Source organism: Arachis hypogaea, chromosome 16 (genome assembly GCF_003086295.3).
Source record: "Arachis hypogaea cultivar Tifrunner chromosome 16, arahy.Tifrunner.gnm2.J5K5, whole genome shotgun sequence".
Lineage (NCBI taxonomy): Eukaryota > Viridiplantae > Streptophyta > Magnoliopsida > Fabales > Fabaceae > Arachis > Arachis hypogaea.
In genome coordinates this window covers 67573642-67645730 of record NC_092051.1, presented here as the reverse complement: position 1 = coordinate 67645730, position 72089 = coordinate 67573642, and the positions used below count along the sequence as shown (strand labels likewise).

Here is a 72089-nt window from a genome sequence, read left to right as displayed (position 1 = left end):
CAATAATCCCTAGCTTCTCCATTACAGGGAGAGGCATGAGGTTTATGCTTGATCCTAGGTCACACAGAGCCTTCTCAAAGGTCATGGTGCCTATGGTACAAGGTATTGAGAACTTTCCAGGATCTTGTCTCTTCAGAGGTAATTTCTGCCTAGTCAAGTCATCCAGTTCTTTAGTGAGCAATGGAGGTTCATTCTCCCAAGTCTCATTACCAAATAACTTGGCGTTTAGCTTCATGATTGCTCCAAGGTACTTAGCAACTTGCTCTTCAGTAACATCTTCATCCTCTTCAGAGGAAGAATTCTCATCAGAGCCCATGAATGACAGGAGTAAATTCAATGGAATCTCTATGGTCTCTGTGTGAGCCTCAGATTCCCATGGTTTCTCATCAGGGAATTCCATGGAGGCCAGTAGACGTCCATTGAGGTCTTCCTCAGTGGAGATCACTGCCTCATCCTCCTTTCCAAGTTTGGCCATGTGAGACGTGTTTATGGCCTTGCACTCTCTCTTTGGATTCTCTTCTGTATTGCTTGGGAGAGTACTAGGAGGGAGTTCAGTAACTTTCTTACTCAGCTGACCCACTTGTGCCTCCAAATTTCTAATGGAGGACCTTGTTTCAGTCATAAAACTTTGAGTGGTTTTAATTAGATCAGAGACTATAGTTGCTAAGTCAGAGTGGCTCTGCTTAGAATCCTCTGTCTGTTGCTGAGAAGATGATGGAAAAGGCTTGCTATTGCTAAACCTGTTTCTTCCACCATTATTGTTGTTGAAACCTTGTTGAGGTCTCTGTTGATCATTCCATGAGAGATTTGGATGATTTCTCCATGAAGGATTATAGGTGTTTCCATAGGGTTCTCCCATGTAATTCACCTCTTCCATTGCTGGGTTCTCAGGATCATAAGCTTCTTCTTCAGGGGAAGCTTCCTTAGTACTGCCTGGTGCAGCTTGTATTCCAGACAGACTTTGAGAAATCATATTGACTTACTGAGTCAATATTTTATTCTGAGCCAGTATGGCATTCAGAGTATCAATCTCAAGAACTCCTTTCTTCTGATTTATCCCATTATTCACATGGTTCCTTTCAGAAGTGTACATGAATTAGTTATTTGTAACCATCTCAATGAGTTCCTGAGCTTCTGTAGGCGTCTTCTTCAGATGAAGAGATCCTCCAATAGAGCTGTCCAATGACATCTTGGACAATTTAGACAGACCATCATAGAAGATACCTATGATGCTCCATTCTGAAAGCATGTCAGAAGGACACCTTCTGATCAATTGCTTGTATCTTTCCCAAGCTTCATAGAGGGATTCTCCTTCCTTCAGTCTGAAGGTTTGGACTTCCACTCTAAGCTTGCTCAATTTTTAAGGTGGAAAGAACTTTGCCAAGAAGACATTGACTAGCTTTTCCGAAGAGTTCAGGCTTTCTTTGGGTTGTGAATCCAACCATGTCCTAGCTCTATCTCTTACAGCAAAAGGGAAGAGCATAAGTCTATGTACTTCAGGGTCAACACCATTGGTCTTGACAGTGTCACAGATTTGCAAGAATTCAGCTAAGAACTGATGAGGATCTTTCAATGGAAGTCCATGAAACTTACAATTCTGTTGCATTAGAAAAACTAATTGAGGCTTAAGCTCAAAGTTGTTTGCTCCAATGGCAGGGATTGAGATGCTTCTCCCATAGAAGTCAGGAGTAGGTGCAGTAAAGTCACCAAGCACCTTCCTTGCATTGTTGACATTGTTGTTTTCGGCTGCCATGGCTTCTTCCTGTTTGAAAAGCTCTGTTAGGTCCTCTATAGAGAGTTGTACTTTAGCTTCTATTAGCTTTCGCTTCAAGGTCCTTTCAGGTTCAGGATCAGCCTCAACAAGAATGCTTTTGTCCTTGCTCCTGCTCATATGAAAGAGAAGAGAACAAGAAAGTATGAAATCCTCTATGTTACAGTATAAAGATTCCTTGAAGTGTCAGAGAAAAAGAAGAATAGAAGGAGAAGGTAGAAAGAGAAGAATTCGAACTTATCAAGAGGGATAGAGTTCGAATTCTTGATAGTGGAGGAGTGTTAGTCCTTAAATAGAAGGATGTGAGAAGAGGGGAAGAATTTTCGAAATTGAAGTAAAATATTTTGAAATAATTAAAAGAAATTTTGAAAATTTGATTGATGATTTTCGAAAACTAAGATTGGGAAAGAAATTAAGTGATTTTTGAAAAGATTTTGAAATTAGAAATCAAAAAGATATGATTGAAAATTAATTTTGAAAAAGATGTGATTGAAAATATATGATTGAGAAGATATGATTGAAAATCAAATTAAAAAGAGAAAGTTTTAAAATTAAAGTTGATTACTTGACTAACAAGAAATTAAAAGATATGATTCTAAAATTTAAAATTTGATCCTTCCTTAATAGGTAAGTAACAACTTGAAAATTTTGAATTAAATTACTAATTGTAGCAAGGATTTTCGAAAATAGTAAAAAAATTAAAAAATGGAAAGAAATTGATTTTGAAGAGATATGATTGAAAAGATATGATTTGAAAAAGATTTGATTTTGAAAAATTATGAAGATTTGAAAAAAAATTTGGATTAAAAACAAAATCTTCCCTCTAGTGTTATCTTGGCGTTAAACGCCCAGAATGGCATCCATTCTAGCGTTAAACACTCAGCCAGGTACCCTGGCTAGTGTTTAAACGCCAGTTTTCCTTCTTCACTGGGCGTTTTAAACGCCCAGCTTTTTCTGTTTAATTCCTCTGCTGAATGTTCTAAATCTTCAATTCTCTGTATTATTGACTTGAAAAGACACAATTTTGAAAATATTTTTGAATTTTTAATGAAGAGAAACAATAAAAATGCAACTAAGATCAAATAAACAATGCATGCAAGACACCATACTTAGAAATTGACACTAAGATACATAAAATATTTTTGACTTTTATGATTTTATAATTTTTTTTTTGTGATTTTTCGAAAATTATATGGAAAAGAGAATAAAGAGATTCAAAACTTTTAATAAGAATTCCAGGAATCATGCAATGTTAGTCTAAAGCTTCAGTCTAAAAAGATTAGACATGGCTGGCTAAGCTTCAGCAGGACATTACATTCAGCAGCTAAATTGATGAGAATCAATCAGCTTTTGTGAGGATAAGAACATCACCTTGAAACTCTAGAATTCATTCTTAAAAATTCTGAAAAATAAAAAGAAAAGTACCTAATCTAAGCAACAAGATGAACCGTCAGTTGTCCAAACTCGAACAATCCCCGGCAACGGCGCCAAAAACTTGGTTCACGAAATTGTGATCATCAACAATGGCGCCAAAGACTTGGAGCTCTCAAACGTGAATCACACTTTGTCACAATTCTGCACAACTAACCAGCAAGTGCACTGGGTCGTCCAAGTAATACCTTACGTGAGTAAGGGTCCATCCCACGGAGACTGTCGGCTTGAAGCAAGCTATGGTCATCTTGTAAATCTCAGTCAGGCATATTCAAATGGTTATGGAGGATTGATAATTAAAGATAAATAAAACATAAAATAAAGATAGAGATAGAGATACTTATGTAATTCATTGGTAGGAATTTCAGATAAGCGTATGAAGATGCTTTGTTCCTCCTGAACCTCTACTTTCTTATTACCTTCTTCCAATCATTCATACTCCTTTCCATGGCAAGCTTTATGTTGAATATCACCGTTGTCAATGGCTACTTCCCGTCCTCTCAGTGAAAATGTTCTACGCACGCTGTCACCGCACGGCTAATCATCTGTCGGTTCTCGATCATGTTGGAATAGGATCCATTGATCCTTTTGCGTCTGTCACACCCCCAACACTCGCGAGTTTGAAGCTCATCACAGTCATCCCTTCCCAAATTCTACTCAGAATACCACAGACAAGGTTTAGACATTCTGGATCTCAGGAATGGCCGCCAATAATTCTAGCCTATACCACCAAGGTTCTAATCTTAGATTAGAAACCCAAGAGATACACATTCAAGTTTGTTTGCATGTAGAACGGAAGTGGTTGTCAGGCACGCGTTCATAGGTGAGAATGGTGATGAGTGTCACATAATCATCACATTCATCATGTTCTTGGGTGCGAATGAATATCTTAGAGAAGAAATAGACTTGAGTTGAATAGAAAAACAACAGTACTTTGCATTAATTCATGAAGAACAGTAGAGCTCCACACCTTAATCTATGGTATGTAGAAACTCCACCGTTGAAAATACATAAGAACAAGATCTAGGCATGGCCGTGAGGCCAGCCTCCAAAAGCGTCTAAGATAGCATAAGACTTATCAAAGATTTTAAAATACAATAGTAAAAGGTCCTATTTATAGAGAACTAGTTGCCTAGGGTTTACAGAAATAAGTAATTAATGCAGAAATCTTCTTCCGGGCCCACTTAGTGTATGCTTGGGCTGAGAATTGAAGCTTCCATGTGTAGAAACTTTTCTTGGAGTTAAATGCCAGCTTTTGTGCTAGTTTGGGCATTTAACTCCAGCTTTTGTGCCAGTTCTGGCGTTTTGACGCCAGGATTCTTATGCTGATTTGGAACGCCGGTTTGGGCCATCAAATCTTGGGCAAAATATGGACTATTATATATTGCTGGAAAGCCAGGATGTCTACTTTCCAACGCAATTGAGAGCGTGCCAATTGGGCTTCTGCAGCTCCAGAAAATCCACTTTGAGTGCAGGGAGGTCAGAATCCAACAGCATCTGCAGTCCTTTTTCAGCCTCTGAATCAGATTTTTGCTCAGGTCCCTCAATTTCAGCTAGAAAATACCTGAAATCACAGAAAAACATACAAACTCATAGTAAAGTCTAGAAATGTGATTTTTATTTAAAAACTAATAAAAACATAATAAAAACTAACTAAAATATACTAAAAACATACTAAAAACAATGCCAAAAAGCGTATAAATTATCCGCTCATCAGCCAGAAACCCTCCAAAATTGCCAGGCACGACTTCTTTTTTAAAAATCATGTGTGACTTTCGGTGCGTACGCGCACAGCGCGCGTACGCGTCCCTGGAGCATTTCGCAATCCGCGCGCGCGCGTCCATGGGCTTTTTCCAAATCTTTGGCTTTTCATGATTTCTCCACTTTGTATGCTTTTCTTTCCATTCCTTTGATCCATTCCTAGCTTTTCAACCTGAAATAACTTAACAAAAAAATCAAGGCATCTAGTGGAATCAAAGGTGAATTAAATTTAGCTAATTAAGGACTTAGAAAGCATGTTTTCACACTTAAGCATAAGTTGGGAGACAATCATGAAACCATGCTATTTCATTGGATAAATGTGGGTAAAAGGTGATAAAATCCCCTAAATCAAGCACAAGATAAACCCTACAAATGGGTTTATCAACCTCCCCACACTTAAACCAAGCATGTCCTCATGCTTAAACCAAGAGAGAACAAAGAGTATCAACATTTATTCAATGAAATCTAACTAAATGCAACCTAAACTATATGCAACTATCTACATGAATGCACTTACTTGGTCAAAATAAATCAATTCCCAAGGAGCATATATGCACAAGGGCTAAGGAGTAGCAAGTCTAATCTACAATTGAATTGAGTTATCAAATATTTTTATAACTAGCAAGAAAAGAGACGATCATGGGTGAAAACATGTAATTGAGCATCAAACCCTCACCGGATGTGTTTGCACTCTATTCGCTCAAGTGTTCAGGGTTGATTCTCTCAATTCTCCTCTATTTCATGCTTTCTAAGATTTGTTTTTCTTCTAACAATCAACATTTATTTCATGCATGCATACAAGTATCATGAGGTCTTTTCATAGGTTCTACTGGGGCTAGGGTCAAGGTAAGGATGCATATTTGGTCAAGTAAGCTTGAAATTTGAATATTTGATAAGCTTAAACTTCCCACCTAACCTATGACATCCTATACAATTCAAAACTAACCTAACTACCCATTTTTCACTTTTTAACATACTCATTCATTTTCCTTTCATTTCACAACTCATATGCATTGATCTTTATTGAACTTTACTTTGCTTTGGGGCTTTTTGTCCCCTTTTATTTCTTTCTTTTCTTCTTTTTTTCCTTTTTTTTCTATATTTTTTTTCTTTTTTTTCTCATTTTCTTCTTTCTATATACAAGAACATCAATGCATAAGATTTTACATTTGATTAATACATGAGCATGTACCCAATTCCCAATATTTACAATAAAAATACAAAATTATCCTTTTATTCCCCCAATGTCCCAAGGTTCCCACACTTGAATGATACACACACACTAGCCTAAGCTAATCAAAGATCTAAATAAAGGACATTTATTGTTTTTCACTTTAAGGCTTGTAAAATGCTAAATTAAAGAACAAAGTGGGTTAAGCGTAGGCTCAAAGTTGGCTAACAATGGATGATAAAAGGTAAGGCTATTTGAGTAAGTGAGCTAAATGAAATGATGGCCTCAATCATATAAATGCATGAATACACAAAATAATGGACATAAAGAATCAAACAAATCAAAGATTACAATTATAGAAAGAGAATAATGCACACAAGAAGGAAAAATAAGTGGTTATAAAATGTAACCACACAATTAGGCTCAAATCTCACTTGCTTGTGTTCTTAGCTCAAAAACATGATTAACAATATATATATAATTCAAACAAGTTCAATGAAAAGTTTTCACTCAAATCAATTGGTGCCCTATAGATAGAAATCTTGAAAAATTTCATTATTTTGACTAAGCTTATTATGTATATATATGCAAAAATAAGAAAATGAAACTAAAACTCCTAAAAACCAAAAAAATGAAATGCAAAAGTGTTGAGATTTGAAACTTGTCATCCAAAATCGCCGATCAGTCAGACGACCCATCTCCCCACACTTAAAAGTTTGCATCAAAGATGAGCAAGGGGGTATGGCGACTTTCCGGATTGCCACCTTCAGCTGGTAGATCAACCGGTTGCTGCGTGTTCTTTCTTCCACGTCCATTTTTGCATGTGGTGCATCATTCATGAGAAATAAAAATACAACACCATAAGATGAGAGAGCACAAAAACAAGGAAGCATACATTGTTGGGAACGATGTACTAATCACTAGAATTGAGTGAGTGAATTAGTGTGACATTAGGAAAATAGGGATGTGAGTTTTAAATTAGGCGACTTTTAGAACACACATTAGCATGAAAAGTTATGTCACAAAAGAAGCATGTACATCACTCATCCTAGTATGCTTGAGATGCTTTAAGTAAACTTGTAAGGTAAAACAAGCATTAAAGAAGCATGAGAGCATTCAAGCTAAAAGCATATGAATGCATATGATCATGAATCACAATGCATTAAGATAAATACTCAACATCCAATGTCAAGAGATTGCCTAACCAAAGAATAGGGTTAAAATCACATGGTGGCCAAATCATGCAATTCAAAAGGATTTAAAAGCTTGAAGGCAATGTCATGTACTTGGTATTCACAAAAGGTAAGCATGAAGAACTTAAAACCAAGTAGCAAAATATAACCTCAATCATATAATCCAACAAAGATTATAAACATAATGATGTTAAGATAACATCCCTTTTTAATACTTAGCAGCAATTAATGGTAAACAAGAATAACAATCCAACACTTACAATGAAAAAAAAGAGAAAATAAAATAAAAACTAACTAATTAACTAACTAATTAACTAACTAACTAACTAATTAACTAGCTAAAATAAATGGTCATCAATGGTGTTTGGGAGTGTTGGATGAAGGGTAGGAGAAGGGAAGAAGAAAGGAGAAGGAAAGAAATGGAAAGAGGAGAAGAAAAGAGATGTGTTGAAGGAAGGACATCCACGCGTACGCGCGCATGGTGCGCACGCTGGTATGCGAAATTGTTACTCAGGTTGTGAATTATTGTTCGAAATTGATTCCCTGGCGATGGCACCAAAAATGGATGCACAGAACCATGGTCTAAACATATCTTCACAACTTCGCATAACTAACCAGCAAGTGCACTGGGTCGTCCAAGTAATAAACCTTACGTGAGTAAGGGTCGATCCCACGGAGATTGTTGGTATGAAGCAAGCTACGGTCACCTTGTAAATCTCAGTCAGGCGGATATAAAATAGTTATGGAGTTTTCGAAATTAATACTAAAATAAGGATAGAAATACTTATGTAAATCATTGGTGAGAATTTCAGATAAGCGTATGGAGATGCATTCATTCCTCTGAACCCCTGCTTTCCTGCTGTCTTCATCCTATGGCTGGCTTTGTGTAAGGATGTCACCGGTGCCAATGGCTACTTTCAATCCTCTCGGGAAAATGGTCCAAATGCTCTGTCACAGCACGGCTAATCGTCTGGAGGCATCACCCTTGTCGTTGGTTGCATCCTATTCCTCTCTGTGAAAATGGTCCGATGCGCTGTCACTGCATGGCTATTCATCTTGGAGGTTCTCGATCATACTGGAATAGAATTTACTATCCTTTTGCATTTGTCACTACGTCCAGCACTCGCGAGTTTGGAGTTCGTCACAGTCATTCAATCCCAGAGTCCTACTCGGAATACCACGGACAAGGTTTAGACTTTCCGGACACTCATGAATACCGCCATCAATCTAGCTTATACCACGAAGATTCTGATTAAGAGATCTAAGAGATACTCATTCAATCTAATGTAGAACGGAAGTGGTTGTCAGGCACGCGTTCATAGGGAATGATGATGATTGTCACGTTCATCACATTCAGGTTGAAGTGCGAATGAATATCTTAGAAACTGAATAAGTTGAATTGAATAGAAAACAGTAGTACTTTGCATTAATCCTTGAGGAACAGCAGAGCTCCACACCTTAATCTATGGAGTGCAGAAACTCTACCATTGAAAATACATAAGTGATAATGGAGTTCATTGGTCTCGGCCCCAGAGGGGAACCGGAGTAACCAAGACTACGAATACAATGATAAAAAGTTCTATTTATAATAAACTAGTCACTAGGGTTTACAGAAGTAAGTAATTGATGCATAAATCCACTTCCGAGGCCCACTTGGTGTGTGCTTGGGCTGAGCTTGAAGTCTACACGTGGAGAGGTCATTCTTGGAGTTGAACGCCAGCTTTTGTGCCAGTTTGGGCGTTGAACTCCACTTTGCAACTTGTTTCTGGCGCTGGACGCCAGAATTGGGCAGAGAGCTGGCCTTGAACGCCAGTTTTTGTCATCTAAACTTGGGCAAAGTATGGACTATTATATATTGCTGAAAAGCCCTGGATGTCTACTTTCCAATGCAATTAGAAGCGCGCCAATTCGAGTTCTGTAGCTCCAGAAAATCCATTTTGAGTGCAGGGAGGTCAGAATCCAACAGCATCAGCAGTCCTTCTTCAACCTCTGAATCTGATTTTTGCTCAAGTCCCTCAATTTCAGCCAGAAAATACCTGAAATCATAGAAAAACTCACAAACTCATAGTAAAGTCCAGAAATGTGAATTTAACATAAAAACTAATGAAAACATCCCTAAAAGTAACTAGATTCTACTAAAAACATACTAAAAACAACCCCAAAAAGCGTATAAATTATCCGCTCATCACAACACCAAACTTAAATTGTTGCTTGTCCCCAAGCAACTGAAAATAAAATAAGATAAAAAGAAGAGAATATACTATAAATTCCAAACTATCAATGAAACATAGCTCCAATCAAATGAGCGGGACTTATAGCTTTTTGCCTCTTGAATAGTTCTGGCATCTCACTTTATTCATTGAGGTTCAGAATGATTGGCATCTATAGGAACTCAGAGTTTAGATAGTGTTATTGATTCTCCTAGTTCAGTATGATGATTCTTGAACACAGCTATTTTATGAGTTTTGGCCGTGGCCCTAAGCACTTTGTTTTCCAGTATTACCACCGGATACATAAATGCCACAGACACATAATTGGGTGAACCTTTTCAGATTGTGACTCAGCTTTGCTAAAGTCCCCAATTAGAGGTGTCCAGGGTTCTTAAGCACACTCTTTTTTTTTTGCTTTGGAACTTGACTTTAACCGCGCAGTCTCAAGTTTTCACTTGACACCTACACGCCACAAGCACATGGTTAGGGACAGCTTGGTTTAGCCGCTTAGACCAGGATTTTATTCCTGTAGGCCCTCCTATCCACTGATGCTCAAAGCCTTGGGATCCTCTTTATTTACCCTTGCCTTTTGGTTTTAAGGGTTATTGGCTTTTTTTCTGCTTGCTTTTTCTTTCTATTTTTTTTCGCCTATTTTTTTTTTCTGCAAGCTTTGTTCTTTGCTGCTTTTTCTTGCTTCAAGAATCATTTTTATGATTTTTCAGATTATCAAATAACATGTTTCCTAGTCATCATTCTTTCAAGAGCCAACATATTTAACATTCTTAAACAACAACTTCAAAAGACATATGCACTGTTCAAGCATACATTCAGAAAATAAGAAGCATTGTCACCACATCAATATAATTAAACTAAGTTCAAGGATAAATTCAAAACTCATGTACTTCTTGTTCTTTTGAATTAAAACATTTTTCATTTAAGAGAGGTGATAGATTCATAGGACATTCATAACTTTAAGATAAAGTTACTAACTACTAATGATCATGTAATGAAGACACAAACATAGATAAGCACTTAACATAGAGAAAACGAAAAACAGAAGAAATAAGAACAAGGAATGAATCCACCTTAGTGTTGGTGGCGTTTCCTTCTTGAGGAACCTATGATGTCCTTGAGCTCTTCTATGTCTCTTCCTTGTCTTTGTTGCTCCTCCCTCATTGCTTTTTGATCTTCTCTAATTTCATGAAGGATGATGGAGTGCTCTTGATGTTCCACCCTTAATTGTCCCATGTTGGAACTTAATTCTTCTAGGGAGGTGTTGATTTGCTCCCAATAGTTTTGTGGAGGAAAATGCATATGAGGCATCTCCAGGATCTCATGGTGATGAGCTTCCTGCGCCTCTTGAGCTCCATGAATGGGCTCTCTTGCTTGCTCCATTTTTTTCTTAGTGATGGGCTTCTCTTCCTCAATGTGAATGTCTCCTTCTATGGAAGTTCCAGCTGAGTAACATAGATGGCAGATAAGATGAAGAAAAGCTAGCCTTGCCCCAGGAGAGGGCTTTTCAGCTATTTTGTAGAGTTCAAGGGAGATGACTTCATGAACCTCTACTTCTTCTCCAATCATGATGCTATGGATCATGATGGCCCGATCCACAGTAACTTCAGATCGGTTGCTAGTGGGGATGATGGAGCGTTGGATGAACTCCAACCATCCTCTAGCCACAGGCTTGAGGTCCAATCTTCTTAGTTGAACCGGCTTGCCTTTGGAGTCAATCTTCCATTGAGCTCCTTCCACACATATGTCCATGAGGACTTGGTCCAACCTTTGATTAAAGTTGACCCTTCTAGTGTAGGGGCGTTCATCTCCTTGCATCATAGGCAAGTTAAACGCCAACCTCACATTTTCCGGACTAAAATCCAAGTATTTCCCCCGAACCATTGTAACATAGTTCTTTGGATCCGGGTTCTTACTTTGATCATGGTTCTTGGTGATCCATGCATTAGCATAGAACTCTTGAACCATTAGGATGCCGACTTGTTGGATGGAATTTGTTAGAACTTCCCAACCTCTTCTTTGAATTTCATGTCGGATCTCCGGATACTCATTTATTTTGAGTTTAAAAGGGACCTCGGGGATCACCTTCTTCTTGGCCACAACATCATAGAAGTGGTCTTGATGAGCTTTGGAGATGAATCTTTCCATCTCCCATGACTCGGAGGTGGAAGTTTTTGTCTTCCCTTTCCCTTTTCTAGAGGATTCTCCGGTCTTAGGTGCCATCAATGGTAATGGAAAAACAAAAGCTTATGCTTTTACCACACCAAACTTAGAATATTGCTCTCCCTCGAGCAAGAAAATAAAGAATTAGATGAAGAAGAAGAAGAAAAGATGGAGAAGAGGGGGAAGGTGTGTTTCGGCCAAGAAGAGAAGAGAGGGTTGTGTTGTGTGAAAATGAGCAAGAATGGAAGGCTTTATATAGGGAAGGGAGGGGGGTTAAGGTTCGGCCATATGGGTAGGTTTTGGTGGGAAATTGATTTGAATTTTGAAGGTAGGTGGAGTTTATTGGGTAGGTTTATGGGGAAGAGTGGGTGGATGTGAGTGGTGAAGGGTTAATAGGGAAGAGAGATGGAGGTGATTGGTGAAGGGTTTTAGGGAAGCATGTTTATTGGGAATAGAGGATGATTGAGAAGAGAGAAGAGAGTGAGTGGAGGTAGGTGGGGATCCTGTGGGGTTCACAGATCCTGAGATGATCCTGTGGGGTCCACAGATCCTGAGGTGTTCAAGGATTTACAACCTTACACCAAATTAGGCATGTAAAATACCCTTGCACACAACTCTGGGCGTTCAGTGCCAGGTTGGTGCCCATTTTGGACGTTCAACACCCATTTGTTGCCCATTTCTAGCATTGAACGCCAGAACCATGCTTGTTCTGGGCATTCAGCGCTAGCTCCTCTCCAGGGTGCAATTCTGGCGTTCAGCGCCCAGATGATGCCCATTTTGGGCGTTCAGCGCCCAGATACTGCCCATTTTGGGCGTTCTGCGCCAGAACCATGCTTTGTTCTGGCGTTGAACGCCAGGCAGGTGCTTCCTCCAAGGTGTGATTTTTCTTTTGCTGTTTTTGATTCTGTTTCTAAATTTTTCATTTATTTTGTGATTCCACATGATCATGAACCTAAGAAAATATGAAAAAAATAAAATTAGATAAATAAACATTGGGTTGCCTCCCAACAAGCGCTTCTTTAATGTCAATAGCTTGACAGTGGGCTCTCATGGAGCCTCACAGATGTGCAGAGCTTTGTTGAGACCTCCCAATACCAAACTTAGAGTTTGGATATGGGGGTTTGACACTAAACTTAGAGTTTGGTTGTGGCCTCCCAACACCAAACTTAGAGTTTGACTGTGGGGGCTTTGGTTGACTCTGCTTTGAGAGAAGCTTTTTCTACTTCCTCTCCATGGATGCAGAGAGAGATCCTTGAGTTGTAAACACAAGGTTGTCCTTATTTAATTGAAGGATCAATTCTCCTCTGTCCACATCAATCACAGCTCTTGCTGTGGCTAGGAAAGGTCTTCCTAGGATGATGGATTCATCATCTTCCTTTCCAATATCCAGGACTATGAAATCAGCAGGGATGTCAAGGCCTTCAACCTTTACTAACATGTCCTCTACTTGTCCATAAGCCTGTTTTCTTGAATTGTCTGTCATCTCTAATGAGATTTTAGCAGCTTGCACCCCATAGATTCCCAGTTTCTCTATTACAGAGAGGGGCATGAGGTTTATTCTTGAACCAAGGTCACACCGAGCCTTAAAGATCATGGTGCCTATGGTACAAGGTATTATGAACTTTCCAGGATCCTGTCTCTTCTGAGGTAATGTCAGTTGATCCAGATCACTTAGTTCATTGGTGAACAAGGGAGGTTCATCTTCCCAAGTTTCAATACCAAATAATTTGGCATTTAGCTTCATGATTGCACCAAGGAACTTGGCAGCTTGCTCTTCAGTAACATCCTCATTCTCTTCAGAAGAGGAATACTCATCAGAGCTCATGAATGGCATAAGGAGGTTCAATGGAATCTCTATGGTCTCTAGATGAGTCTCAGATTCCTTAGGTTCCTCAGAGGGAAGCTCCTTATTGATCACTGGACGTCCCAGGAGGTCTTCCTCCTTGGGATTCACGTCCTTCTCCTCTCTTGTGGGTTCGGCCATGGCAATTAATTCAATGGCCTTGCACTCTCCTTTGGATTCTCTTCTGTATTGCTTGGGAGAGTACTAGGAGGGATTTCAGTGATCCTTTTACTCAGCTGGCCCACTTGTGCTTCCAAATTTCTAATGGAAGACCTTGTTTCATTCATGAAACTCACAGTGGCCTTAGATAGATCAGAGACTAAATTTGCTAAGCTAGATGGATTCTGCTCAGAATTCTCTGTCTGTTGCTGAGTGGATGATGGAAAAGGCTTGCTATTGCTAAACCTGTTTCTTCCACCATTATTAAAGCCTTGTTGAGGCTTTTGATCCTTCCATGAGAGATTTGGGTGATTTTTCCATGATGGATTATAGGTGTTTCCATATGGTTCACCCATGTATTTTAACTCTACTATTGCAGGGTTCTCAGGATCATAAGCTTCTTCCTCAGAAGATGCCTCTTGAGTACTGTTGGATGCAGCTTGCATTCCATTCAGACTCTGAGAAATCATATTGACTTGCTGAGTCAATATTTTATTCTGAGCCAATATGGCATTCAGAGTATCAATTTCAAGAACTCCCTTCTTCATAGGCGTCCCATTACTCACAGGATTCCTCTCAGAAGTGTACATAAACTAGTTATTAGCAACCATGTCAATGAGTTCTTGAGCTTCTGCAGGCGTTTTCTTTAGGTGAATGGATCCACCCGCAGAAGTATCCAATGACATCTTTGATAGCTCAGATAAACCATCATAGAATATATCCAGGATGGTCCATTCTGAAAGCATGTCAGAAGGACACTTTTTGGTCAGCTGCTTGTATCTTTCCCAAGCTTCATAGAGGGATTCACCTTCTTTCTGTCTGAAGGTTTGAACATCAGCTCTAAGCTTGCTCAGCTTTTGAGGAGGAAAGAACTTGACTAAGAAAGCCGTGACCAGCTTATCCCAAGAGTTCAGGCTGTCTTTGGATTGAGAGTCTAACCATATTCTAGCTCTGTCTCTTATAGCAAAAGGGAAAAGCATGATCCTGTAGACTTCAGGATCTACTCCATTAGTCTTAACAGTATCACAGATCTGCAAGAATTCAGTTAAGAACTGAAAAGGGTCTTCAGATGGAAGTCCATGAAATTTGCAGTTCTGCTGCATCAGAGAAACTAGCTGAGGTTTTTGCTCAAAATTGTTTGCTCCAATGGTAGGAATGGAGATGCTTCTTCCATGTAAATTGGAATTAGGTTTAGTAAAGTCACCAAGCATTCTCCTTGCATTATTGTTGTTGGGTTCGGCTGCCATCTCCTTTACTTATTCAAAATTTTTAATAAGGTTGTCTCTGGATTGTTGTAATTTAGCTTCTCTTAGTTTTCTCTTCAGAGTCCTTTCAGGTTCTGGATCAGCTTCAACAAGAATGCCTTTTTCTTTGTCCCTTCTCATAAGAAAGAGAAGAGAAAAAGAAAAGAAGAGGAATCCTCTATGTCACAGTAAAGAGGTTCCTTATTGTTAGTAGAAGAAGAAAAGGAATAAGGGTGAAGAAGAATGAAGAATCCAAACACCAAGGTGATGATAGGAGCAGAGATGTGAGATGAAGAGAAGTGTTAATAGATGAATAAATAAATAGAAGGAGATGAGGGAGAAGGATTTTCGAAAATAATTTTTGAAAAAGAGTTAGTGATTTTCGAAAATAGTTTTTGAAAAAGGTTAGTAGTTTTTGAAAATTCAAATAAAAAATAAAATAATTAGCCTAATTAAAAAGAAATTTTGAAAAAGACGGAAGATTTTTTCGAAAATTAGAGAGAGAGAGTTAGTTAGGTAGTTTTGAAAAAGGTAAGAAACAAACAAAAAGTTAGTTAGTTAGTTGAAACAAATTTTGAAAAGATAAGAAGTTAGGAGGTTAGAAAAGATATTTTGCAATCACTTTTTTGAAAAAGATAAGATAAGAAGATATTTTTGAAAAGATATGATAGAAATTAGTTTTTGAAAAAGATTTGATTTTTAAAGTCTCAATTAATGACTTGATTCACAAGAAATCACAAGATATGATTCTAGAACTTAAAGTTTGAATCTTTCTTAACAAGTAAGTAACAAACTTGAAATTTTTTAATCAAAACATTAATTGATGATGTTATTTTCGAAAATATGATGTAAAATTAAGAAAAAGATTTTTGAAAAATATTTTTGAAATTTTTGAAAATAACTAAAACAAATTGAAAAAAGATTTGATTTTTGAAAAAGATTTTGAAAAAGATAAGATTTTTTTAAATTGAAAATTTGATTTGACTCATAAAAACAACTAGATTTTAAAAATTTTTGAAAAAGTCAAATCTAATTTTCGAAATTTTAAGAGAGAAAAAGGGAAAGATATTTTTTTTTATTTTTGAATTTTTATGATGAGAGAGAAAAACAAGAAAAATGATGCAATGCATGAAAGTTATGGATCAGAACAATGAATGCATACAAGAATGCTATGAATGTTAGGATGAACACCAAGAACACTATGAAGATCATGATGAACATCAAGAACATATTTTTGAAAAATTTTTAATGCAAAGAAAACATGCAAGACACCAAACTTAGAATTCTTTAATGCTTAGACACTAAGAATTCAAGAATGCATATGAAAAACAAGAAAAGACACAAACCATGCAAATGCAAAGATCAAACAAGAAGACTTACCAAGAACAACTTGAAGATCATGAAGAACACTATGAATGCATGAAAATTTTCGAAAAAAATGCAAGATGAGTATGCAATTGACACCAAACTTATAACATGACTCAAGACTCAAACAAGAAACACAAAAATATTTTTGATTTTTATGATTTTATGATTTTTTTGTATTTTCTTTTAATTTTTTTCGAAAATCATTTTGAAAAAGAAGAATAAGGATTCCAAAATTTTTTAATATGAATTCCAGGAATCTTATGCTCTTTAGTCTAAAGCTCCAATCAAAGGGTCAGGCATGGCTTAATAGCCAGCCAAGCTTTAGTATGTAACTCAGACATGACACGCCTAACATGCCCTACAGGCATGGCTTTACAGCCAGCCAGGCTTCAACATGCTTTATGAAATACTAGAATTCATTCTTAAAAATTCTGAAGAAAAAATTTTTTTTGAAAACATTTTTAAAAAAAATTTTTTTTCGAAAACAAAGGAGAAATTTTTGAAAGATTTTTTTGAAAAATTTTTTTGAAAACTTTTTGAAAAGAAAACGAAAAGAAAGTTACCCAATCTGAGCAATAAGATGAACCGTCAATTGTCCAAACTCGAACAATCCCCGGCAACGGCGCCAAAAACTTGGTGTTGTTGCTGGATCAAACTTGGCACTAATGTTACCGGACCAAAAGCTTGCCGAAAACTCGAACAATCCCCGGCAACGGCGCCAAAAACTTGGTGTTGTTGCCGGATCAAACTTGGCACTGATGTTACTGGACCAAAAGCTTGCCGAAAACTCGAACAATCCCCGGCAACGGCGCCAAAAACTTGGTATGCAAAATTGTTACTCAGGTTGTGAATTATTGTTCGAAATTGATTCCCTGGCGGTGGCACCAAAAATGGATGCACAGAACCATGGTCTAAACATATCTTCACAACTTCGCATAACTAACCAGCAAGTGAACTGGGTCGTCCAAGTAATAAACCTTACGTGAGTAAGGGTCGATCACACGGAGATTGTTGGTATGAAGCAAGCTATGGTCACCTTGTAAATCTCAGTCAGGCAGATATAAAATAGTTATGGAGTTTTCGAAATTAATACTAAAATAAGGATAGAAATACTTATGTAAATCATTGGTGAGAATTTCAGATAAGCGTATGGAGATGCATTCATTCCTCTGAACCCCTGCTTTCCTGCTGTCTTCATCCAATCAGTCTTACTCCTTTCTATGGATGACTTTGTGTAAGGATGTCACCGGTGCCAATGGCTACTTTCAATCCTCTCGGGAAAATGGTCCAAATGCTCTGTCACAGCACGGCTAATCGTCTGGAGGCATCACCCTTGTCGTTGGTTGCATCCTATTCCTCTCTGTGAAAATGGTCCGATGCGCTGTCACTGCATGGCTAATCATCTTGGAGGTTCTCGATCATACTGGAATAGAATTTACTATCCTTTTGCGTCTGTCACTATGCCTAGCACTCGCGAGTTTGGAGTTTGTCACAGTCATTCAGTCCCAGAGTCCTACTCGGAATACCACGGACAAGGTTTAGACTTTCCGGACTCTCATGAATACCGCCATCAATCTAGCTTATACCACGAAGATTCTGATTAAGAGATCTAAGAGATACTCATTCAATCTAATGTAGAACGGAAGTGGTTGTCAGGCACGTATTCATAGGGAATGATGATGATTGTCACGTTCATCACATTCAGGTTGAAGTGCGAATGAATATCTTAGAAACTGAATAAGTTTAATTGAATAGAAAATAGTAGTACTTTGCACTAATCCTTGAGGAACAGCAGAGCTCCACACCTTAATCTATGGAGCGCAGAAACTCTACCATTGAAAATACATAAGTGATAATGGAGTTCATTGTTCTCGGCCCCAGAGGGGAGCCAGAGTAACCAAGACTACGAATACAATGATAAAAAGTTCTATTTATAATAAACTAGTCACTAGGGTTTACAGAAGTAAGTAATTGATGCATAAATCCACTTTCGGGGCCAACTTGGTGTGTGCTTGGGCTGAGCTTGAAGTCTACATATGGAGAGGTCATTCTTGGAGTTGAACGCCAGCTTTTGTGCCAGTTTGGGCGTTGAACTCCACTTTGCAACTTGTTTCTGGCGCTGGACGCCAGAATTGGGCAGAGAGCTGGAGTTGAACGCCAGTTTGCGTCGTCTAAACTTGGGCAAAGTATGGACTATTATATATTTCTGGAAAGCCCTAGATGTCTACTTTCCAATGCAATTAAAATCGCGCCATTTTGAGTTCTGTAGCTCCAGAAAATCCATTTTGAGTGCAGGGAGGTCAGAATCCAACAGCATCAGCAGTCCTTCTTCAACCTCTGAATCTGATTTTTGCTCAAGTCCCTCAATTTCAGCCAGAAAATACCTGAAATCACAGAAAAACACACAAACTCATAGTAAAGTCCAAAAATGTGAATTTAACATAAAAACTAATGAAAACATCCCTAAAAGTAACTAGATTCTACTAAAAACATACTAAAAATAACGCCAAAAAGCGTATAAATTATCCGCTCATCACGCGCGCAGATGGTGGTGCAACGGACGCGATGCATACGCGTACATGGCGCGTCCACGTTGATGGCTTATTTCAAGAGTGGCACGTACGCGTCATGTGCGCGTACGCGTGAGTTGGTTTGTGCGAAAGGCACAATGATAGCACAGCATTCGCACAACTCTCGGGTTTTTGGCTTGGGGGTGGAATTTCTCAATCCACGCGTACGCTACATGGCGCGTCCACGTGGGTAGGTGAAAATGCTTAATGCACGCATACGCGCGCAGTGCGCGTACGCGCGGATGGTGCTCTGTTTTTCAAAATTTTTTCTATGTTTTTGCACCAATCCAAGCATTCCAAACCTCCAAACAGCTACCAAAACACCATAAAATCTTATTTAACATACTAAACTACCAATTATACTCAACAAATCAACCAAAAACATGAGATTAAACTTTTTTAACCAATATATGCAAAAGAGGAAAAAAAAAGAAAGATTTTACCATGGTGGGGTGTCTCCCACCTAGCACTTTTATTTATTATCCTTAAGTTGGACTTATGGGGAGCTCCTCATCAAGGTGGCTTGTGCTTGAAGCTATCTTTGAACATCCACCAATGCTTGAGTCTCTAATAAGCTCCATTCTTTAATTTTAATATCTTCAAGCTTTGATGGAGTTCTTCACAAACCACGGGCTCCCAAATTTGATTCTCCTTGTGCGATCCGGGATCCCACACTTTGTTTTGGCACCCATCTTCTAATTGATCCTCATGAGTTCAATTGGGTGGCATGACCTTAGAATTCTCAATAAAGTGACCAAACATTCTCCTAGACCCAAACAATCTAGCTCTAGACCAAACCTTGCAATTAAACTTTGAACATGCAACTATAATGAGCCTAGAATAATGTTTCCAACCACTGGTCATATCCCTTTTACTCTTAAAGCCATAAATATGTCTAAGTTGATCATCCATCTCAAGAAAACCATATTCAAGGGGAATAATAAAGCTTGAGTACAAGGAATTTACCCACTTGAATGAAATAATGGATGGTGGTGGCTTGGGGAGAGGTATCTCCAATGTCCTTACAAGCTCTACTCCCTTATGTTCTTCCTTGACCACTTCCACCTCTTCATAAGCTTCTTCACTTCCAATCCTTTGTTCATCAATTTCATCTAACTCTTCCCCATCACTCAAATCATAAATGGGAGGTTGAGAGAAATCTACCTCCACATCGCTTTCTATCTCATTGGGAGAAGGTTCTTCGAATTCAAAGGATTCACCACCAAGAAGATTGGATGCATGGTCTTCATCTCCAAGGGAACTCAATTTTTGCTCCATTTCTTCCAAGTCTTCATATGGAATATGCCTCGGAGGTTGTGCACATTCCTCCTCAACATCAAATTCACTCTTCTTGGAGAGGTTCTTTTCAACTCTAGGTTTCCATGGAGGTTCCGCATCTCCTAAGTCTTCAACCACTTCTTCCTCTTCTTCAATGATCATAGGCTCCTCCAATTGCTCTAATACAAAATAACATCCCTCAATTTCCACCGGAGTTTCCAATCTCTCCTTATGCTTTTCAATTGATTCTCCACATGTGACCGTGGGAGTGCTTTGAGTGCTCAAGTATTGGGAGGCTAAGGTACTTACCACCTTGGTCAAAGTAGCCACAAATTCTAGTGTCTCCCTTTGCATTTCTCCTTGCCCTTGAAGTATAAGACTAAGGATTTCATCCATTGAGGATTGGGGTGGATAGGAGGGTTCATTGTCTTGGAAAAAGGGTTCATAATAGGAAGGTGGTTCTTCTTGGTAAGATAATGGTGGTGTATATTGAGGTGGCTCTTGGGAGTATTGATATTGGAATGGTGGTTCCATGTATGGCTCATATGGTTCAAAAGGTGGTTGGTAGGGTGGAAATGAGTCAAGGTCATATGGAGGTGTTTGGTGAAAAGAGGCTTGTGAGTATGGTTGAGGTTCATGTTGAGGATATGACTCATAGGTATATGGTGGTGGTTCTTGAAAGTCACAAGGAGATTCACCATAGCCATTAGGTTGGTATGCATCATAGAATGGCTCTTCTTCATAGTGCATTGGTGGAGGTTGTTGCCATGAAGATTGATCATATGCATATGGCTCCTCCCACCTTTGGTCATCCCATCCTTGATACACATTCTCCTTATAGTCCTCATTTCCTACAACATAGTGAGAACCAAACTCATAGCCAAAGTGAGAATTCATGATAGCAAGAGAAAATGAAAATAAAATCAAATAAGAAACAAAGGAAAACAAATCCTAAAACTAGCAAGGACTAACAAAGAAGAAAAAGATAAACATATTCACAATATTCACATATATACAATAACCAATAACACAACACCATTGCAATTCCTCGGCAACGGCGCCATTTTGATGAGAAGGACTTTTGTGTGGTTTAGAATTCACAAATGAATTCTCGTTGCAAGTATAGTTTCTAAACCAACAATAATCCTTTCATACAAAAATTTGTTTGTCACAAGTACAAACCCCTAAAATCTATAAACCGAAGTATTTAAACCTCGGGTCGTTCTCCCTAGGAATTGCAATAAAGTGTCTTGTTATTGGTTATGAGGTATGTTTTGGGGTTTTTTGGGATAAGAGACATGAATTGTAAATGGCAATGAAAATAAACTAATAACTAAAAAAGTATTGGCAAAGGTTGGTGGTCAAGGATCTCTATCCTAATCACTAACCACAACATGAGAATTGGCAAGGACCAACCCCACTAAGTTAACCCCTAACTAATAGTAGAGGAAAGTCAAGTGAGATATGTCAATCCAAGTCCATAAGTCCTAGTTCTCCACTAAATCAATTAGTGAGATCTAGAGTTAATGGCTCCCAATCATCAATCACATGGACATTAGCAACTCAAGAGTTCCTAAGTTACCTTCCCAATCTAAGAGCACTAAAATCTACTCTAAAATCCAACCAAGCATTTTATCAAACACTTGGAAGGCATAAAAGGAAAGCATAGTAAAATTGCAAGGAATGTAAATCTACACTACTCAATTGCAAGAAATTAAACAACAACAAATCAAATGAACAATAAAGGAACATGAAAACATAAATTGCATTAAAGAGAAATAAAAGAACAAAAGTGCATCAACATAAAAGTAAAGGATTACAAGAATTAAATGCAAAACTAGAGAGAGGAAAGGTAGAAGAAGAAGAATTGCAAAAGGAAAAGTAAATCAAAGCATGAAATTAACCTAGATCTAAGAATTCCTAATCTAGATCTAACCTACTCCTAATCCTAGAGAGAAGTGAGAGCTTCTCTCTCTAGAAACTACTCTAAACTAATCCTAATGTATGTAAAATGATGCTAAGTGTGAATGATCAATTCCCCTTCAATCCTTGGTCTTTTAAAGCTTTTCCCGCCAAAAACTCAGCTCCAAGTGGGGCCAGAAACCCTCCAAAATTGCCAGGCACGAGTTCTTCTTTAAAAATCATGTGCGACTTTCGGCGCGTACGCGCACAGTGTGCGTACGCGTCCCTGGAGCATTTCGCAATCCACGAGTAGGTGAAACAATCATGAAACCATGCTATTTCATTGAATAAATGTGGGTAAAAGGTGATAAAATCCCCTAAATCAAGCACAAGATAAACCCTACAAATGGGTTTATCACTGAGCCCTTGTAACTGGTTCAAACAAGCTCTCCCGGCAACTTCACCAATATCCAGCTTAAGATCAACAAACTTATCTAATAGCTCCTCCTCCTTGATCCTCATCTGAGCTATTGTCAAGGACTTCCGACTCAAAGCGTCTGGTACCACATTCGCCTTTCTAGGATGATAACTCAGCTCAAAATTATAATCCTTCAGTAACTCCATCCACCTCTTCTGACGCATATTTAGCTCTTTCTGATCAAAGATGTAGTTGAGACTCTTATAATCAGAAAAGAGGCTAAACCTCACTCTATACAAGTGGTGTCTCCAAATCTTCAATGCAAACACAATCGTTGCTAATTCCAAGTCATGAGTGGGGTAATTCACCTCATTCGATCCTAGCTGACGCGATGCATAAGCCACCACATTCTGATGTTGCATCAACACGCAACCCAAACCTTTCAGTGATGCATCACAATATACTTCAAATGGTTCGTGCGGTTCCAGCAAAATCAAAACTGGCGGTGAAGTTAACTTCCGCTTCAACGTTTGAAAACTCTCTTCACACTTCGACGTCCACATGAATAGCACTTCTTTCCTTGTTAACTTCGTGATCGGTAATGCAATCGGGGAAAATCCTTCAATGAATCTTCGGTAATATCCTGCTAAGCCTAAGAAGCTTCTTACTTCTGTCACCGTCGTCGGTCTTTCCCACTCCATCACCGCTTCTACCTTAGAAGGATCTACAGTTATTCCTCCTTTGCTCACCACGTGGCCTAAGAACTTCACTTCCTCCTTCCAAAACTCACACTTCGACAACTTAGCGTACAACTTCCGCTCCTTTAGGATTTGTAGCACAATCCTCAAGTGCTCTTCATGCTCTTTCACTATCTTATAATAAACTAAGACATCATCTATGAAAATCACTACGAATTTGTCCAAAAAGAAACGAAACACTCTGTTCATGTAATCCATGAAGACAGCAGTTGCATTCGTTAACCCGAAGGACATTACCGTAAACTTGTAATGTCCATAGCGTGTCCTTGATGCCAGGGCATCTTGGCTAGTTTTACTAGCCATTTTTTGTATGCTTTAGGTTGCTTTCATGCATTTTTTTAGACAATAAGCAAGTATTTGGATGAGAATTGTATGCATGCCTTGATACAATCAAACATTGTTAATAATGTGCATTTTCATGAGATTTATGCAAGAATTGTTTGATGTTATGAATGATGCAAAATCTTGTGATTTAGCAAGGCTTTGATGCATGTGTTTGGTTGATGATAGGAGAAGCAAAGAGCCTGGAGCTAGGAGGAAGAAGTTGACGGTGTTGCCAACTCCAAATTCAAGTTAGCAACGCCATTGAGACTTAACTCCAGGAAGAGTATGAACACCCTTGCAAGAATTTGGCTTCTTGGAAGGTAGAGTGCACGTTGCCAACTTGGGAGAAGGCTAGCGTGTTCCTTGACAACGCTAGCAACAACGCCAGGATCTTGGAGCAAAGCAAGGAAGAGCTCGAAGAGCGTTGCCAAGAAGATGATGAACTGGCGTGTTCATCAACAATGCCAACAACAACGCCAAGGCCAAGGCAAGCAGGGAGTCACTAGTACATTGGCACTAGAGTGTTTGAAGGCAACTTCACCAACAACTCCAGCAAAGTTGGCAGCCTGACCTTTCCTCCTTCAAGGATGCATAACTTGAGCTAGGAAGATTCAATTGAGATGTCCCTAGTTGCATTGTAAAGATAACATTCAGAGCTTTCCAACGATATATAATAGTCTATAGTGAAGCATGAAATTGAAGCTCAAATCAGAGTCATCTTTAGGCCCCAAAAACAAGAACATGAAGATTGAAACTCAAGGAAGCATGAATGAGCCAAGGAAGCTCGAGAGTGTTGCCAAGGCAAGGGATGAATTAGCGTGTTCCTTGGAAACTCCAGCAACAACGCCAAGGCCAAGAATTTGGGCTAGGGGAGTTCACTAGCACGTTGGCACTAGCGTGTTTGGTAAAAACGCCCCAACCAAGGCAGCTTGACCTTACCTTCTTCAAGGATACATAACTTGAGCTACAAAAATCCAAATGAAGTGATTTCAGCTGCATTGGAAAGTAGACATCAAGAGCTTTCCAACCATATATGACACTACATGAAGGACACTAAATTTGAGGGAGAAACATGGCCCGAAAGTGCATAGATGAACATGGTATCAACCTGTAGTAAGGCCAGATGACCTCTTCATCTTCCATAGAGTATATCTTGAGCTCTAGAGCTTTAAATGATGAAATATCAATGGCATTGGAAAGTAGACATTCAGATCTTTCCAACGATATATCATAGTATGGGTTTGGCATTCATTTGAAGCTTCAAAAGCCGGCTTCATTTAGAGCTTCAGAATCTGAGCACGTTGGCAACGCTGGAAACAAAGGCATGTTCACCAAAAACGCCTGCGATTTTGGCAGGCTGACCTTACCCTCTTCAATGGAGCATAACTTGAGCTAGAGAGATCCAATTGAGGTGCATCTAGTTGCGTTGGAAATCTGACATTCAGAGCTTTCCAACCATGTATAATAGTTTATATTAAAGCAGAAGATTAAAGCTCAAACCATAGGCAACTTTAAGCATCAAATCTTGAATCCAAGAAGAAGAAGGTCACGTTGCTGGCAATAACTTGGGCTGGCAACGCCTATCACCAAGCCCCAGCCCAGGAAATTCACTAGCACGTTGCCAACGTGCATTAACATAGGCGTGTTGGCCAAAAACGTGCTCCATTGGGCCAAAATTGCCAAGACATGCGCACAAGCTCTCTGTTTTCAACTTGGTGCTGCAATTTCATTTAGAAGCTAGCTAATCCAACCTCAAGCAAGCAAAGCCCATAAATCTCAACCAATCAAGGCCACAAGAATCATCTAGAATAGTTAATTTTCATTTTGTTTGTAATTTTCTTTTAATTTCATTTCAATTTGTAATTTAGGAAAGCCTATATAAAGGCCATAGTTTCATAGAATTAAGGGGGATGAAAATTGTTAGGAGATCACACACACACTTCATTGGCACACTCCATTGGGAGTGGGTCTTTGGACCCCTCCCTTTCGTACACTCTTCTTCCCTTCCTCTTTTCTTCTTCCTTAGTAATAGTTTAGTTTACTTTGTAATTTTCATTTATGAATTCTTGAATTTTCAATTTCTGTTTTGAATTCTCACTCTTTATTAGTTTTCATTTGAGAGCAATGATCACTTAATTTCCTTTGCATTTGGGAAAGGAGCTCTGTTTCAATTTTGATTGAATTGATGTTTATTTCTCCTTCTCTTCTTCACTCTATCTTCATACTTGGATATCTATTAGAATCCTTGCAAGAGAGTTTTGTTCTTCAAAGATCCTTGGATCTATTAGAATTCTATTGTGAACCTTGAGAGAGGGATCATAGGATTCATGTTTGTTTTTCTAAGGAAGAGCTTTTGTGCTTCAAAGATTCAATCACCACCGAGAGGGGGATTAAGTCTACTTGAATTTCATGTGAGCCTCGAGAGAGGAATCATGGAATTCAGTTTGAGGCTCTTCTCTCATAATCCTCCTCATCAACACACTCTTAGTTGGTACGTGACATATAACCTCTTTGAGTTGAGGTCTTGAGGGTTGTGTGGCTTTTGGATTAGAAATTGAACTTCACCTCTTCTCATGAGCAATTAGATCAAGAGATTGGCAATTGATTATGTGAAGAGAAATTAAATCACCAAGAGATTGGGGTTTAATAACTCATAATCCGCCATGGATCTACTTTACATGATTGAGAAGGAGTGAGACCCATTAATTCATGAGGAATCAACATCTCTAATCCCTTATGCTTTCCATTTTACTTTCCGTCATTTACTTTCTTACAATTTTTACTTCCTTGTACTTTACTTTCCAGCATTTTATTTCCCCTGCACTTTACTTTGATGTTCTTTACTTTCTTACAATTTTACTTTCCAGTACTTTACATTCATGTCATTTATTTTCCCTGAAATTTATTGCTTTCCTTTATCTTCATGTCATTTACACTTCCTGTTGTTTGCTCATCACTCCAAAATGATTGTCTAACTAGAATAATCAATTTACTATTGATTACTTAATCCGTTAATCCTCGTGGGATCGACCTCACTCTAGGTGAGTTTTACTACTTGATACGATCCGGTATACTTGCCGGTAAATATGTGAAATTTATTAATTTTTACGTATCAGTCCTGAATGCAGCCTTACGGATATCATCCTCTTTCACCCTTATCTGATGGTAACCGGATCTCAAATCTATCTTGGAAAACACTCCAGCTCCTTGCAGTTGATCCATCAAGTCATCTATTCTTGGCAGCGGGTACTTGTTCTTCACTGTCACTTTGTTTAACTGTCGGTAGTCCATGCACAAGCGCATTCCTCCATCCTTCTTCTTCACCAATAAAATTGGCGCTCCCCATGGTGATACACTCAGTCGAATGAACCTCTTGTTCAGAAGCTCTTCCAACTGAGTCTTTAACTCTGTCAGCTCTATCGGAGCCATTATATATAGTGCAATCGACACTGGTCTGGCTCCCGGCACCAATTTGATCGCAAATTCAATTTCCCTTTGAGGTGGAAACTCAGGGATATCTTCTGGGAATACTTCCGAAAATTCTCTAACCACCGGTATCTGATCTAAGTTCTGGGCATCACCCAACGCATTAGCAGCCAACAGAATATAACCCTGACACTCCTTCCCACTACAATGCACCATTACAGAGTTCAGGTAATACCCCGTAGCTACCACTGATCCATTCTCTCCTTCCGGTATAAATCGAATAGTCCGTTCAAAGCAATCCAACAAAACCCGATTCTTTGACAACCAATCAAACCCCAAAATCATCTCTAGCCCCACCATTAGTAAACAGACCAAATCATGCACAAAGTCTCTACCCTCAAGCTTGAAACCTACTTGTCTACAACCTGACCTAGTCATAATTGTCTGATGCGGAGTATGTACATGCAGATCAAAAGGTAACTCTGATACTTTCAAACCTAATTCCTCAACTTTAGCAAACGAAATAAATGAATGCGAAGCTCCGGTATCATATAATGCAACTAAGGATTTATCACCAATTAGACATATACCTCTCATCAACGGATCCGCCTTAGAAGCATTCTTGGCATTCACAGTAAAGACTCGACCTTGATGCTGATTCTGGCCCGCATTCTGGTTCCACCCATGAGTGCAATCCCTCACAATATGACCAGGCAACCCACAATTGAAACAACCACCTAAACCAATTTTGCATGAGTCATAAGGATAGAAATGCCCACAACGTACACAAGTCAAATCCGGAGAATTCTTACTCTGATTTCCTCTCCCCTTAGCATACTGAAAATGAGTCTGAGTTTTCTTCCTGAAACCTCCTTGACCTTGAGGCGCATATCCTCCTCTTTTGAAGCTTTGACCTCTAGGATGGAAGTACTTGCCACGCCTCCAACTAGAGCTCCCTCCATGAGTGTCCTTGCATGCCGCCACAGTCTTGGCATACTCTTCCACTACTCTAGCCTTGTTCACTAAGTCAGAGAAGACTCGGATCTCTATAGGTGCCACAGCAGTCATAATGCTATCCCTTAAACCCCTCTGGTACTTAATGCACTTCCAGCTCTCATAAGTCTCCGGGGTACCTTGACATATCCTAGAAAACCTACAGAGTTCCTCAAACTTGCTAGTGTAATCTGCCACAGACATGGAACCTTGCTTTAGCTGCATCAGTTCTATCTCCTTTGCTTTTCTTGAAGACTCGGGGAAATAATTCTTATAGAAGACCGTTTGAAACACCTCCCATGGAATGTCGGCATTCTGAAGTTGTAGCAAGCGACACTCTGTTTGCCACCAGGGCTGGGCCTCTCCCGCTAGCTGGTAAGCGGCAAACTCGACATACTGATTGAGAGAAACATGCTGCGCCTGTAAAGTGTAACAACCCTAGTTTTTGAAAATCAAATAATTAGTCATTTGTGATTTATTTTATTTGTTGATAATTTTATTTTAAGAAAATTATTTTACTAAAGGTAATTAAATAGAGTTTCATCATAGTTGGAGTTTAAATTAATTAGAATTTTCATATAATCTTTATTAGATATTTGGTACAACTGAAATTATAATTTTGATAATTGAAAAATAAGAAGAAATGTATAATTTAATTTAAATAAATTCTATTTTGAATGAATTATGTTATTAATTTGAACTCCTAGAAATTATTTTATTAGAAATGATTAGATTGATATTTATAAATACTTTAATTCTACGTCAATTAAATTTATGTACAATATTTATTATAATTGGTTATTTTATAAATTGAAATTAAAGTTTCGGAGATATAAAAACAAAGAAAAGTTATATCCTTTAATTTGAATAATTAATATTGAGCTAAACCATATTTTATAAAAATGTGATTAATATATTTATTTTATATTTTAAATTAGAAATAATTGATTGAACTTAGCAATATGATGATAAATAATGTTCCTAAATATTTTTAATAGAGTATATTTGATTTTAAAATTACTCTACCCTTCAATTTTATCAAAATAACTATTCATATCTATCCATATTCTTTTATAAAATCCCTAATTCCTAAACCTAAATTTCCAAATTGAATCAGAAACCCTAATTCCCAAATCCGAGAAACCCTAACCCAGCTACCCTCTTCCCCAAGACTCAGCAGCAGCTATGCAGCCCTATCCAAAACACACACACACACGGTTCCCTGAGCCAAAGGAAAAAAAACGGGAATAGAAAGAAAAGGGGGACCGAGGAAGGAGAGGGGGGAGAAGAGGGAGGCGGCGCGGTGGGTGCCACTGCCACTGTCGCCGCCGTTGCTAGCAGAGGCGAGGGGTGATCTGAGCAAGGAGAGAGCTCTCGAAACAGGGAGAGATCGACCCACGCCTCGCCGCCGCGCCAACGTCCCAGTGCCGCCGTCGCCTCATCGTCGAACTGGAGGGAAGAGCTGCTGCCGCCACGCCTCGCCATCGAGCTGCATCACGACGCCATCCTGTTCATGGAGCCACAAGCTCGCATCACTGCCGATCCGTCTAGTCGCTGATGAGATATTTTGGAGGAAAAATAAATTTCTCCCAAAACACACAAATCTAACCGGCAAGTGCACCGGGTCGCATCAAGTAATAAAAACTCACGGGAGTGAGGTCGATCCCACAGGGATTGATGGATCAAGCAATTTTAGTGGGTGATTAGTTTAGTCAAGCTAACATTGAGTGGTTGGGTGAAATTTTGAGAGCAGAATGTAAAATGCAGAGAATTTAAAGTTGCAGAAAATAAATGTGCAGAAACTTAAAGTGCAAGAAAAGTAAATTGCAGAAACTTAAATTGCAAGAAATGTAAATTGCATTAAATGTAAAGGGACTGGGGTGTTGGAAATTAAAGAGAGCAATAGATCAAGCAACTGGAAATGTAAATTGCAGGAAGAATAAAGGAAATTGGATGCTAGGAATTAAAACAGAATTTAAATTGTGAAGTGCAGTGAATTAAGGAACGCTCAGATTCTCAGCTTAATTGCAAAATAAAATTGAAGATCTCAGGGAATCAAAGAGACTAGAAAACGAGTCTAGATCTCAAGCCCTTCCTTGATTCAACAGCAGACAGATTGAAGAAGAAATGAAGATGGAAGCAGTAAATGAAAACTTTGATTCAAATCCCAATTTCTGAAATTATGCAGACAAGCAAAACAAAGAGAAATCTCAAAGGGAGATTGAAACAGAATTTCTTCAATTCTCAACCCAAGATTCAAAACGAAATTGAAAACTAAGAGAGAGCTCTCAAATCCTAATGCTCCCTAGTGGAGCCAGCCTCCTCACAAATATGAAAATGATGCCTTATATAGGCTTTACAAAATGGAAATGAAATTAAAAATAAATTACAATTAAATGAAATTCCTATTTTATCTATTTCTTGTGCCTTTGAGTGATGATCATGGGCCTTTGCTCTTGGTGGAATTGGGTTGAAAGATGCCTTGGTTGATTGCTCTTGAAGTTTGGAGAAGAACCGAAGTGAACCAATTGAACCGGTTTTGAGGTTAGCAAAAGTTGGACCAAAAGTTTGAGCCAAAGTTAGGGGTCTAACTTTGGCTCCAACTTTTCATATCAGTTGGCACATTTTTCAGGTTTGGACGTTGGTGCCAACGTTAGGGGTCTAACTTTGACCCTAACGTTGGCCTCCCTTATGCACATTTATGGGGCCAACTTTGTCCTCTTGTCATGTTGCCAATTTTATGCCCAATATAGACTATCATATATGGTTGGAAAGCTCTGAATGTCAGCTTTCTAACCCACTTGGAATCACTTCAATTGGACATCTACAACTCAAGTTATGATCATTTGAAGAGGGCATGGTCGCTGGCTTTGGTGTGCAGCGTTTGAGGTAACGTTAGCCCTCAAACGTTGGCGAAAACGCCAGTTCTGGAGGCTCAAATGTATTGTCCACCCCATCCTATTATACATTGTTGGAAAGCCCTGGATGTCTACTTTCCAATGCCGTTGGGAGCACATTATTTGGAGCTCTACAGCTCGAGTTATACTCCTTTGAAGGTGCAGAGGTCAGTTGGCCTCACTGCAGGTTGCCACCATGTTCGTTTATGCACATTGCGGGGCAGTTTTCTCCCTCAATTTTAGTGTCCACCATGCAGTGCCATATATGTTTGGAACGCTCTTGATTCCTACTTTCCAATGCTTCTTGAATCACCTCATTTGGAGCTCTGTAGCTCAAGTTATTCTTGTTGGAAGTATACCCCTTGTATGCCTTGTGGTGTGTGGCGCCAACGTTAGCCTCCAAGTTAGGGGGCTAACGTTGGCGCAAACGTTGGCTCCTTCCCCCTTTGTAATTCATGTGCCAACGTTAGTGTCAAAGTTAGACCCCTAACGTTGGCACCAACGTTGGATGGCCAGGGAGGAAGTTTCTCTTGCCAACGTTAGCCTCCAAGTTAGGGGGCTAACGTTGGCTCAAACGTGGGGAGCCCAGGGAGAATTCTTCATGCCTAACGTTAGCCTTCAAGTTAGGGGTCTAACTTTGAGGCTAACTTTAGGTCCAACCTTTTGCTTCATGGTTCAATTTCACTTATTCCATTGTCCTCTCTTCACTCCTAGCCATTCCTCTTTGCTTCAACCTTTCTCCAAGCTTTCTTCACCTATCATTAATCAACCAAACTAATCAAAGCTATGCTCAAAATCATGAGATCTTCATTCTTTCTTAATATGCAACAAATATAGCACAAAACCTCATGAAATGGCATGAATTCATATATGGTTGGTTCAATCAAGGGAAACATGAAAATCTACCCAATTGGCTTGCTTATGGCTCAAGAAAGTGCATAATTCAATTGAAAACGAAAGAAAAAGGCTAGTTAAAATAGGCTAAGATGACTTGTCATCAGTCGCAAACACCGTTGCGGGGGAAGACCAGAGCCGAGGCAAGGAGCAGCACCGAGAGGAAGAGAAGGGAGCTGCGCCACATCGTCGTCCAGCCACTGTCCGACCCGCCATCACCAGCGTTTCGCTACCGTCGCTGCAGAGGCCAAATGCCATCAAACTTTCTGCCACCAACTTGGGGTCCGTCGTTGTCAAGACCGTTAGGAGAGAGAGACATGGCCGAACCTGTGCGTCCGAGAGAGAAGGGTGGATGCTGTTCGCACTGTCGTACCATCACCACGGCCAGGATCCGTCGCCACCACCGTGAGCCGTCGCTGTTGTCTTAGTGGTCGCCATCACCATGAGTAAAGTCTGCTGCTGGTATTAGTTGAGACTGCCGAAGTTGCTGTTTTGATTCAGATGCAATTCGTGCTAGTTCCTGCTCACCGTTGTCCTTTGTTCTGCCTCTGCTTTTGATTTTTGCAGTACCAGAACCTCTGCCACCATGGGTGTTGTTGTTGGGGTCACTGGGAACCAATGTTGGAGCTGCCCTTAATGATTCTGATTCTGCTACGTAAGTTCTGAGATGCTGTCTTGTTGCTGGAGGAAGAGAACTCATATAAAAAATGTCATCGGGGCTGCTGTTTGGTTTGATTACCTTGTTAATGCGACATTGAGGTAGGGGATTTATTTCAAAATTAATAGTTTTAACTTATGAATGCCAATGAGTTTAGTGAGTAATTGCAAATAATTCATAATTATGATTAATTGATAGAAATAAGCTTGATTGATTTGAGATTGTGAAATTTGGATTAAGTTTGGTATTGAGATGATTTTCTAGTATTTCAATTAATTTATTGATTTTAGAGTGTGGCTATGAATATCATTGGGTGTTTTTGTTGTGAGTGATTGATTAATTGATAAGATTAATTCTGGTTGAGGCTATGATTGATATTAGTTTTCTGATTTTGATGTAATTGTTGAAAATTCTGATTTTATGTGATTATGCTAAATTGGTTGAGTTGTGGCTATATTCTAATTATTGAGAATAAGTGCTTGCTGTTGATTTTATTTATCTGATATATATGAATGACTGTGAATTTGACTTGTGACTGGCTGAAATTCATTTTGGTGGTTATTGAAGGATTAGAACTTAAAGGATTAAACTGTCTTGAGAACCTGATTTTCTAAAATAATATAGTAACTTTAAGAGTATATAAATAATTGTGTAAAGGCTGGACTAATTTTCTGTGTCATGATTTATTGATTCTGGCTGTGGCTGTGAACTGTGACTACTTTTGTGGTTGTTATGGTAATGATCAGTGGTTTGCTTATTTTACTTAATCCTAATTAGTTAGGCTAGCTATGAGTACGTTATGTTTGTGCTTTGATTATAGTAATATGTGAATTGAGGATTGCTTGGTGAACGTTTGCTGGAGATTCTGATTTTGCTTGTAGGCAATACATTGGATGTTGAATTAGTTGTTGATAAGCTAGTTTGAACTTGTGAATTGTAAAGAGATCATAAATCAATTGTTAATTTAATTCCTTAAAATCTAAATTGTAAACTAATGCAGTTATTTTAAAAGTATAAAGATAATTTATAATAATTGGAAACTATATGAAGCTAAATTCTTGGGTGAACATAATAGTTGATTATAGGAGAACCAAGATTTTGTGAATAATACGTATTTTTGTGTGTTTTGGTGTCAATGTTGCTAAAATTCTGGTTAAGTTGGGTGATAAGGTGTTTGGATATTTGGGAATGAGGAACTGTTAGTCTTTTGGTTAACATAATTTATGAATTAATGAGTTTGAAGTTGGATTGATGATGGATTATGTGGAAATTGCGAATTGTGGATTTTCTGATTGATTGAGAACCTTTTATTTGATACTTGTTGAGAAAAGGCAGATGAATAGTTGAGAAAGAGGGAACCCGTAAGGGTGGCTAAGTCCGAGTTTTAGGGGAGGTGCTGCCGAAATTTTATAAAATCTGAGGCTTTGTTTGAAATATTATTTTAAAATGTTTGGATTTGGGAAATTATATTATTTGATTCTGATTTACTAAGAAAAGAAGTGAATTATGCTTTTCGGTTTTATTCATTGGGAAAAAATATTATGTTTAAGATGGATTTATTACGAAAAGGATTCCGTTTTGAGTTGATTTATTAAGAATAGAAAGAAACATGTTTTGAGTTTGATTTAATATGAAAAGAGTTATGTTTTAGTTTTGAAATAAAGGATGATCTTTTTAGAAGTTTGGTGAAATAATAATATTTGAATTTGAATGGTAAAGAGAGATGGTTTTTGAGTCTTTGGGAAGTTAGTAAACTTGAAAAAGAGTTTTATTTGGTTATTTTTAGTAAGAGGGTGATGTTTTGAAAAGTATTTAGCGAATTTAAAATAAATGATTTTCTTGAGTCTTTTGAAAGAAAATTAAACTAGAAAATAGTTTTAAAATTGGTTCGAGTTAAGAGGTTGCAAAAGTGGAAGTCGTAAAGTTTGTACAACATGATTGAATAAAGAGAGAGAGAGAGAGATATTGTATAAGAATATGTAACTGGAGATGAATAACGAGAATAATAACTTATGATGATAATTACAATGATTTTTTTGAGGAAAGGTATTCAGTTTATGAAATTATTGGCAAGGACGTGGGTTTTGTCCCGCTTGTGTATTTATGATTATAAAAGAGAATAAAAAGCAGAGGACCTGTTGAAAGGTCATTTGTTGCTTGAGGCAACCCAAGAGATGTGTTTATTCATTTGTTGCGTTAAGGCAACACCGGATATACTTGTATGAAGATCTACTGCGTAAAGGCAGTCAGATAGATGGTAGTACGACCACTGAGAACGCTTTCCTGCGGTACAGATCCATATTTTAATTCTGTAAGGCAGAGGGGTTATTTCCTGCTACAGAAGTACCGTAACCACCTGTTCCATTTCTGTAGTGGCAGAGGGGTTATTTCCTGTATACAGAAGGTGTGTCGGCATACATCCCTGCAGTGGCAGATGTGTTATTTCCTGTGTGCAGTGGACCCTGTGGTGGCAGAGGGGTTTTTTCCTGTACACAGGGGTATAGCCAACTGGAAAGCCTTACCTGGTCAAAGGACCCCGGTTAACGTCGGGAGCGGGTCTGTAACCGACAAATGAGCTCATTACCTGCACTAGGGGTAGACATGCATCATTCTTGTTTGCGCATTTGCATTTGATTGGGTTTGCTCATTGTACTTCCCTGTGATTGTGCTGTTTGCCTTGTTGTGACTTGTTTGTATGTTGAACTGAATCTCTTGCTTGCACTATTAGTTTGTGAATGTATTAAATTGATTAAGAATTGATGTTTTGATTGAGAATTAATTATGTGACTGATAGATGGTTAATGTGACTAGTTTCATATTTAAAATTTGTTTGAGTTTAAATATTTTGAAGGAGGTAATTAATTAGCTAAAGTAAAACCAAAAGTATTTTCAAAAAGGTTTGATAGAAATATAGTTTCCTTGAGTATGTTAATTATTTGTATTTTATTTCATTACTTTTACGGCATTCCCATTCCCTACTGAGAACTGTGGTTTGTTCTCACCCCAAAATCCTCCACCTTTTCAGTGATACAGGTTCGAAGACTCAGTTTGAAGCTGCGGGCGATTGTTAGACTTTATTTATGAGTTAAGTTTTTGAGTTAGGTTATTTTCATAGAATTCCCTCGCCCTTGTTACTTTAGTTTTTATTTTATACAGAGGGATAGGATTTGTATCTAAGTTTTATTTGAAATCTTTTGTATGACAGATAGTATTATTAGTAATTATGTGATTATTATTACTTGGTGATGTTTGCTACATGATTTTAATTAATAAAAACAATTTTTTTCTAGAATTTTCCATAAAACTGAATCGCGATATCGAACTAAAGGCTCAATAGTAAATAGTTAATAAAGGAAAGCAGGTTGGTAACGCCTTACCTTCGGTACGATCATGACGTTCTGGAAGTTGGGTCGTTACATAAAGCACGCTCCATGGCTTGGAACCAGTGATCTGCTTCAGTAGGATTTGTGGATCCTCAGAAAATTGGCGGATGAACCTTGAGGAACGTCGCCAAGGTCATCGGAACTCCTTCTGTGTTATCGCCGTTACCCTTAGCATTATCATTGGCATTTTCTTCTCCGTTTCCATTGCCATTCCCCGCCGGTTGGCCTAACCTCTGCACAGCTTGCAGAGTCGCAGTAGCATTAGCTTCCATGGTATTAGCAAGATTCGCCATTGCCGCCATGAATTCGGCATGATTATCAACTGGTTGCTCATTCCTACTTTCCCGGGTACGTGCCCGACCTCGCCCGCGAGTGGCCATGTAGGGTTCCTGTCTACACCAAACAATCGATATCAAGGTGATCAGTCTCAATATCAAAAGTCTAGTGCTTCAATTATCCCAAACAGGAACTCACAAACAAGCATGCTATGAACATATCAAGTAGATAACCTAATAGCGTCAAAGAAAAGACACACAGAGTATGCAATGAAGCACAATCGGTCCATCCCTCATGCTCACGAGGACGAACCGCTCTGATACCACTAAATGTAACACCCTAATTACCCTAAGCCTTACCTTGCACCGTAAAGCAAAGGTTAATCAGAGATTACGACATTTCTAAAGCTCATACGTATAATATATAGAAGAAATAATATAATCTAGAAGCCCAATGAAAGATATAGCTCAAAAACAGGATTTCAAAAGCGCAAAACGTACTAACGAAGCTACTATCTTAAGGCACAAGAAACAGATGAGATATAACAATATATAATTATATAATATCATAGGAAACTAGCCTCGACTCGCAGAGTTTAAGCCGGCTAGCCAAATACCAGTATACAAAACCATACAGAATTACAACTGTTTAAAAACAGCTTATGCAAGTTTTTCTCTCATAATACAAGCCTCTAGGATAAACAAAATACAAAAGAGAGATGTATAAACAAGATAAAACAAAAAGAATCCAAAAGAATCCAGAATCCTCCACTTCTGTCACCATCCAAAATAACTCACCGAGGTGGGTTGTGACCTGCATCTGAAAAACACAATAGAAATATGGTATAAGAACTGGAGGTTCTCAGTATGGTAACTGTAATGACGCAACTCCCAGTACGTCATGATCGTACCGAAAGTAAAGAATTACAAACCTGCTTTCCTTTAATAACTATTTACTATTAAGCCTTTAGTTCGATATCGCGATTCAATTTTAGTAAAAATACCAGAAATTTTTGCTTTTGTTTATCAAAATCATATATCAAACATTTCAAGTAATAATAATCACATAGTTATTAATAATAGTAATATTATACAAAAGAATTTAAATAAAATTCAGGTACAACTCTTATCCCTCTGCATAAAATAAAACCTTAAGCAGTAAGGGCGAGGGAATTCTATGAAAGAATCTCAAGTCATAAACTTAACTCATAAATAAATTCTAAAATCGCCCGCAGCTTCAAACTGAATCTTCAAACCTGTGTCACTGAAAGGGTGGAAGATTTTGGGGTGAGAACAAACCACACGTTCTCAGTAGGGAATGGGAATGCCGTAAAAGTAATGATTAACGTGCAAATAATTAACTTTGCTTAATAAACCATCTTAGTCAAACCTTTTGAAGTACTTTTTAATATTACTTTAGATAAATAATTACTTTCTTTAAATTTCTAAACCCAAAATAGATCTCAATCACAATTTGTCATATTAAATATCTTTTAGCCACATAATTGAATCTCAATCACAATTGATTCTCAGTCACAACAAACAGTTATTAATCAGTTCTATATATTCACAGACTACTAGCACAAGTAAGAAACTCAATTCAACAGACAAACAAATCACAATAAAACAAACAACACAATCGCAGAGAAATAATACAAGCAAACACAACCAAAAGCAAATGCACAACCAATATGATGCATGTCTGTCCTAAGCAGGCCATGAGCTCACGTGTCGGTTTACACCCTACAGCCCGACAATACTTAGGAACAAGTCCCAGATATGGTTTCCCTTTGTGTCCTTAGTGCATATGTGTCGGTGGTAAGAATACCACTCCTTCGTGACTACCAGCAGTCGGTGCAAAGCCCGACCCCATAATATACGCACAAGGGGAAACAGTGATCCTCAGTTCGTGGACGTCCCTGAGATCAATTCACAAACAAAACAGAGATCTTCAGTTCGTGGGTTATACCCGAGATCAATACACAATAACATAGTGATCTTCAGTTCGTGGGTTATACCCGAGATCAACATACAACAATTCATGGGTTATTCCCATAATCAATGATTATCAGTCCGTGGGTTTTTCCCGCATATAAAATAAATAACAATCTATAGGTTTCCCCGAGATCAATGATCATTCAGTTCGTGGGTACTTCCCGATTTTAACCAATTATCAATTCGTGGGCTTTTCCCCCGTAGTTAAACAACTAACAGTTCGTGGGATTTTTCCATCTTTTATCACTTTTCATTATCCTTTCTAAAATGCAACAATCCACATATCAATTCGTTATTCTCTTTTTCCCTTTGAGTTCTTAACATTTTTCTTTAAACCTTTCTTAACTTTCTCAGGCATTTATCCATAAAAATCTTAACCATCAAGCCAGTCATAATCTCTACTTTAGCAATCTTGACTCAAGCCAACTTTAAAACTACTTTTCAGTTTGGTTTTCTATCGAAAGACTCAAGAAAAATCATTTATTCTAAATTCATTAAACACTTTTCAAAACATAACCTCTCTTTGGAAATAATCGAATAGAACTCTTTCTCAAGTTCACTAACTTCACAAAGACTCAAAAATCATCTCTCTCTTTACTATTCAAATTCAAATATTATAAATTCATCAAACTTCTAAAAAGTAAACCATTATTTCAAGCTTAAAACATAATTCTTTTCATATTGAATCAATCTCAAAACATAGTTTCTTTCTTAAATAGTTTAATTTTGAAACATAAACCTTTCTCTCGTAAATTGAATTCAAAATAGAATTATTCTTTTCTTAACTAAATAAAACTTAAATAATCATTTTTCCAAATCCAAATCTTCTAAAATAACTTTTCAAATAAAACTTTAGATTTTATAAAATTTCGACAGCACCTCCCCTAAAACTCGGACTTAGCCACCCTTACGAGTTCCCTCTTTCTCAACAATTCAACAATCCTTTCTCAACAATTATCAAATACAAGATTCTCAAGCAACCAGAAAATCCACAATTCGCAATTCTCACATAATCCAACAATCCAGTTTTCATCTCATCATTTCGTAACTAAATTCATAAGTCATAGAATCCTTTCAAATTAAACTCAATCAATTCTCCATCCATTTATCAGCAACTCCCATAACAGATTCTCAATAATTATCTCATCATAATTCAGTTTAAGAACTAACATCCTTTCACCAATTAAAATCAGAATTTCACCCAGTCATCATTTATTTTAAAAGTAAACCAGTCTAACTTTAAAAACTCATAACTAATTTTTTTCCAAAACTATTCTTCAATCAGTCACCAACCAAATCCACTAACGTTACAATATATCAAATAACCAGCACATCATTTAATTCAATATAAATCCGTCAAAGATCAGAATTTCAGTCAATTTGCAACCATCAAGCAAACCAGCCTATGGCAACCAGCTCAACATAATCAAATAACAGGATTCTCAGTAATTCCAAACAATCAGAAAATCGGTAACAGTTACAACCTCAAATCAAAATCAATATCATCAATTAATCACTTACAACCATGAAACCGGCCACAATCACAGCCAAGTCAGAATCAATAAATCATGACACAGAAAATTAGTCTAACCATTACAAAATTATTTATATACTCTTAAAATTTACTATATTATTTCAGAAAATCAGGTTCTCAAGACAGTTTAATCCTTTAAGTTCTAATCCTTCAATAACCACCAAAATGAATTTCAGCCAGTCAGAAGTCAAATTCATAGCCATTCATATATATTAGATAACTAAAATCAACAGTAAGCACTTATTCTCAATAATTAGAATATAGCCACATCTTAACCAATTTAGCATAATCACCTAAAATCAGAATTTTCAACAATTACATCAAAATCAGAATCTCAACCAATTCATCGCAGAATCAATAATCCAGTCACATTTCACAACCGCATCTAATTTCAATTATAATTCAAAGTAACCACAACCCCATTTCAACCAATTCAGCAATATCACATAAAATTAAAATTGTCAACAAATACATTATAATCAGAAAACCAATATCAGTCATAGCATTGACCAATCACAATTCAAACCCAATTCATCAATCATCAACATGTCAGTTTTTCTCAATAAGTAACTCAACATATTTTCAATTCAGTAAGTAACACAAGCTTAATCACCATCCACTACCATATTTAATTCAAATCATAACTCAGAAAAATTGCAATAGCTAATGATTCTCAAACACATTTCAAGTCATTCATGTAAATTAAGAAGTCCTTAACTAATATTAACCATTTGCACTTATCTAATTAACTTTTTAGGCATTCTAAATTAAAAATGTTAAATCCCCTACCTCGACTAGCCAGAATTCGATAATCAAACACAACACAGCCTTCTTTTATTTTTAATTTGCTGTGGCAACAACAACCTTGAACCGAACTAACAGCAGTGACATTTCTGATCACTTCTCAGCAGCAGCAGTGGCATGAACTAATCAATTCAGAACTAGAATAGCACTCTTGACAAGCACCAACAACCTCGGTGGCAGCTGCGGTGGTGCAGAGTAACTCACAGTGATAATTTTGTTTAATACAAACAGTCTCAATGACAGGCTTCACAGTAGAGACAAATTGGGCGACAAGGAAGACTCAAAAACAGGGTAAGCTTACCAAAATAGTAGTAGTTCCAACGGTGGTTTCCGATGGCGATGGCGGCGTGCAACTTCACGGTGGACCACACTCGCGGCAGCAATGATAGTCACAGTGCATCCTCTATCTCGCGGTTCTGCCTCCCTTCCTCCACGCCTCTGGTAGCGACGGCCAAGGCTTCAGGGACGACTTCATTCATCACCTCTTCTCTCTCGCATCTTCGGCCTCTCTCACTCTCCTCTGTTCGCAATTCACGGCGGCGATAGAAGCTTTATCGACAGCGACGCAGTAACGGTGAGGGAACACCGATCTCTGACGGCGACGGCAATACTTCCTGCGATGAGCGCTAGCAGCGACGGCGGCGAAACGGGTTGGGCGCAACGATGATGCTCTTCGCAGCTCCACGAACGGGTTACAGCAGACACAGAAGCGTGGGTAAGGCTGGGCGACGCTGGGGATGGTGGCGACGGCGTAGCAGGGCCTGACGAACGAAGGCGGCGACGGTGCCAAGCCCCCTCCGGCGACGCTTCCCTCTTCTCTCGGATCCCACTCTCTTTGTGTGCTTCTTCTTCAGTTCTGTGTGAATGAGTTTTACGTTTAGGAAAGGAAAGGGGGAAACTGGGGGTGTGGCTGAGGGGTGAGGAAGTTAGGGTTAGGGTTTCTGGGATTTGAGAATTAGGGTTTCTGATTCAATTTGGGAATTAGGGTTAGAAATTAGGGATTTTATAAAATAATAAGGATAGGTATAAATAGATATTTTGATAAAATTGAAGGGTAGAGTAATTTTAAAATCAAATATACTTTATTAAAAATTTTTAGGAACATTATTTACCATCATATTGCTAAGTTCAATTAATTATTTCTAATTTACATTATAAAATGAACAAGTTAATTATATTTTGTAAAGTACAATTTAAATTCAAATATCAATTTTCTAGATTAAATTATATAAATCTCTATTATTTTTCTATCTCCGAAACTTTAATTTCAATTTATAAAATAACCAATTATAATAAAAATTGTGTATAAATATTAACTAGCTTAAAAATAAAGTATTTATAAAAATTAATCTAATAATTTCTAGTAAATTAATTCCTAAGAGTTCAAATTAATAACATAATTCATTCAAAATAGAATTTTATTTAAATTAAATTATACAATTCTTCTTATTTTTCAATTATCAAAATTATAATTTCAATTATACCAAATATCTAAAAAAGATTATATAAAAATTCTAATTAATTTAAACTTCAATTATCATGAAACTCTATTTACTTACCTTTAGCAAAATAATTTTCCTAAAATAAAATTATCAGCAAATAAAATAAATCACAAATAACTAATTATTTGATTTTCAAAAACTATGGTTGTTACATTCTACCCACCTTAGAAAAATTTTCGCCCTCGAAAATTGCTAGAATAAAATAAGTTCAAACTTAAATCAAAGAAAACAGAATATATGAACAGAAACATAGGCATTATCAAAGATGAATATTCAAAGAGTCAGATTCATAGACAAGCAAAGGTATATAAGAATGACAGAGTATGGTTGGGAACAATCAAACTAGAGAAAAAGATGGCAATGAAAGCAACGAAGAAAAAAGATGACACGAGTTCATGTGGCACGAATAAAGATTATACGTCGAATTGAAGCTAACTTCATAACCTCTAACGCTCCCAAACCCCGTGAATCGCATTACCTATTACTTCTATTTCGTCTATGATAACCTGTTAGTGTTGCCATGTACATAAATCATTAGTATTAAGTTGGCCAGACCTAATACCATGAAATATGAAATGGTAAACTAACAGCGTTAATCATCAGCCAATCATGCATATAAAACACAAACTCTTGTTACCAGAACAACTCACAAAGCATGACAGACACTCAGAGTATGCAATGAAGCATAGTCAGTCCATTCCCAAGGCTCTAACAAGAACGAACTGCTCTGATACTATATTGTAACGACCCAACTCCCAGTACGTCATGATCGTACAGAAAGTAAGGAGTTACCAACCTGCTTTCCTTTATTAACTATTTACTATTAAGCCTTTAGTTCGATATCGCGATTCAATTTTAGTAAAAATACCAGAAATTTTTGCTTTTGTTTATCAAAATCATATATCAAACATTTCAAGTAATAATAATCACATAGTTATTAATAATAGTAATATTATACAAAAGAATTTAAATAAAATTCAGGTACAACTCTTATCACTCTGCATAAAATAAAACCTTAAGCAGTAAGGGCGAGGGAATTCTATGAAAGAATCTCAAGTCATAAACTTAACTCGTAAATAAATTCTAGAATAGCCCGCAGCTTCAAACTGAATCTTCAAACCTGTGTCACTAAAAGGGTGGAAGATTTTGGGGTGAGAACAAACCACACGTTCTCAGTAGGGAATGGGAATGCCGTAAAAGTAATGATTAACATGCAAATAATTAACTTTGCTTAATAAACCATCTTAGTCAAACCTTTTGAAGTACTTTTTAATATTACATTAGATAAATAATTACTTTCTTTAAATTTCTAAACCCAAAATAGATCTCAATCACAATTTGTCATATTAAATATCTTTTAGCCACATAATTGAATCTCAGTCACAATTGATTCTCAGTCACAACAAACAGTTATTAATCAGTTCTATATATTCACAGACTACTAGCACAAGTAAAAAACTCAATTCAACAGACAAACAAATCACAATAAAACAAACAACACAATCGCAGAGAAGTAATACAAGCAAACACAACCAAAAGCAAATGCACAACCAATATGATGCATGTCTGTCCTAAGCAGGCCATGAGCTCACGTGTCGGTTTACACCCTACAGCCCGACATTACCTAGGAACAAGTCCCAGATATGGCTTCCCTTTGTGTCCTTAGTGCATATGTGTCGGTGGTAAGAATACCACTCCTTCGTGACTACCGGCAGTCGGCACAAAGCCCGACCCCATAATATACGCACAAGGGGAAACAGTGATCTCAGTTCGTGGGCGTCCCCGAGATCAATTCACAAACAAAATAGAGATCTTCAGTTCGTGGGTTATACCCGAGATCAATACACAATAACATAGTGATCTTCAGTTCGTGGGTTATACCCGAGATCAACATACAACAATTCATGGGTTATTCCCGTAATCAATGATTATCAGTCCGTGGGTTTTTCCCGCATATAAAACAAATAACAATCTATAGGTTTCCCCGAGATCAATGATCATTCAGTTCGTGGGTACTTCCCGATTTTAACCAATTATTAATTCGTGGGCTTTTCCCCCGTAGTTAAACAACTAACAGTTCGTGGGGTTTTTCCGCCTTTTATCAATTTTCATTATCCTTTCTAAAACGCAACAATCCACATATCAATTCGTCATTCTCTTTTTCCCTTTGAGTTCTTAACATTTTTCCTTAAATCTTTCTTAACTTTCTCAGGCATTTATCCATAAAAATCTTAACCATCAAGCCAGTCATAATCTCTACTTTAGCAATCTTGACTCAAGCCAACTTTAAAACTATTTTTCAGTTTGGTTTTCTATCGAAAGACTCAAGAAAAATCATTTATTCTAAATTCATTAAACACTTTTCAAAACATAACCTCTCTTTGGAAATAATCGAATAGAACTCTTTCTCAAGTTCACTAACTTCACAAAGACTCAAAAATCATCTCTCTCTTTACTATTCAAATTCAAATATTATAAATTCATCAAACTTCTAAAAAGTAAACCTTTATTTCAAGCTTAAAACATAATTCTTTTCATATTGAATCAATCTCAAAACATAGTTTCTTTCTTAAATAGTTTAATTTTGAAACATAAACCTTTCTCTCGTAAATTGAATTCAAAATAGAATTATTCTTTTCTTAACTAAATAAAACTTAAATAATCATTTTTCCAAATCCAAATCTTCTAAAATAACTTTTCAAATAAAACTTCAGATTTTATAAAATTTTGACAGCACCTCCCCTAAAACTCAGACTTAGCCACCCTTACGGGTTCCCTCTTTCTCAACAATTCAACAATCCTTTCTCAACAATTATCAAATACAAGATTCTCAAGCAACCAGAAAATCCACAATTCGCAATTCTCACATAATCCAACAATCCAGTTTTCATCTCATCATTTCGTAACTAAATTCATAAGTTATAGAATCCTTTCAAATTAAACTCAATCAATTCTCCATCCATTTATCAGCAACTCCCATAACAGATTCTCAATAATTATCTCATCATAATTCAGTTTAAGAACTAACATCCTTTCACCAATTAAAATCAGAATTTCACCCAGTCATCATTTATTTTAAAAGTAAACCAGTCTAACTTTAAAAACTCATAACTAATTTTTTTCCAAAACCATTCTTCAATCAGTCACCAACCAAATCCACTAACGTTACAATATATCAAATAACCAGCACATCATTTAATTCAATATAAATCCGTCAAAGATCAGAATTTCAGTCAATTTGCAACCATCAAGCAAACCAGCCTATGGCAACCAGCTCAACATAATCAAATAACAGGATTCTCAGTAATTCCAAACAATCAGAAAATCGGTAACAGTTACAACCTCAAATCAAAATCAATATCATCAATTAATCACTTACAACCATGAAACCGGCCACAATCACAGCCAAGTCAGAATCAATAAATCATGACACAGAAAATTAGTCTAACCATTACAAAATTATTTATATACTCTTAAAATTTACTATATTATTTCAGAAAATCAGGTTCTCAAGACAGTTTAATCCTTTAAGTTCTAATCCTTCAATAACCACCAAAATGAATTTTAGCCAGTCAGAAGTCAAATTCACAGCCATTCATATATATTAGATAACTAAAATCAACAGTAAGCACTTATTCTCAATAATTAGAATATAGCCACATCTTAACCAATTTAGCATAATCACCTAAAATCAGAATTTTCAACAATTACATCAAAATCAGAATCTCAACCAATTCATCGCAGAATCAATAATTCAGTCACATTTCACAACCGCATCTAATTTCAATTATAATTCAAAGTAACCACAACCCCATTTCAACCAATTTAGCAATATCACATAAAATCAGAATTGTCAACAAATCCATTAAAATCAGAAAACCAATATCAGTCATAGCATTGACCAATCACAATTCAAACCCAATTCATCAATCATCAACATGTCAGTTTTTCTCAATAAGTAACTCAACATATTTTCAATTCAGTAAGTAACACAAGCTTAATCACCATCCACTACCATATTTAATTCAAATCATAACTCAGAAAAATTGCAATAGCTAACCATTCTCAAACACATTTCAAGTCATTCATGTAAATTAAGAAGTCCTTAACTAATATTAACCATTTGCACTTATCTAATTAACTTTTTAGGCATTCTAAATTAAAAACGTTAAATCCCCTACCTCGACTAGCCGGAATTCGATAATCAAACACAACACAGCCTTCTTTTATTTTTAATTCGCAGTGGCAACAACAACCTTGAACCAAACTAACAGCAGTGCCATTTCTGATCACTTCTCAGCAGCAACAGTGGCATGAACTAATCAATTTAGAACCAGAATAGCACTCTTTACAAGCACCAATGACCTCGGTGGCAGCTGCGGCGGTGCAGAGTAACTCACAGTGATAATTTTGTTTAATACAAATAGTCTCAATGACAGGCTTCACAGTAGAGACAAATTGGGCGACAAGGAAGACTCAAAAACAGGGTAAGTTTACCAAAATAGTGGTAGTTCCAACGGTGGTTTCCGATGGCGATGGCGGCGTGCAACTTCACGGTGGACCACACTCGCAGCAGCAATGATAGTCACAGTGCATCCTCTATCTCACGGTTCTGCCTCCCTTCCTCCACGCCTCTGGTAGCGACGGCCAAGGCTTCAGGGACGACTTCATTCATCACCTCTTCTCTCTCGCATCTTCGGCCTCTCTCACTCTCCTCTGTTCGCAATTCACGGCGGCGATAGAAGCTTTATCGACAGCGACGCAGTAACGGTGAGGGAACACCGATCTCTGACGGCGACGGCAATACTTCCTGCGATGAGCGCTAGCAGCGACGGCGGCGAAACGGGTTGGGCGCAACGATGATGCTCTTCGCAGCTCCACGAACGGGTTACAGCAGACACAGAAGCGTGGGTAAGGCTGGGCGACGCTGGGGATGGTGGCGACGGCGTAGCAGGGCCTGACGAACGAAGGCGGCGACGGTGCCAAGCCCCCTCCGGCGACGCTTCCCTCTTCTCTCGGATCCCACTCTCTTTGTGTGCTTCTTCTTCAGTTCTGTGTGAATGAGTTTTACGTTTAGGAAAGGAAAGGGGGAAACTGGGGGTGTGGCTGAGGGGTGAGGAAGTTAGGGTTAGGGTTTCTGGGATTTGAGAATTAGGGTTTCTGATTCAATTTGGGAATTAGGGTTAGAAATTAGGGATTTTATAAAATAATAAGGATAGGTATAAATAGATATTTTGATAAAATTGAAGGGTAGAGTAATTTTAAAATCAAATATACTTTATTAAAAATTTTTAGGAACATTATTTATCATCATAATTCTAAGTTCAATCAATTATTTCTAATTTACATTATAAAATGAACAAGTTAATTATATTTTGTAAAGTACAATTTAAATTCAAATATCAATTTTCTAGATTAAATCATATAAATCTCTATTATTTTTCTATCTCCGAAACTTTAATTTCAATTTATAAAATAACCAATTATAATAAAAATTGTGTATAAATATTAACTAGCTTAAACATAAAGTATTTATAAAAATTAATCTAATAATTTCTAGTAAATTAATTCCTAAGAGTTCAAATTAATAACATAATTCATTCAAAATAGAATTTTATTTAAATTAAATTATACAATTCTTCTTATTTTTCAATTATCAAAATTATATTTTCAATTATACCAAATATCTAATAAAGATTATATAAAAATTCTAATTAATTTAAACTTCAATTATCATGAAACTCTATTTAGTTACCTTTAGCAAAATAATTTTCCTAAAATAAAATTATCAACAAATAAAATAAATCACAAATAACTAATTATTTGATTTTCAAAAACTAGGGTTGTTACAGTAACAGTGCCCAGTGATGTAGGATATAAGACCCCGGGACGCCAAAGGCAATCCTAAGCTCTATATCCATCACAAGATTCAAACTTAAAGCATTCTAAAACAATTAAGCATAATATAAACCTTATCATCAATAAACCGAGTAATCTATCTCAAGGGATTTCTACTCTAACCAAACACCGCTGTCCCACAGCCTTCGCCAACCTATCCTCCATATGATCCCATCGCTACCGCCTTTCGAACCTCCTCAATCCCAGCAGAAAACACAATTAATAACAATAAAAGTAATTCACAAGTAAAAGCATATAAGGCAATTAATTCAGATAGCAATTAGGCATGTTATTCAATTAGGCATACAATTACAAATCGGCAAAGCAAACAAGCAGATAGAAAATACATATGATGAATGCATGCCCTACTGGTTGTGATATCACATTGTCGGTTCAATTGCCAACCCGACACATCTCCATAGAGATGTCGCCCTTCAGATTTCTCATATGGGAACCCCCGGATCACTGTCCAGGTACCAGCGCCTGCACGCCTATAGATCCGAAAGGATGCGAGCGGGATACTCTTGCCTCAGACCTTACATCTCAACGTAAACGGGATTAACCACCATCTTTACGCCGCCCCTGCTACCTTGACAGGCGGGATTAACCACCGTCCCTGCCGGGCGCATAGCATCTCATAATCTCAATAAAAACATTATCTCAGTGGTTTTCAAAAAGCATTTTCAGTATACAGAGATCTATCATCTCAATCCGAGTCCTCGACTCATCTCCACCACTATCCATTCAAAACTCAGTTTCCAATATCAAAAGTTCATCATTCCTCATCTCATATATCAATCATCCTTCACCCAACATCAAATCATTCTCAACACGCCAGAAACCTAGGCCTCCGTTTTCTAATTTATCATTGAACCATGTTCTAGAACCTTTAAGTTTTATCCCATGTTTTAATACTCAAAACTAAGCCCAAAAATCTTAAAATGGTGTTTTAGAAGCTTACAACCTTGTAAGGAAGGTAGAATAGTAGAAAAATAAGCAAAATTTGATAAACAGGACGTGTGCGGCCGTACAGGGGTGTGTGCGTGCGCACGCCCAGGAATTTTAAAATGTGTGCGTACGCACAGGGGTTTGTGCGTACGCACAGGTTACAAAATTTTCAGAATATGTTCACTCGCACAACCTGTGTCAGCGCCCCCAACAGACTGACCTTCCCAACGTGTGCATCCGCACAGACCTGTGCGTCTGCATAGGTTGAAGTTTTTCCTTGGATATGTGCGCACACAAGCTGTGCTAGCACTGCAAACAGAACGCACTCCCCTGCCTGTGCATGTGCACAGGTGTGTGCGACTGCACAGGTCAAAATGCTCGCAGGGTGTGCGTCCGCACAAGTATGTGCGCCCGCACATACCAGAAATCATGGAATTCTGCAACTTTGTAGAATTTCATATTTTTAACACTAACTTTGAATGATCATAACTTCCTCTATAAAATTCTAAATTTCACAAACTTTATATCGATTTAATGGGTTTTCAAAGATCTTTAATTCGAAATAAATTTCAATTAGTTTCAAAAACTGAGGCAAAAGTTATGATCGAGCAAAGTTCACCAAAATCCAGTTTTTACCCAAAATCACAATTTTCTCAATTCCTTTATACAACACAACCAAACCAACTCAAACCATTAAAAAACCCCATTTTTCATCAAAATTGACCTCTTGTGTCATAGTACATCAATCATACCACCTTTTTCCCGCACATTTCATTATCCATACTTCAATATCACATATGCATCATGCTCACCAATCTTCATTATATTACCATCAATTCTCATCATCATATCAATTCACAATTCAAATTAATATTCAACAAAGCTCATTTATCCATATCCATTATATCTAACTTCATCATTTAACCATAACAACAACACCAAATTATTATACTTCATCAACACAAACAATCATCAACAACATAAAATTTTGAACCTATCATATGGGTCACTAGCCTAAGTGTCCATGAATATTATATACTACATAGAGGAAACCGAAACCATACCTTGGCCGATTCCCTTTATGCACCAAAACTTCAATTTAGCCCAAACAAGCTCCCAACCACAAACCAAGCTTTCACTTCCACTCCAATAAGCACAATTAAGTTCCAAAAGCTCCCAAAGCCAAAGTAATCAAACTATATGCATACAAATCACCTCAAATCAACCTAGGGTTCCAATTAAACATAAATTCATAAGGATTTAGTGGCTCTTACCTCTTCCAACCATTTTAGATGTCAAAACCCAAGGCTAAGCAAGGCTTAGGGCAAACCTAAACATCAAAAATCACAAAAACTCATTTAACCCCAAAGCCCTAGGAACCGAAACTTTCAAGAGTGGAACTGAGAAGATTTCGAATTTTTCTTACCAGTTTCTTATATGGGTTTTGTAGAGCTCTTCACGAGGAATGCGTAGCCGCAAACGGTGCGGCGATCGGAGCTCTCTAGCTCAAGATATGGGGGTTGGAAGATTGAGATGAATAGTGCTCAATCTCTTCTCCTCTCCTTCTTTCAATTCTGATGTGTGTGTGTTTAATGAAGGTGAAAAGGGTTCACTTAGTGTTTATATATGTTGGGCTTGGGCCCAACTTGGGCCCCGTCCAACTCATTAGCATTTTTAGCCCGTTTGGCCCAACTTCGGGCCAAACCTTTAAAATTAACGTCCGATTTTTCATTTCTAACATTTTTCTAAGGTTTTTGCTGGTTTTCACTTTTTCTCATGCGGTATTGGGCAGACTTGAACCGGTTCAACCGGTTCAATTGCCGGTTCGCAATTTTTTGCGATTTTTCACAGAAAGCACATTTTCTGACTCAGAAAGACCCACTGAGTCCGAAAATCACCTTTAAATCCTCAATTTCGCACTCTAACTTTTTGAAGTCTAATTTGGACAATTTCACTTAATTAACCGGTTGATTAGTCGCGGTTTTTACATCTTTCATGACCCACTCTTTCCTATTTGAATTTGATGCTCTAAATGATCTCCATGCCATTTACTTATGTTTTGATTTTACTCTTGCATCAAGTGTTAGTTGATATGCCCTTCGCTTATATTTCTTTCTCACTTACATGTCGTAGCTACCATGTAGTTGAGAACCCCATTCTTATTCGGCATTAGCCCCCACCTATATTCTATTTGTTTTGACATCTTTGTTTGTGGGGTTAATCTCCCTTCTTTTTTCTCTCCTTTCAGGCTGGCAACCAAGAAGGGAAAGGAAAAGCTTCTAAATAAGGCGAACAACAAGTCCCTCTGCACAATCCTTTGAAGAAGCTCATCAGTTGTGAAAACCCACCTTGGAGGAGTCCGACTCACCGGAGCCCACTTCCGATTTTGCCAAGAAATATATCAAGAGGTGGACATGGAGGTGCCCCTGTCACACCATCCTTAGGCCATTGAATGTGGCGATTCCATATCCACTTTGCTCATCTTTGAATGCACCGAGGACGGTGCGATCTTTAAGCGTGGGGAGGTCGAGGACTGACTTCCATGGGTAACTACTTCCTTTTCCAACACCAATTCCTAATCTTCTTTGTTAGTTAGATGTTGCATTTCATGATAGATTGCATGATAGTTAGAGTTTATACATATTCTACCCATTTTTTATGTTAGGACTACTTGGTTAGAGTGATGATTTCTTTTCCAAGAAACTATTTCAGGGCATTTCACTAATTTGAATTAAAAAAATTTTGTTGAACTTGCTTGAAGAATTTAATTTTGGAACATGGTTTTAGAGCTAGAACACACAAGCCTAGTGAGATTTTGAGCTTATTCAATTGGTTGCATCTTATCAACCAATATTTTGCTTTGGTGTGTGTTGTTCTCTCTAAGATTGTGATCTTTGTCTTGCTTGATTCTATATTTCCATGGTTTGATGTATGAATGCATTTATGTGATTGAGGCCTTTGTTTCACTAAAGCTCACATACCCAAATGGCCTTACCCTTTCATCATCCGTTGTAAACCATTGTTGAGCCTATTTAGCCCCATTTGTTCTTTATTTTAGCACATAAAAAAAAAGAAAAAGAAGAAAAACAAAAAGAAAAGAAAAATAAAAAGTAGAAAAAAAAGAGAAAAAAAATAATAAAAAAGAGATAAAATGCTCCAAAGTAAGTAATGGTAGCAATGCATATGAGTTGAACTCAAAATTGGGATGCATGAATATGTGGCAAAGATAGTCAATGGGTACTTAAGTTTTTCATTTTGATTACATGGATTGTCTGAGGTTAGGTGGGAAGTTTAGGTTAATCAAGGATTCAGATTTTAGTGCACTTGACTAAATACATTCCTACCTTGACCCTAACCCCATTACAACCTATGAAAAGACCTCTTGATATGTGTATTCATGCATTGAATATATGTTGATTGGTAGAATAAAAACTAGCCTTAGAAAACAAGATTAGTAGCGAATTGAGAGAATCAACCCTCAAACACTAAAGAGATTCACTACAAGAAAATGAAATATTTGTAACAAAAACTTTGTAACAAATTTAAAATTGTTACAAAAATTTTTTTTTTGTAACAAAAATTAGTAATTGTTATATAATAATGTTTTGTAACAACAACATAATTTGTTACAAAATATTTAGTTATTTTGTAACGACTTAATTTTTTGTTACAAATTATATTAGCTTTTGTAATGAATCTGTATTTTGTTGCAAAATTTTATAATATTTTGTAACAAAAGATGAAGTTGTTGCAAAAGTTCAAAATATTTTGTAAAAAAATATCCATTTATTTGTTTCAAAAACTCTAATTATTTTGTAACAAAAAATTAATTTGTCAATAAATTCAATATTGTTTGTAACAAGTTATTTGTTTGTCACAAAATACAAGAATTTTCGTCGCAAAGCATCTGTTCAGCTAATTTTTATATTAATCAAGATTCTTATGTAATGTTATTATAATTTAATATTTTGCATGATAGAGATTAAAATTCAGTAATGGAAGAATTTTATAGTTTAATTTAAGTAATTTCTATTATGAATAAATTATGGTTTATTTTATTAATTTGAATTCTTTATTTTTAGAAATTAATCTAAAGTAATTAAATTAGTTTTATGAATATTTAGAGTTAAATTAATTAATATTTTTGTAAATTTTATTATAGTTAATTATTTTATATTTTTATTTTATAATTTAAATTAAAAAGTTAATTAAACTTAGTAATATGTTGATAAATAATGTTCTTAAATATTTTTAATAAAGTATATTTAGTTTTAAAATTACTCTACCTTCCAATTTTATCAAAATATCTATTCATATTTATCCTTATTCTTTTATAAAATCTTTAATTTCTAACCCTAAATTTCAAAATTCCCAAATTAAACAAAAAAAAAACCCAAATTTCCCCTGCCCCTAACCCAGCCCTTCAGCCACACAAACCCTCCCCCTTCGACGTAACATACACACTTCACAACAAACACACCCACACAGAGATCAACGAGGGAGGAGAAGAGAAGAGCGTCGTTGGCTTGTTGCCGCCGCGCCCAGCCCGTTTTGCCGCCGCCGAACTGTCAAGCCCAGACGAGAGAGTCGCCGCTGTGCTGTCGAGAAGAGAGAGCTCGCGCAGAAAGGGAGAACTCGCGAAGGAGGGGTTGTTACCCAGAGTCATCGCCGTTTGTGCATTGCCATCGCCATTCTGCCTTCCATGAAGCTCGAACCGTCACTATTCGTGGAGATTGCCACCGTCGCCATTGAAGCCGCTGCTGCTGCCGTCACACGCGACGCCACCGAAGTTCCCCCACCGCCGTCGACGCGGATCTGAGCAGAGGAAAAGAGAAAGAACGACGGGAAAGGAAGGGAGTCATCCGCGTCACCACCGTCGAGCCATACTGACTGCCAGCAAAGCTTCTATTGCCGTCGTTTTCAAAAAGAAAGGGAGTCATCTGCAGCCGACACTGCTGCCTCACCACCATTTCTTCCTATCCCCTTTCCCCTATTCTGCTTCTATTTTCCCAGGTCATTTATTGCATTTTTCTTTCAATTCTATTAAGTTCATTTAATTCTGTTAATTTTGCTTAGTTAGACTTAGTTAGATATGCATGTTGTAGTGGATTCTAGGTTGTTAGGTAGGCTGAACATAGTTTGTAAAGGAATTAGGTCCAGAAAAGTTTTGCTATTTTGAATGTGTTTGGAATAAGTTTTTGTGAATTGTTTGTTGAATGATCATGAATGTTGTTTGACTTTTTGTGAATCTGTGATTTGATGATAATGATTTTCTTCTTTTCTGAATCGAATTGTGAACTGCTGCTGTTATGTGAATTTAGTTTGTGTAATGATGATGATGAATTTAGATTGTGCACTCAAGTTGTTCGTTGCTTATTTCATATGGATGAATATGTGAATTTTGTTTAACTGTTATTGTATTCATATGGATATTGATTTGATTGAGTGAATTTGGGAAATATGCTAAATTGCTGCTTAAATGCTGCCGGAATTTGTTTAAATCTATTTCACTATTATTGTTTTGTGGTTGTTATAGAAATTGTCTAGCATGGATGAAGATTGAATATCTCAAGCAAATGCAAGGCAGCGCCGGGGCAGAGCTGGACGTGTAAAACCTGGAACTTGCTTTTGCTTGTACACTCGTCACAGGTTTGAAAGACTCATGCGTCCTTATCATGTACGTATTGAAAATGCTCAAAATGGTACCTTAGCACTATGTTTTGTATTTCCGTTCCATCCTTCTCCACTAATACCTGCTCCTGTTATATTATTCTTATCAAAGTTCCAGAGATGCGTCAAATGCCATTAGTTGAACTGTGTTTGCAGATTAAGTTACTGTCTCTTGGTAATATTCTATTGCAACATTGAAGCAGCTTGTGCTGCGCATCCTACTGCTAATGTGTGCATCAATTTTGCATCATTGAGAAGGTAAGTAGTGTTGTGGTTTTGAAATTTCAACATATAAAGTAGTATTATGTCATTATGTCATTATGTCATTCTGATTTAAGTAGTTAGGGTTTATCATTCGTTGATTTAGGATTTAAGCTTTATATTCATTGTTGTCGGTGCTTTATATTCATTGTGCCTTCTAGTGTTGCTGGTGGTCCGGTGCTGCTCCGCTAGTCCATGTGGATAGTGCTCTCCTAGTCTGTCTCGGTTCTTCTCCATCCATCGTGGTGCATCGTTGCTCTGCTTGGCGATAATCTATTCGGTGGTTGCCTCCTCCTTTGTGCTTGTGTCATTGAAGGTAAAGCTTGATGCTTGTGCTTTTGCTTGATGCTTGCTCACTGATTTTTTCATGTTGGGAGTTTTTTTCTGGTTTTGACCCCTTTGGACTTGTGTTTTTCTGTGCTGACAAGGAAGGTGGTTTTTGAAATTTAAGAAAAAAATAGGGTTGATTTCTGTGGTTTTCATAGGTTGTTGTTTGGCATAGCATTGATGGCAGCATGGGAACGCATAATGAGGGATCATTGGTTTCATTGAAGGTATGAAATCATTGTGAGAAATTTTGTGGTGATAGTTAGCCAGAGTGGATATCTGTTCCTGCAAATGAGCAGGTAGATTTTCTCATTGCTATATATTAGTCAGCATTGAACTGAAATTATTTAGTTATTATTTTTGTAACCTAAATGAATGTATGAAAAGTGACTCATTCATTCCTTTTTAACCTGGCCAAAATTTCTCAGGCACACCTTAATATGTGCAAGAGAAGTGTATCGTTCATTTATTTATATGTATTTGCCTCTATAGATATATATCTCATTTGGTTACACAAACTTTTTTCATGAATCTTGTATGAAAGTTTTTTGGCTTGTATGCTATTAATTTTTTGCTGTGTTGTCACTATTTTATATTACCAGGAATCCTGCTAGTAATTCAATGATGCTCCTGTTTTCTAGTTTGTTGCTTTGGCCTTTTGAGGTTCCTCATTGTATGACAAGGTTCTTTTGTGATGAAAAATAGGTCTCGATGGTTTATTTTAAAGGAAGCACCACTAGAAACATTGGTAGCTTTTGTGGCTATGATGGAGCCCTTTTGTCATAGTTTAAGGAACACTGATATTCGCAATTTCTTAATTGTTTATTGAAATATGTAGAACATGCACTTGAATTGTCAATTCTTGATAATTTGCATCCTTGATTGGCTAGTTTTGAATTTTGAGAATAGATTTTTAAAGAATTAGTTAATTTTAACATATAAGTTCTAACTTAATTTTTACTCTGATGAAGATAGTGTTATGTATTGATTTTTTAATTTTTATTTTTATTGTTCATATTTGTAGGGATACAAAATTGATGCCAGCATGCAGACTTTATATTAACCGAAATATGCTAGAAGAGTCAAGAATTATAAATTTAATATGATACAATTTTATGTTACGAAAAAGTTGTGTTTAGTTGAATTTGTAGAACTTATTTTATTATAAAAGAATCTAAATGACATGTAAGATATTTTAATTATCTATATGATTATATATTATATAAATGTTGAGTTATAATGTTTAGAAAATTAATTGATAATTTGGTATATCAATTATTTAATTAAATATTTTAAAATCAACTTTCAATTTTTGTAACTAAAAGAATAAAAAATGTTACAAAAGTAAGTAGTATTTTGTAACAAAATATTATGACACAAAAATCTAAATTGTTACAAAAAGTATTTTAAAGGTAAAAAAGTGTTGCTACTTTCGTAACAAATTTTGGTTTTTGTATTAAAAAACATTGTTACAAAATATTACTTTGAATCGTAACAGTTTCATTTTTTGTTACAAAACCTTTTTGTAACGGGACATACTGCAACGACCCCTTTTTTTGTTACAAAATCCTTTTGTTTCAAAATTCTGATTTTTTGTAACAATTTTTTTGTAACAATTTTTTTGTTATAAATATTGATTTTTCTTGTAGTGATTAGAGTGCAAACACTTCCGGTGAGGGTTCGATGCTCAATTTCTTGTTCCCGATTTTCATGAGCTCTCTTCTTGCAAGTCTATTTGAACATCATTCTTGAGATTTGAATTAGTGGAATTCATGAATCATCATATTATCTTAGCCCTACTTGTTCATATATGTTGATGGAGATTGATTTACTTTTAACCAAGTGGGTAGAAGCATTTGGCATCTAGTTGCATTCATATTTATAGGTTGAATTTAATAAACCCTACCATTCCTTTTCACCCCTTTTTGGCTTCTCTTGAGCTTAGCATGGGGACATGCTAATGTTTAAGTGTGGGGAGATTGATAAACCACTATTTTTTGGTTTATTTTGTATTGAATTGAGTGGATTTTGTCAACTATTCTTGCACTTATTCATATAAATTGCATGGTTTTGTGAATCCTTCCTAATTTATGCTTAAGAGTGAAAACATGCTTCCTTGGCCTTGAAATTGCTAATTTTTAATCCTCTCTTATTACCATTTGATGCCGTGATGTGTTTGTTAAGTGATTTCAAGATTTATAGGGCAGCAATGGCTTAGAGGATGGAAAGGGAGCATGCAAAAGTGGAAGGAGCACAAAAAATTAAAGATTTGAGAAGTTGGCCCCGACGCGTACGCATGACTAGGAGCATCGTACGCGTGGCCATATCCAAAGTTTGACGACGCGTATGTGTGACTGATGCGTACGCATGGCCATATGCAAAGTTCGACGACGCGTACGCATGGATGACGCATACGCGTGACAAGCGTCAGGTGCCTCACTTAAGGGAACACACTGGGGGCGATTTTAGAGCTCATTTCTGGTCCAGTTTCGAGCCTAGTATGCATATTAGAGGCTGGGAAGTGAAGGAGAATGGGAGGAGATACACATTAGCTTAATTTTAGTTTTAGAGATGGATGTAGAATTCTATAGAGAGAGGCTCTCTCCTCTCTCTAGGTTTTAGGGTTCTTATTTCAATTTTTTCTTAGATCTAGATTTTATTCTTGCTTCAGTTTAGTTTTCCTTCACTTTTATATGTTCTAGTATCTTAGTATATCTACTTCTCTTGTTAATTTCTTTATTTTGCCAATTTTATTTCATGAACTCTCTTGTCAATTTCAATTCTCTTTTAATGCAATTTTATGTTTCCATGTTTTTTTATGTTTACCTTAGTTGCTATTGTTGATTTCTTATTTGTGTTAGTTATGGCCTTTACTAATTCTTGCATTTTATGATGTTTGCCTTTATTGCATTCTAGGTGTTTGATGAAATGTTCCTTTTAGCTATAGAGTAGAATTTTGTACTCTTGACTTGGGTTGAGTAATTGGAGACTCTTGAGTTATCAACTCCTTTGTTGATTAGTGATTGAGGATTGCTAGTTGGCTTGAATTCTACTAAAGCTAATATTTGATTAGGACTTGTGGATTAGAGTCAATTTCGCTCATTTGACTTTCCTTCATTTGTTAGAGATTGACTAAGTGAAAGCAAGAGACAATTACCATCACAATTGAGGATGATAATGAGGATAGGACTTCCAATTCTCATTCCTTGCCAATACTTTTCTTAGTTGTTAGCTTATTTCTTTCGTTATTTACATTTCTTGTCTCTTATTACAAAACTTCCAAAATACTTCATAGCTAATAGTTGAGCAATTCCTAGGGAGAACGACCCAGGATTAATACTCCCGATTATTTTTTATTTGCATTGTGATAACTTTCTAAACTTTGATTAAGGGTTAATTGTTAGTTTGGACTATGCTTGCAATGAAATTCCTTTGAGAAATTCTAGACCAACATTAATCCTCTATCACACATGTAGCATATACATATAGAGATATACAATTAGTCAAAACAAGATATGCATACTCAAACAAATCATACAAATGCACATGATGCATGTCTGCCCTATAGCTGATGATATCATATGTCGGTTATCTAGCCAAACCCGACATGTTTAGTAGCAAACCCTGGACAATCCTAGTAGCGAATAATATCAAAAGCATATGCATATATAAATAATTAATAATTCACCGCATGGCTGGGTCAAAGAAATCTTAAATCTTAACCTAAGGCTGGTGGGGGTGAGTCACTGCGCCACCCAAGGAGATTAAGGTCAATTATAATCACCAACCTGGAGCAAGTAGGGCGACCATTGCATCTACCCAGGGAGCTCAAAATTGTCTCAACCTGGAGCATGTGGGGTGAACCACACCCTTGCATCTACCTAGGGAGCTCAAACCATCTCAACCTGGAGTAAGTGGGGCGAACCACTGATACACCACTATTTTATGATATATTTTGGACTAAATTGAGTGGGTTTTGTCAACTATTCTCACACTTATTCATGTAAATTGCATGTTTTTAAGTTTCCTTCCTAATTTCGTGCTATAATTGAAAACATGCTTCCTTAGCCTTAAAATTGCAAATTTTAATCCTCTCTTATTACCATTTGATGCCGTGATATGTGTGTTAAGTATTTTCAGGTTTTATAGGGCAGGAATGGCTTAGAGGATGAAAAAGAAGGATGCAAAAGTGGAAGGAACACAAGGAATTAAGGATTTCATAATTTGGTAGTGACGTGCACGCGTGGATGACGTGTACGCGTGGCCAGGTGCAAGGTTCAGCGATGCGTACACGTGGCTGACACGTACGCGTGATGAGCGTCACGTGCTGCACTTAACAGAACTCGCTGGGGGCAATTTCTAGGCTGATTTTGACCCAGTTTCAAGCCCGAAAACGCAGACTATAGGCTGGGATGGAGCTGAGACTGAACACACTTCACTTTTCACTTTAGTTTTTCATTAGTTTTGAATTCTAGTGAGAGAAAATCCTACTTTTCTCTAGGTTTTGGCATTTTTATTTTTATTCCAATTGGATCTTGAGAGAGCGGCTGCTACCTTCATTCCTCATCATTTAATTTCTAGTTTCTTCTTTAATTCCCTTAATACTCTTTTCCATTTGGTTATTGAATTCATGTTTGGATCTTGTTACTCTTGAATTTTATTAATGCATTGAATTATTTTTATGTTTATTTTTATTGCTTGTTTGATCATTGTTAATTATTATTAGTGCTAATTTCGATTTAATTAATTTCTCATAATTATCATATTTTTTATTTACACCCACCATATATTTGTGAAAATGGCATTCATGTTAATGGAATAAATTTCCCAACTTGAATGGGGGTTGAGTAATTGGAACCCCTTGAGTTGTTATACCCAAGTATTAATCTGTAGTTAAAAATTGCTGGCTAGCTCAATCTCACTAACTCTAGTCCTTCCCCATGAAGTGACTATGACTTGTGAGCTAGAGTTAGTGACGCCCACTTGACTTTCCTTCAATTGCTAGAGGATAACTAAGTGGGAGCAATGAACCTTTATCATTACACTTGGGAAAGACAACAAGGATAGAAATTCCAAATCTCTCCCCTAACCAAGGCCTTTTATTTTGATTAATTATCAACTCTTGCTAGTTATCCATTGCTTTAATTTCTTGCTATTTATTTTTCCGTTCTCAATTTCAATAATATTCAGGAAAATCCTAACCAATAATTTGCATCTTGTGTCAACTCTTAGGGAAACGACCCGGGATTCTACTCCCGGTTATTTATTATTAATTGTGACATATTCGAAATTGATAGTGAAAATTTCATCGGTTAAGGTTGTACTTGCAACGTTGTTTTAGAAAATACTTTTCAGAAATTCTAACCGGTATTTATCTGCGCATCAACCACACCCTTGCATCTACCTAAGGAGCCTCAACTAACAAACCCGGAGCAAGTGGGGCGAACCACAACCCTTGTGTCTACCCAAGAGGTACGTTCTCATATGTCTAGGAGGAATAAAGGAGGGGATCCTAACCTTCCACTATCTCGCTGGAGGCAATTTTACAATACCAGGAGGAACAAAAAAGGGAATCCTTACTTTTCGTCATCTCTATGGGGTCGCACTTTCGAGAAAGAGGACTCGAGGTAAAATAAGTCACTTTTATAATCATATTATGCCCAATTTATATTTACGATTTAATTATAGTACTTTAACTTTTCTCTACTATACTCCAATATGTTCCCTTCAATCTACTTAGTACACTTCACAAAACCACCCAAGCTAATCTGCCCACAGTACTTTATAATCCTAAGTCAACAGTTATAGACATTAAATAGAAACTACCTCTTTTATCCCATCCAGTATACACTCACTCGTCCTAAACATCAGCTATCATACCTTAAAAATAATTAATGAGGTTTGAAAAGTTAGAGGAATGGTTCAAAACTTTAAAAACCTATCTTTCAAAAAAATAGAGATTTCGCGTACACTCTGTCCGCGTATGCGAAAGTACAAATTTGGACTATTCGCGTATGCAACACTGGTCCGCGCACGCGAGTCTCTCAAACAGCAAGCTTTTCCCGCATTGCATGTGCCATATGGCCGCGTACACGGCTTTAAAAATGGGGCATCCCGCGTACACGTCACCCCTCCGCGTACCCGGAACCTCTGGACAGAGCCCAATGGCTATGTCACGAGCGCGTCCGCGTACACGAGCTATGTAGAATAGGTAAAAAGCTGTTAAGTTCAAAAATTTAATCTTTCATACCTAACTTTGAATGCGCATAACGTTTTCATTAAAAACCATTTCTATTCTATTCTTCAAATATTACGAACTTCACGGACCCAATTTTCATTCCAAAAGAAGTTTCATCAAAATTAGAGATCCGAAAGCCGAGTTATAGCTCGCCGAAGTTGGTCAAAAATTAGATTTTTCCAAAATCACCAAACCTCAAATTTCCAAAACTTTTAATTTCCAAATCCTTACCAATTTGCAACCAAATCAACCCTAACCACATACACCTAAGTTTCACCAATCCATAACCTTTTCAACACATAATCTAACCATAAATTCAATATATTCCAACACTAATTTTTTTTATCAAACTCAATTAATTCACCATCAAACATCAAATCCCAATAATTCAAATCAAACTCATAACATGACTTATCAACCCAACCATCCAATTCAACACCCATTTAGATCAAGTTCAACAATTATCATCATTATTCACTAAATATAACAATTCATATATTCATCTTATCCTATAGTCAACTAGCCTAAATTTTCACGATACGTTATATCTTAACTATGAGAAACCAAACCATACCTTAGCCGATTCCTTCCTAAGCTCAAAACCACCAAAATTTAAGATTCAAAATTTCTAATCAACTCTAATAAATTTCAGCCAACAAAACTTTATTCCAAGTGCTCCAATTTACCATCTCAACACCAATTCAACACAATTTCAATCAAATCCATAAAATTCATCAAATTAATAATAAGGTTTTCAAAATTGGACAAACTACAAGAGTTTTGAATTTTCTTACCTTACCCATTGATTATTGGACTAAAATCCAACAATTATCAAATGTTAGAATGTACCTAAACCACCAAAATCATCAAAATCACTCAACATTAAACCAAAAACGTGAAAAATAGAGGGCTGGAGAATTGGGCATGAGATTCAAGGATACTCACCATTTTGTTTGAATAAAATTGAAAAGGACTCCGAGACGAACACGTGGCCGTAAACGGCTCATCAATCGAAGTTCCGAATCAAAAGTTACAAGTGATTGAAAATCGAAGTGAATAATAATTTTCACTTCTCATCTCACCATCCATCTCACTGTTTTTCTCTTCTCCAACGTGAAAGTGAAATGTAAAAGGGAAGGAGGCTGAAAGCTTGGCTTAAATGAGTTGGGCCCTGGGCCTAATATGGGTCTGATTCAACCGATTTAGTCCGTTGGCTCAATTTTAGGACAAAATCTTTAAAATTAGTGTTAAAATTCATATTTTTAATTTCTTTAAATAATAATGAATTTGTTAGCTAATTATTTATTAATTTCGCGGAGTTTACACTAGCTAATTTTTTACACCTGTGCGTATGCACCATTGTGTGTGTATGTACGCATCCGGATGTTCTCCTCCTTTGTTTCTTACGAATTTTGCCACTTTGCATGCTTTTCCTCCACTTTCTCAAAGTCATCTTTGCCTACTGGTCCTGAAATCACTCAACAAACATATTAAGGCATCAAATGGAATAAAACTGAAATTAAATTTACAATTTAGAGCACAAAAAGTATGTTTCTAATAATTTGGTATAATTGAGAGAGAATTCACAAAAGTATGTTATTTAAATAAATAAATAAATGCAAGTTTATGTGATAAAATCCATTCATTTCAAACAAAAAAATTATCATTAAATACAAATTCATCATTTACTAACTCACGCAAACATATAACAATATATAAATTCACGTACAACAAGTGCGATAGGCTCAATATTATATAAAAAAAATACAGAATTTAAAGCCCTATAAATTAACTGATGAGTAACATCCAACAATTAGCATTAGTCATGACATGTTATAAATTGGCTTGTTACGATATTTATTTTGTCAATGCTGGTTTTGATCCAACCATATGGTCAGAAATGGATGCACATGAAATGAAAAAGTGGCATCAGCTCCAATTCCACAAAGATTTTTAAAAAATACTAATACTTATATATAGATGTATACATTTGTCCCTTGTTATATTATGTTTTCCCTAAAATAAATTATAAATGTTTTCTTGTGTTTTACATTAAAAAATATTTTGTTAAACTTAACATATAATAATAATAATAATAATAATAATAATAATAATAATAATATAGATAAATTTGATTTAGTATTAAAAATAAATAAATAAATTAACTCAAAAAATAGTGATAATTAACATCATTATATTAGTTAATTAGTTGATAATTAAATTAAAATTTAGTTTTTTAATTAAATACAAATTAAATTATTAGTGATTTTTTTTAAAAATTATTTAAGATAAAAAATGTATTATTTATATATTAATATATTGTATTAACATTCATTATTAAAATGGTCTTGATTATAGTAACTACTTTAGTTAAAGAATTTATTTATACCATAAAGAATATAATAAATAGACTTTACAATTGAATATGATATAATGAAAACTAAAATAATTATTTAACAACATACATAGAAAAATAATATTTAGTCATGGTAAAAATAAAGATAAAATAATTATAAATATTTTATTATTTTTTTTAATATTATAATTTATGTGTGAAAATATCTTTTTATTATTTTAAATATTATAATAAGTGATTGTGTGTATATTTGTTGTTTTTATCAATACCTATAGATTGTTCGAATTTAAAATTTTAAATATATCTAACTAATTTGGGTTGGTCAAGTGATCAATTTAGTCTGTTTAAACAAGTATTAAGAGTTCAAATTTTGTCTTGTATGTGTAGCAACTCATTAGCTAATTGTAGACCTTAATTTGTTGGGTATAGTGAAAAACCAATATAACTAAATTTTATTATATTTTTACTTGCTTTACTAAATTTTTTTAGGTCTATCGCTGAATATGGTTAAAAACAAATGCCAATATCCGTTAAGTTACATAGGAAATTAACTAAATTAAATATTTTTTGGTGTTTGCTTGGGTACGATGATAAATTTATACATAACGATACGTTAAAAATATGGACAAATAATAATACAACATGTGGAATTTATTTTCTACGTCAGCATCTATTTTTTTGTAAAAAAGATATATATCATATCACTACTTTTACTAAAACACCCTTGTAAACAAATTTTTTACTTTTACTTTTATTTTTTTAAGGTGTTTTACTAAAACACCCTTATAAAAAGACATAAATATTTTTTTCATATTAAACAAAAATTATCATTTTAAATTAATCAAATTATTTAATTCTATAATTTTAAAATATAAATAATTTAAAAACAAAGACAAAAATAAAAACACATTTAATTATTTATTCATACTACAAAGAATTATTTTAATATTATTAACATCCTTCGTAAGCCCTAATAAATCATTCATACAAACAAATAAACAAATTTAAAAAATACTAAAAAAAAAATCAAAATGTTGTTTGTGTTTCTGGATTTCTCACCCATCCTTCAAATCTCAGAGTAAACAGTATCCTCTATGTCACTGCCGGCAGTCTCTCTTGTGTCTTCTCCTTCACACTCAGCTCCATCCTCTTCCTTCTTTTCTCCCCGATAAAGAAGACGAAGAAGCCCTCTTTTCCTTCCTCCGCGGTGCCCTGCCAAGGTCACCGCAGCATTCGTCGCACTCCTCACCCAACCGAGGAGAACGTCGTCACGTTAGAGAGCGTCGACGTCTTTCCGTTCCAGAGAGTGTCGCTGTCTTCCTTCTTCTTCATCATTGTCGTTGACGGGCAGAAAAATGCCAATTAAGAATTTAGAATGGAAATAACGTTGCAAGTACAGTTCTTAACCGACGAAAATTCCGCTTATCAATTTAAAAAGAGTTGTCACAATTTAGAATCAATTAACTGGGAGTAGAATTCCCAAGTCATCTCCCAACGAGTTGATAAGAGATTGCAAATTATTGATCAGAAATTTTCTGAGAATTTTTAGAATTGGAGAACAGAAAATAAATGACTATCAATTAAAGCAATGAAAATTAACAAGAGGTTTTATATATTTGAAATAAAAAGCCTTGACTAGGAGAAGATTAATCGGAATTTCTGTCCTTGTTGAATTTTCCCAAGTGTAATAGTAAGAGGTTATTGATTCTACTTAGTTATCCTTTACCTAATAACGGAAAGTCAAGTAACTAAACCAACTCTGATTCACAAGTCCTAATCCCTTCCTAAGGAAGGATTAGAGTTAGTGACTAAAGAGTCAGCCAACAACTTCCAATTACAAATTAACACTTGAGTATTCCAACTCAAGGGTCTCCTATTAATCAACTCCAAAGTCAAGTTGGCAGTCTACTCTATTGACATGGATGCCATCTTCGCAAACATGTAAGGGGAGTAGAAAGGAGACATGGTAATTAAAATTAATTTAGTAAAAGCAATTTTTGAGCTAATAAATTAAGGGAAGATGATATTCAAATAAATAATGAAATTAAATGTAAAAATAACTCTTGCATTAATAATTTCCAAAATCAAAGATATCCATATGTAACTCTGAACAAATTGAATGGAAAATAAAAGAGTAAGGAAATAAGAAAGCAAACTATGATGATAGACACTTCCACTGGAGGTAGTAACTCTCTCAAGATCCAATCCAAAAGCATAAGCTAAAAATCTAAGAATGTGAAGAACCCTAGAGGAAGTAGTATATCTCTCTCTAAGATTCCAAACTAAAACTAAAACTAAGTGAATGTCAATGTGTGTTGAGTCTCTCTTTTCCCTCTGCTCTAGTCTGTGTTTTTGGGCCGAAAACTGGGTCCAAACTCAGCCGAAAATCGCCCTCAGCATCTTCTGCAGTTGCAGTATGTTACGCACGTCACGCGTATGCATCAATGGTATTCTGTGCGTGTCACGCGTACGCGCCAGTCACGCGTACGCGTCGATGTACGACTTCGCTTGTCATGCGTACGCGTCGCTGTGAAAAGCTCCAAGCCACACGCACGCGTGAGCCATGTGTGCGCGTCGATCCTTGCTAGTCAGCTCCTTAATTTCTTGTATTCTTTCCATTTTTGCAAGCTTCCTGTCCATTCTCTAAGCCATTCCTGCCCTATAAAGCCTGAAAACACTTAACACACAGATCACGGCATCGAATGGTATAAAGGGAAATTAAAAATTGACAATTTAAAGGCTTAGGAAGCAAGTTTTCAATCATAGAACAAAATTAGGAAGGCAAATGTAAAACATGCTAATTACATGAATAAGTGTGCAAAGAACTGATAAAAACCACTCAATTTAGCACAAGATAAACCATAAAATAGTGATTTATCAGTCGTCAGCCTCTCCCTTCCGGTAACTCCCTCTCTTTGATTTCTGTGATTTTAATTATGATAGCATTGTTGTGAAAAAAGAAGGAATACGAAATAACTATAGGGAATACAGAAGATGGATTGGTTAATTACAAATAGTTTTGCATCGTTTGAGCTAAGAAAGAGACAAATACAATGTATAGTATGAACTAAAGTGTGTGATTGCATTATTATTATTCTTGTTTCTGAACAATCTAATTGACAAGGATGTATTTGTATATAAAGGTTAAATTTTAAGACAATGATGCCGAATTGGTGGTTAAAAATATGGAAAATGTTTTGTCTATTCTTCATTTTGCATAGCAATAATAGAGTTTTTATGTTTAGAGTTTAGATATAAAGTAGTAGTTGTTGTTGTTGTTTTTAGTTTTTATGTTTTTTTCTTTTTTTTTTATTTGTGTTCAAAAAAAATATTCCTGGCATTGTTGCTGCCTTGCTGGTAAAGACTAAGAAACTTTTATTCCGTTGAATTAACTACCTTGCAACTATTGGTGGCAAAATACAGTGAAGTCTAACATAAAGATTGGAACTTTTGCATCTTTTAGAGAAATTGATGATTTAATTATTTCGAAGTGATAGTGAGTTTGTATACTTATACTGTTGACGTAATATTTTATACCATCTCAAGCTCCCATCAATTTTCTACTAGAACCAATTTTGACATTTCTTCTCAGGCCCTAATAGATGAAGTTATAATGCAACTTTCACTGGTTAACTGTCATATATTAAGTACACATTTTTAATCATTTTTTTATTTTTATTTTTTTTAAAACAAATCTGAATATAGGTATTGGATCTAGTAGTTGATGCCTTAACCCATGATGAGACCATTGTACGTGCTGCAGCTTGTGTTTACTTAAGAAGTGTCTCTCGCTCAATCAAGGCCTGTAAATGAGATAACATTTGGTACTTGAAGTCTTTTATGCTATATAAAGCTCAAGTCTCATAAAAATTTATTCAGACTTTGAGTGTAGGTCATTTTTTTACTGAAAAGACTGTCATTTCTCTATTTCAATTTTCAACTTCTCTCTAATCATTCTACTAATGTCCAGGTATCCTGTTGTATTTATAATGTTTGTTTTTGTATCTAGGTTAAATTGAATGTTCATCTATTGCTCATTAATCAATATGTGACAACGTATGCTGTTCTGATGATAATTCAGGTATTATTGGTCTGCAACTTGTTGTATCAGAGAACCAAGCATAATCTGTTTTGTAATCTAAGTTGGTCAATGGATTTTTATAGTTTGAATCAGTATAGCATGCTATGTTCTCAAATCCTGCAGGGAAAAAACTGCATATCATACAATATTATCCAAACTTAATCTTTCCCCTTAAGACTAGCTATTTAAGCAAAATCGGACTAAAACTATCAAGTGATATTGTTAAAATTTTAAAGATGGTAAAATATGCAACTATTAAAGAAGATTTTATTTTCCACATTAGTAATAATGACCAAAGTATAATATTTATTGACCTTCAAATACAGAAGCTGATCTGATAAATATGCACAAACATAAAATATACGGCACAACCTATCTTAATAATACCAAATTATCTTATTTCTTCATCATTATAGGTTACCCCATGGGGTTGCTAAACATGAAGCCATGCCACTATACAAATCTGTTGAATTATTATTATTATTATTATATGCTTGTATTTGGCTCTTGAACTTTCTAAAATAAATATGTATGCAGGTGTTCATGATTCGTTTTGGACACATGCATGTGATGTAGAGAAAATGAGTCAAATTCTGAGAGAAAAAATTGTGGAGCTTTATGACATGCCAATACTTGAAAATGTAAGTTATTGATGCTCCATGAGAAATTTGGGTTTATCATGTGGGAATAATGATTGAACGAAGGTTATCACTAATATCTTGCAATATCAGACATGAAAGTTCCTAGTAACCATGTAATTATATTTTTTTCTGATAAACTGAAAGAAATTCCTATTTAAACATTGAATTGTGGAATGAGGAAAAATGGAAGGAAAAAAAATGATAGTTGAGATTTACATTTATTCCCTTACCCTGTAAGGAGGAATGCTAAAGCCAGTTTTGATTTGTTGATAGTTGCTAGAAGACTTCCAGACATCATACCCAGGATTAGTTTTTCCTCCACTGCCAGAGGGAGGTGATTTTGACTTACAAAAAGGTTCTCAATTCTCCATACTTTTTCACTGAGCGATTCTCCATACTTCTTCAACTGAGCTTCTCTACACAGGCAACTACAAAAAGATTTAGTTGAAAGCATTTCTCCATCTTATCTAATGCGAAATCATTTAGAGGCCGGAGCTTAACTTATCCTGTAGCGGAAGAATTGATTTTGATATTCAACCTAAGAAGATGCTTCGGGGGGAAGAGAGGCAGGAAGGAAAAAAAGGTTCTGAATGTTATTTGTTTTGGGAAGTTTCTTGCTGCTAGAATTCTTAGACTTGGTGATCCAGTTAACACAAGACAATTTTAGGGGATTTTTAATTATCTCTCTCTCTCTCATGTATTATATAATGTATGAATAGAAATGAATAGATGCATACTAGATCGAAAGAAAGGTCATTAGGGTAGAAACGTGCAGTTACTTGTGATCTGTACATAGACTTATTCATTTTCATTGTGAAATAAATTGAGAAATGCTTGAGAAAGAACAATGAGGGGTTCATGGCTGTTACCTGAGCTTTAAATTGGAAGAGAATATCCAGTTAATTTTCATTTTCAGTACCTAATTATGGGCAGTTACATTTGGCTCTTTGATAATTTATCTACTTTACTTTGATCAATTGCCAAATTTTAAACAAATTAAACATGAATAAAGATGTTATTAATCGTTGATCATTGAGTAACAAAATATTAATTGTTAACATTTTTATAAATCTCAAAGCATGTATATTTTATTGATCTTGTTACAATGATGAGATTCGCTTGACTTTAAAGATCACATACACAAAAATTACAATCTCTTGATTTCTAGGGATAAATGAGAGTACACATCTGTATAAGTGGTATGAGAAATTATTCATTGGATAAGAAATCCTAAGTTAGAAAAATGAAAAAAATTTCCAAATGATCATTCCAAGAGGCACTACATTTGAGATGCATATTTTAGGAGTCACTGACAAGCTGAAAAGTGGGCATGGAGGTTCCAGCTACGAAGGATTTGAAGAGTGAAAGAGCAAGTTTTAGTCTATGAAAAGGAACTTCATGTCCTGCTCCCATTATTGTTACAAAGGTGAGTCCATCGTATTTTTGTGTCTACCCTCTCACCTTTTTTTTTTCACTTGATATGAGATTCCCTGTACCATGTGATATGCACTCAGGTGCCACATATGCCAAAGCATGTGATATGTAACCATCAAAGGCAAATCTTAATGTACATAAATGTGCAATATATTCCTAATAAAAAAATAATTAGTAGTCTACTCTCATGATTTTTAGTATATCAGAATATACATAAATGTGCAATCTTAATGTACATAATACTAAATAAGAAAGAGGGTGTCCCTGCCCCACTTAAAGGAAATAATCAAAAATAATAAAGTGTAAATCTTGCACTTGAGATAAACATTAAAAAAGAAAAAAATTAGCATACAATTAAGCAATAAATTGACTTTAACCAATTCAACTTGTCAGCTAAATCACAGACATTAATTAATTACTAAGTACTTTAATTTGAGAATTTCTTAGAATTTGACCTCTACTCAGTCACCCAATTCTACATACATATGTTTTTCAAGAAGTTATCCACACACTACTCCACATATTTCGGCCAAAATGGAAACTTGTAACTTCTTAACTTCTTACCAAATGTTGAGTACATTCCAGCTTTAAAATTTGGACCTGCACCTACTTTGTGGTTTTCTTGATGCTCTCCCCCCCCCCCTCTTTTTGCTGGCCTCAGATTATGAATTTTAGACTTCTCTAACTATAATTTTTCTTTAAGTATCTTCTCTATTTTTATGTTTTAATGAATTTAAGATATATACATTCTGTTTCTCAATCAAAGACATCATATTAATGTTAATTTTAGGTGTTTTAGAAAAGTATTATGTGGCAAATTATAGTCATATAGAGATTATGCAATGAAATATCATCCAGTTAAAGAAAGTATAATTTTCTCTTCTTAAAAAAATGTGATTACATTGGAGGACATAAACACAAGCTTAACTAACCTCATTTCATAAATCAATACAAATATATTATAGCTACACATAGGATCTCTGTAGTCACTTATGAAGGTAATCTATATAACACCAAATCCTAGTAGTTGCCCAAATTAATTAAGGCAGTTAGGCAATAATAATAATCTATTTAAAGGGACTACTTTAGTGGTGTTGGGTATTGTCTTCAAGATCCTGCTCCAATGCCTTATGCATGATGAAACCTCAAATATGTCATCAACCATTTTGCAGTTATCAGAAGCTTGGATTTGAAGTCGCATTTAGTTGCTCTGACTTTTTCCTTTCATCAATATATATAGCACATACAGAAACAATTAAGAAACCAATCACACCAATTGATTTGATTTAATTTAATTTGTCTCACCAAACAAAAAAAATGAGGTGTTGATTCAACTCACAAATCAAAACAGAAATTCACAACTCACATTTAAATATCAAGGTGAAGCTTAGTTTAAAACAACTAACTAAACAGACATACAAAGTCAAATACACACAGGCTGCAATTGAACTTGTTCAATTTGATATTCAGCTACAAAAGAAGACCTAAGTGTAGTGTTTTTCTTTAGTCTTTACCAGCAAGGCAGCAACAATGGCAGGAATATTTTTTTGAACACAAATAAAAGAAAAAGCAAAAAACATAAAAACCAAAAACAACAACAACTACTACTTTATATCTAAACTCTAAACATAAAATGTCTATTATCGCTATGCAAATTGAAGAATAGAGAAAACATCTTCCATATTTTTAACCACCAATTCGGCATCAATGTCTTAAAATTCAACCTTTATATACAAATACATCCTTGTCAATTAGATTGTTCAAAAACAAGAATAATAATAATAATGCAATCACACACTTTAGTTCATACTATGCATTGTATTTGTCTTTTTCTTAGCTCAAACGATGCAAAACTATTTGTAATTAACCAATCCATCTTATGTATTTGCTATAGTTATTTTGTATTCCTTCTTTTTTCACAACAATGCTATCATAATTAAAATCACAAAAATCAGAGAGAGGGAGTTACTGGAAGGGAGAGGCTGACGATGACGATGAAAAAGAAGGAAGACAGCGGCGCTCTCTGACGTGACGACGTTCTCCTCGGATGGGTGAGGAGCGCGACGAATGCTGCGGTGACCTTGGCAGGGCGCCGTGGAGGAAGGAAAAGAGGGCTTCTTCATCTTCTTTATCGGAGAGAAGAGAAGGAAAAGGATGGAGCCGAGTGTGAAGGAGAAGACACGAGAGAGACTGCCGACAACGATAGAGAGGAGAGTGTTTAGTTTGAGATTTGAATGTTGGGTGAGAAACCTAGAAACACAAACAACATTTTGTTTTTTTTTTTAAGTATTTTTTCAA

At 36.2% G+C, this 72089-nt stretch overlaps 1 protein-coding gene, 3 long non-coding RNA genes and 1 other non-coding gene across 5 annotated transcripts in view; 1 reads left to right on the top strand and 4 right to left on the bottom strand.

Moving 5' to 3' along the window:
• Positions 1-14454: 14454 nt before the first annotated feature.
• On the top strand, positions 14455-14562 carry LOC112761272 (small nucleolar RNA R71). Its single transcript, XR_003181674.1, has one exon. It is a non-coding gene; the product is annotated as a small nucleolar RNA R71 (small nucleolar RNA).
• Positions 14563-18068: 3506 nt separating this feature from the next.
• Positions 18069-36220, bottom strand: LOC140180337 (uncharacterized). Its single transcript, XM_072220841.1, has 4 exons — positions 35822-36220; positions 27593-28433; positions 19867-21025; positions 18069-18710 (listed from the first exon to the last, which is right to left on the bottom strand). The coding sequence occupies exons 1-4, from the start codon at positions 35834-35836 to the stop codon at positions 18551-18553; spliced, it is 2175 nt and encodes a 724-aa protein (XP_072076942.1). The 5' UTR covers positions 35837-36220; the 3' UTR covers positions 18069-18550.
• Positions 36221-36638: 418 nt separating this feature from the next.
• LOC112754315 (uncharacterized) lies at positions 36639-41411 on the bottom strand. The gene is made up of 4 exons (XR_011874315.1): positions 40737-41411; positions 40421-40615; positions 37309-37366; positions 36639-36922 (listed from the first exon to the last, which is right to left on the bottom strand). It is a non-coding gene; the product is annotated as an uncharacterized lncRNA (long non-coding RNA).
• Positions 41412-42847: 1436 nt separating this feature from the next.
• On the bottom strand, positions 42848-47109 carry LOC140172943 (uncharacterized). Its single transcript, XR_011874314.1, has 3 exons — positions 46435-47109; positions 46119-46313; positions 42848-43065 (listed from the first exon to the last, which is right to left on the bottom strand). It is a non-coding gene; the product is annotated as an uncharacterized lncRNA (long non-coding RNA).
• A 23540-nt stretch (positions 47110-70649) lies between these two features.
• LOC112754314 (uncharacterized) overlaps positions 70650-72089 on the bottom strand; it is a 1497-nt gene continuing 57 nt past the window's right edge. Inside the window, exons 1-2 of the long non-coding RNA XR_003178472.3 lie at positions 71761-72089; positions 70650-71012 (exon numbers count right to left, since the gene is read on the bottom strand). The exon at positions 71761-72089 is cut by the window's right edge and continues 57 nt beyond it. This is a non-coding gene — a long non-coding RNA (uncharacterized lncRNA). The remainder of the gene's footprint in view (positions 71013-71760) is intronic.

Bases quoted from the DNA above. Each gene is read 5' to 3' on its own strand.
- LOC140180337 (XM_072220841.1), bottom strand. The intron at 21,026-27,592 runs GTATATGTCTAA...ACTATGTTGTAG, and splicing joins GGCGGATCCGTTGATGAGAG to GAAATGAGGACTATAAGGAG. The intron at 18,711-19,866 runs GTGGGTAAATTC...CTGTGATTTCAG, and splicing joins CCATCCATTATTTCATTCAA to GTATTTTCTGGCTGAAATTG.